General features: G+C 39.1%; 2 protein-coding genes and 1 pseudogene across 2 annotated transcripts; all 3 read left to right on the top strand.

Moving 5' to 3' along the window:
• Positions 1-20,161: 20,161 nt before the first annotated feature.
• On the top strand, positions 20,162-32,976 carry LOC115825530 (uncharacterized). Its single transcript, XM_030789315.1, has 7 exons — positions 20,162-20,312; positions 20,641-20,757; positions 21,011-21,292; positions 21,584-21,862; positions 29,070-29,351; positions 29,696-29,988; positions 32,815-32,976. Exons 1-7 carry the CDS (start codon positions 20,162-20,164, stop codon positions 32,974-32,976), a joined length of 1,566 nt encoding a protein of 521 aa, XP_030645175.1.
• Positions 32,977-32,979: 3 nt separating this feature from the next.
• On the top strand, positions 32,980-36,109 carry LOC115825529 (major histocompatibility complex class I-related gene protein-like). The gene is made up of 4 exons (XM_030789314.1): positions 32,980-33,025; positions 34,843-35,097; positions 35,211-35,492; positions 35,802-36,109. Exons 1-4 carry the CDS (start codon positions 32,980-32,982, stop codon positions 36,107-36,109), a joined length of 891 nt encoding a protein of 296 aa, XP_030645174.1.
• Positions 36,110-61,355: 25,246 nt separating this feature from the next.
• LOC115825528 (major histocompatibility complex class I-related gene protein-like) lies at positions 61,356-70,200 on the top strand (annotated as a pseudogene).
• Positions 70,201-72,089: the final 1,889 nt, after the last annotated feature.

Genomic DNA, 72,089 nt, shown 5'->3' with positions numbered 1-72,089 from the left:
TTATTTTACAGTGTGAGTGATCTGCACGAGCACCCGTGGTGGTAGGTAACGCCCCCTTTGGTAATTCCCCTCGATACCTTCCGCAGCCAGCTCCTTCTTCCTAGCGCTTCCTGTTGGTAAACCATAACTATAGTCTCTATACTTTCCATTTTTTTATGTACTGTTGGTTTTGATTCCATTTACCTCCTTTTATAATAATATATAGTGTGCGAATAAAAAATGATTTCATTATAAGTTATCCTTGCAGCTCTTTACTGACTCAATAAAAGCTACATTTTTCTGAAAATCACATCTCTGCATTCAATCACTGAGACAACCAAGGGGAACCCTTTTCATTGTAACACCAGTGTGCTGTGAAGTATATCTTTGGGTGAAAGGCCCAAGGTGGCGTAGTCTAAGGTAAAGAGTCCCATAACATCGATACTTCGCTACTGGCTAGGGGGTTACACACATGTAAGAAGGTAAGGAGTTTAAACTGATCTCCCCACATCTATCATATCCAGTTATGACCGCTAACAAGCTGAATTGTCTCGTAGGGCATTGTAGGCTCATATGTGGGGTGACGCGAAGGATGCCCTGTTGAGAGAGTGAGCTTGACTTCTTGACTGGGGAGTGTAAGTAATATGATTAGTTATGGTAACGCAGGACGGACTGCTATGGCCTCCGAGGTAATTTCAGTTTTATCTTATTACACTGTGCATATAGTCGCTAATTGCATGCTTTGTTTTAATTTAGACTTTGGTTGTGAGCTGCTGTTTTGCCTGCTGTTTCACCTATCGTTTTGGCTAACCGTCCGAAACTGTTGCTCTTTAATTACCATTTTTGTTGTTGTGGTGGTTGTTGTTGGTGATTGTTGTTTGTTTTGCTTTACCTATCGTTTTCCCTATTTGTCAAACTGTTTAGGGGGGTATTCCAGAGAGCAGGTTTAGTGAAAACTCTTGAGTTTATTAACCCTGAGATGAAAGACATTCTGAGTTTTCTGTTCTAGAAAGCAGGGTGACTCAAACTCTGGCTCAGTTACCGTGGTAACTGACTCTGTGAACCTAACCTGCTCGCTGGCAGGTTTTCTTCAACAAACCCTGAGTTTCTCCCTAACTCCTCCCTCCGGCTGAACCTGAAGCAGCTGTCAAACATGGTGTGTCCTTTCTCCTCTAACCTGATCGGTGTTGAAGCCAAATTAATTCGCATAGCCTTACGTAAGGAGAGGTTTTTGAGACCCCGATTAGATGTATTATCATTGCCTAATGACTACGTAATCAAGCGTTACCGTTTTTCATCACAATCTATCATTTATCCAAACAACTGCGGCCTACATCTCTAATATTACACACCGTGGACTTCTTGCTCTCAGATCAGAGCAAATTCTTTGCTCCTCATTTTTTTTTGTGTCCCTTGCACTTAAACGGCTACTGCACATTTTCCTAGTGTCTTCTGGGCACAGACCTCTAAGGACCACCAAAGAGGAATTACACAGGATTGCAGGTGATTTATGTAGAATCATTCAGCTGAAGTTAATGATGATATTTTAAATTATATTGTGTTCATGACATTCTGCTGCGACCTCAGACTGGGATCAGTAGTTAGTTTTTATGTTGCAGGGTTTCCCAGTGTCATGGGCTGCTTCGATGGTACACAGATCCCCATCACTGCTCCTTCAGTTAATGAAGTAGACTATGTAAATTTGAAGTCTTTCCACAGCATTAATGTGCAGGTACACTGACTACTGTCTTACAATAACAAAGACTATAAATCACAATATACTACAACTAATATCTCATTCTCTGCACCATCAAGATAATGTGATGCAGCTCACTGGATCACAATTGTTGAGGCAAAGTGGCCTGGCCCTGTGCATTACTCAAATGTATCATTAGTGTACCCTGAGCAACAGATTTGCACATGATAAGTAAAGCTTTGCACAAATATCATTCCCTTATCTCCCGCTTTTAACAACCTTAAAAATGTATCCACTATATAATTACAGGAGGGTTTGATGGCCACCTGCTTGGTGACAGAGAGTACCCATGCCAACCCTCTCTGTTGAGCCCTTACCCTGCCCTGAGCTGGGCCCCCAACAAATTTCAGTGTGGCCCACTGCAGGACTAGAGTCCGGGTTGAGATGACAGTAGGCATGCTAAAAGCCCAGCTCCAGCGTCTGTGTAAAGTCAGAGTAACCCCAGAGAGAGCGTGTGACATTTTGCCATGTTTTGTTCTCCATAATATGGAGACCCTGCCGCACAAATGAACGACCCTAAGGAAGACAGTCCCATCCACCCTGCAGATGTCCTGGGTGGAGGAGCCGTCCGAGACATAATCTGTGAAATGATTTTGGCAAATTAAGATACCACTACCCCCAGCAGTCAAATAAAGAAACCAGTCACATTTCATTTGGTCTTTATTTCCTACAAATGCAACAATTAACAGTTCACCTGTGACCATGCACCCACCTCTAACTGGTGTTCCAGTAATTAAATTTCAAGATAGGCCTTTCTAATCTGCCACTCCGAGTACACCATTTCTAAAATAGTATTAGCCATTTTCTTCAGGGGATTATTAAATTTTTATTAAACTCCTTTACTGGCAACTGAGAAAACATAAGGATGACATTAAATTCTACAGTTCTACATGCAGAATTAACCTGGCATTTACTGAACATCTCAGGGTGTCAATCTGTGCTGTGGAGGTTGATGGACTCTCCTCCTGGTAATGCCCAGTCATGCTCTGTTAAAAAAAGATAAGAACGTGTCATTCCTTTTAAACTCAATTCCACACAAGAATGTAAAAACATTTAAATGCAGAGAGAAATCAGTAGCTACCATACATAATATTAATATGTAAGCCTCTGTAGGCCTTTCTGAATCCCTCTCTATGGCAGCAGACAATGTGTCTTAATCCTGTGATGAAGAGCATTCTGTTTCAGTACTTTAAATTACTACATTTGGCAAAATCTCTGGAGTATTGAGTACTCATAACTGCAGGGAGTCCTGTTGTGGCAGGAAGCTCAACAAGGCTGATGAGACATGGATGGATGGATGAGCTTCCTCCAGGGATGCCTTCAGCCACTGGTTGCCCAGTGTTATACATCAGGTCCAGCTCCTCTACCTCTGTCAGAGGTGATGGTGGTGGCCCTCCATCCGTTTTGCGGGCCTCTTCCCTTCTTTTTGTTAGCTGAATAGAACTTAAATGTTAAATCTGCTAATAAGGATATTAGGCGAGAGGACGTGTGTGTGTTACGTCCCTGGTGGAGTGTGGTGTGTAGGGGTATGTAGGGGAACGTAGCATAAAGGACCCACCACCTGTGCTGGTTTTGGGACGGTGTGATGAGGGAGGAAAAACACAGACACGGGGAATTGATATGAAAAAGAGTGCACGATATATTTAGAATATTTACAAAAGTGATAGTTACAAAATATTTACAAACACACGAAGGTGGGAGGAGATGTAGACAGTGCCAAAGAAACGAAATAAAACTAATAAAACAAAAACCACCCTGGAGATACACCGGAACACACACACTGAGCTACAAAACAAAAGGTGGCAGAGCCAAAGGAAACCTGACTACACTAACTAGTAACCGAAATACAAAAGTGGCACCCGCCTCTAACCTATCCATAGACAGCGTGAACACTAACGCGGGGATCCCCTTCCTTACCCGTCTGTCTCCCCGCAATAACCAAAACACCAAATCCAGAGCGCAATCGACAAACAAAGTCAATACACGAGAATACAGGGTCGAACACAGAATGGCAAGTTTGCAACAACAATGGCAAAAAACACACGGAAGGCAAAAGCAACAACGAGACCGAAATCTACTGCACAGCGCATCCAGTGGCGTTTAAATGTTGGCGCTCCGCATCTGGTTGGCCGAATGGGAGAGAGAGGGGCGGGGCACAACATCAGGCCAGGGGGGTATTGTGAGCCCGCCACAGCTGGGTACCTGTGGGGAGAGAGAGAGAGAGAGAGAGAGAGAGAGAGAGAGAGAGAGAGAGAGAGAGAGAGACACACACACAAATGAAACAAGACCAAGACGCACAAATAAATCACACAGTGTGCCGCATGTAACAGTGTGTCTTAAAACAGCATTCTGTTGGGGGTTAAAGCTACTCCAAGTTGAAATAGCCACTGAATGATATTTGACATTAAAAAAAAAAAAAACTATGATTAAAACCAAAATGGAGGTATAATCATGAGCCTATAGGCCTAAGCAAAATGTGCCTTACCTGTTTGAACTGTTTTTAATATTTCATTTTCAGTGGCTGCCAAGCGCACTTTGTGCCCATGGGATTGCACCTAAAAGAAAATAAAATGATTCTCTTAATATTACAGGTGGAAGTGGTGGAATATGATTGAAAGTGTGGTTAAATGAATAGACTACTGCATTCAAACATACACATTGACCCAGGCAGTAATTCTCTCCCACGCCAATTGTATCACCTTTGCAGTTGTGTTGCTCCCCTTTTTGAAAATGTGCTCATACTCGCCATAAGCAAGTATCAGAATTTCTAACTGCTGCGGGGTTTATCATTGAAGTAAAACGACTTTTGTTTTTGCCGGTTGCCATGGTGAATCGTAGTATTGGAGCTCCATTGATGATGGCTTTTTATAATCATGCAAGTGCTTAACTCAGAGTTAACATTAAACTAACTCAAATCAGCTTTTCTGGAACTGAAAACTTGGAGTTTCCCCATCTCATTCATCAACTCAGAGTTCAGGATTAAAATCAGTTTGTTAAACCTGCTTTCTGGAATACCACTCAAGCAATCACCAAAACGGCAAGACAAGAGCAAAAATCCTAAAAAGAGGCAAAAACATGAACATGAACATGAATCAGATCACTCATGAAAAGGGTAGACAGACAATCTCCCACGAACAGACAAGATAATCTGGCAAAACCGAATTGGTGAGACATGGCTTTTAAAACAGTCTAATGAGGTGATAGTGAACAGGTGTGTTGGGAGAAGGCTGGTGATGGATGTAACTGCAAAAACCTGGAGCAGAACCCAGGAATGGGGCACCAACAGGAGAGAGGGAAAACATGGCTAGGTAGTGGAAGGACTGGGCTGGACAAGTTGGACTTGCAGGTAAGCAATGAAAGATTATAAAAACAGCTGTCAATTCGATGAATGAGGGTAATGCTGCATCAAGAGAAAATGTGACATTCCCTCTATCATGACATTTTTAATTTTGCAGTTTGTCTGTATGGTCAAATTTTTAGAGAGAGTTCTCTCTTATCTTACAGATATACATTCACTGAATACTATATTTGTTGGATCACAAGGCCTTGATTTGCCAGAATTTTCAGACAACTGTGGATGATCTGCCGGTCCTCTACTATGACAGTGCCATGGAAAGTGCTGTACCTGTCCCTGATTGGATTAACAGTACAACTGCACAACAATTTTGTCATTTTGCTTCCAGAGCAAAGCTCGAAGCACAAGGCCTGAAATTTGCCAGACAGGAGTTTAACTTGCCAGGTAAATGGCTTGTTCCATCACAAAAACACTAAACCAAATACTTATTACTTTCAGCGTACACCTCTTGTTCATGTTTGAGTGTAATGAAGTTGAACTTATGAAGACTGTTCAAAATTTTAGGAGCTTCCACAAACATACATCAGGCCCACGGTCAATGTAACCTTCATTCTAACGGAAATGCACAAGCCTTTTTAACTGCATTAGGATTTAAGCCTGGATATTGAAACTAACATTTATAGCCATGGTACTGAGGGAGAAAAATCAAGTCAAACTTGACTTTGTGTCTACATACAAAACGCTGTATTTTAAAATAATCAACATATTCCTGCAATATGATCCCGGACTACGCCTGAGGAAAGATAAGATCCCAGAGATCAGATTTGTCTTCCTTACTTAACAAGACTATTTTTTCTTTTATACTGAGCATTGGAGGCATTCTCTTTCACAATCTGGATTGAGAAAAGTAATGGAGTAAAAAAGAAAAAAAAACGTGGTACAAAGTTCCACATAGACAGCTTTAGTCAACAAAATTAATCTAAAAATGAATAACAAAAAAAAAAGATCTCAGTCTTTAAATTTGTATACAAGACTGAAGGCTGAAGAGATTGACCTTTACATTTGGTGGTGTTTTTGTTCACTGATTCCACAGTTCCAGAGGTCAGGATTTTTGAGAAGTGAAACTCTACTTTTACAGAAATGCCTCATGTGACTGGGTTTTACCCAAGAACAGTGAGGGTTCAGTGGTTTGGGTCAGACATGCAGTCTGTGATTGAGAGGGTTATTGGGGAAGTGCTACCAAATGGAGATGGTACTTATCAGACAAGAAAGAGTCTTGTGATACCAGCAGAACACACAGACATACATCACTACAGCTGTGTGGTCCAACATAGCAGCATATCTGGAAATATCACCAAAACTTGGGGTAAGATCCAGCTGTACAGTGTTGAGTTGATTTTTTATTTGTAGTCATGAACCTCTCATTTTAAATTCTGTAAAAACTCACAAGAGGCAAGTCACATTTTGAATATTGTATATACTTTCTCTGGAAGACAAATATTTCATTTCATGTCTGCAGATGGTAAAAAGCAGTCATCCATTGGGACTGCTGTGGTAATAATTGTTGTTGCATTTTTGTGTGTAATTGTCACATCTGGATTCATGCTCTGGCACTGCTTCAAACACAAAGTATATTTGACTAACCTCAGTTATTCTTGGATTTAATATACTTTATTTTTAATAATACTAGTTTATTTAGAGCCCAATATCACTATTTATAGTCTCAAAGGGCTTTACATGTCTATAACAAAGTCGAATCAAAATGATATTATCCATAACGTTGTCAGGCGTGCAGTGGAGCTGGACCCAAATGCAAGACACAGTGATCGTGGTAACAAAAAAGGAGGACTTTACATACAGAAAGTAGACGAATAAACAGGTGTAAACAGAAACCAAAACTGGATACAAACGGTGCAGCCAAACAGTGTCTACAAACAACAACAGACAAAGGACAGGTCAAAAACAAGCGCTTAAATACAAAAGGAGAACCAAACTGGAGAAACATGACTGGTGGAACTTAACAAGGGTAAAATGAGGATAATAAATAGAATAAACAGAATCAGGTGAGGGGTGGAGACACACACGGAACAGGAGCACAAGACATTTCAAAACAAAAGTCCAAAACAAGGTGCGGGCTGTGACAAACGTAAAGAAAATAGATAAGTCCTTTGTCTGGTTTTAAAGGTATGGAGAGAGTTTGCCTGCCTAACTTGTAGGTAAACCATTCCAGAGGAAGGGAGAGTAGTAGGAAAATGCTCGGTTGCCAGTGGACTTCTTTTTAACTCTTGGAATGACTAATAGTCCAGAATCTTGAGAGCGCAGGGCATGAGGGGGGTTATAGAGTGTAATTAAGTAAGACAGGTAGGAAGGCACAAGCCCATGTTGATAGAAGGACCTTGAAATCTGCCCTTGCATGAATTGGGAGCCAATGAAGGGAAGTCAGGACAGGTGTAATGTGATCAAACTGCCTTGTTCTGGTCAGAATTCTGGCAGCAGCATTCTGGACCAGCTGAAGACTATTGGTACTAGAGGCAGGCAGGCTAGAGTACAGAACATTGCAGTAATCGAGGCGAGACGTGACGAATGCGTGAACAATGGTTTCCGCATCAGCCATACTTAGAAAGGGCCTAATTTTAGCGATATATTACAGAGGTGATAACAGGCAGTTTTGGTTGTGTTTTTGATGTGAGTGATTAGCACGAGACTAGAGTCAAAAATCACACCAAGGTTCTTAGCTCAAGAGTTTTGAGAAATGATGCAGTTGTCAAAATTTTGCATAAGATCACTAAAAAGATGCTTATGCGCAGGGGGACCAATGATCAGCATTTCAGTCTTGGCTGTGTTAAGCATCAGGAAATTTGAAGACATCCAACCCATAATACCACAAAGACACGCCTCAAGGTTAGCCAATTCAGAGCGGTCATTATGCGGGATAGGTAAGAAAATCTGAGTATCGTCATCATAAAAATGGAAGTTAATGTTAAAACTACAAATAATGTAACCCAAAGGGAGCATGTAAATAGATAATAGAAGAGAGCCAAGGACTGATCCCTGAGGAACACCATAGTTAAGTTCATAGTATTCAGAGGTCACATTATTATAGTGAACACACTGCTTTCTCTCAGTGAGATAAGATTTAAACCAAGAGAGTGCCAGGCCACGAATGCCAATCTGATTTTCCAGGCGCTTTAACAGTATGGTGTGATCGACCGTGTCAAGTGCTGCACTCAGATCAAGCAGAATAAGAATAGAATAGAGTGTGCAGGCAGTCTGATTTGATAAATTAATTGGACAATTATGATGAATTAAGTTTATTTTTTGCAAGAAAAAATCAACAAAATCATTTGCAGTGAAAGGGCTATATTGAGGGGAGTGATTCTGGGTAAGTTTAGATACTGTGTCCATGGCTGTCAGTTTGTTTTGAAAAGGACATGTCCCCAGCATCCCCAGCATAAATGACGTCTATGACTGTATCAAGAATGAACTTGGGGTTATATTTGTTAATATTAATTATTTTCAAGTAATACACAGATTTGGCTGTGTAGAGAGCGTGTTTATAATCTATCAGGCTTTCATGCCAGGCGAAGCGGAAGACTTTTAGTTTGGTTGCCGGCCAAATTTCCTACACACCTGCTTCAGCACACAGGTTTCATTATTAAACCAAGGTGTTGAATGTTTACGCCTATTTTTTATTAATAGATTAATTAATAGAACAATTTCTTTCAGTCTTGCAGCTGGCGTTGGGTAAATCCATCACCCTCTCAAATCATCGTTTCTGTCCCCCTCAAACCCAACCTATCAGCATTCAGCATCACTGGACTATCAATCACCAGTTTCATTTGCCTATTGTTCAAACATTAGTCTCATTTATTTTCTGCTCATTACCTAATGCTTCGTGTGTATGTGTACCTCTTGTGTTCTATGGGGTGTCTGAGCTGTTCCCTTCCCTTGTTATTACTGTATCTTCATGTTTGTGGATTCAGTTTTTGTCTGTCTTTTAATTTCAGTAATAACTGTAAGAACAGAACTGTAATGATACATGACACTGGTAATTGTTAATTTTGTTTTATATTTCTGCAAATGTATACACCTGCCGCTTCTGTAAATTTTTGTTTAAAACAATAGTAATACTTGGTTATCGCCATGTAGTTACTATTATGTGTATATATTGTCGGACGGACACGGCAGTTTTCAGAAGGAAAAGGACATTTGTTAACCTTAAGTGTTCCTTAGTAATTAAAGTTGCAGTTGTATAAACTCTCTCCCTCTTTTTCACCCTTCCTTATCTCTTTCTATCATTCTCACTCAGCCTCTCTATCCCCATCCCCTTTGATCCCAATTCTCTCTTTATGGCCCAGGCCTCCCTGCGTTCAGGACCAATGCACACCAAAACAGAAACCCCCCACGGTAACACCTAAAAGACACCAGGTTCAATGTTTTAGCCCAGCAACCCCCCAGACCATTTGGTCAAATGCTGATAATGTTTAACTGTGAGGGAGACTAGATCACCTCGGGAGGTTAGTTTCCTTGTGAGAATGAAATTCAGACCATGTCACAGGTCCCCTCTGCAATGCTTCACTCCGACACAAACTATGTAGAGCAAAAGAAAAATGAAACTAACCATAAGATATTATCAATTAAATACGCGTATCGTGCTGTAACCATTCCTACAGTAATAAAAGCGCAGAAAAAATGAAAAATAACCACGTATCAACTCACGAGCAGCTAATTGTATGACCACCGGTGTATCTGTGCTGTTTTCAATGATAAAGAAACCATATTTGGTATTGTTCGGAAGCATAAAATGCGGCAGATACGAACACACGGATGTAATTTTGCTATTCTGTAATGGGAAAAATTTATGTAAAATTATTTCAACTGAACTCAAATGAATACTTTCCAAATTCCAAGGAGCGTCTCCTCCCTTCAGACAGAAACACCCCCCATCTGCGAATCAGATAAAATGCCAGACTCCCTGCTATCCTACAGTTTAGCTACGCTACAGTTCAGCTTTTGGTTCCGATATGCTACAGTTCGGCTTAGTGTCAGTTGAGCTCCAGTTGTATCGGCCATAATGTAGTCCGTCCGTTCTGACCTGCTCATCCCCATAAAGAATTGGCCTAGGCTCACCGCTACGGAAGCTCCGCGATGCTAAAAGACTTTCCTGGCACCGACACGAAGTCTTGCCCACAGTTTCCTACTCCCAGCCTTGGTAACTCTGGTCTCTCATACCTGAACGTGGCTGGGCCTGCTCTTCTTCTTCCTTATCCCTTTCCACTCCCTCCCTCACGACCCTTTTTGTGTGTAAATCCACTAGAACATCACTCAGATAGTTCTTTTGGTTAAGCATGCCTCTTCGTGAGTAATGCCTCATTCTTGCGTAGTTGTTCATTCTTACATACTTTAGGTAACGTGGATATTGTTATTGTCTACTTTTAGTTGTTTGTCTTCTTGTGAGTAGTTTAGATGCTGTTGTATGTGTGTGTATAGCGGATATGCCTAAATTCCACCTGATTTCCAATTTATTCAACATTAGATTCATTCTGTACAATTTGAATTTGATAGTTGTAATAAACGTGTACGTTTGTATTCCTACGCAATGAATTATTTCCAAGCTACTGAATCTGGTGATCCAGGAACTTAGAGAGGTATTGAATTCGAAGAGTATTATCGTACTTGCTACTTTAATGCTGTTATTTATTATATGTACGGCTAATGAAGAGTTATTCTGAATAATTTCTCGGTTCAGTGTTCAGAGCACTGAGCTATTATTAGAGTTTTTCAGAATGTCTGTAATTTCACTGGGTTCAGGTTCCGAAATAAGGTTATGGTAACAGCTAAGTGATATTAGTATTAAGTCTAATATTCACAGTGAACCATTAACCAGATTTTCCTCATACCATTGGCACGACAATATACGCATTATTTTGTTTATGTTTGATCACCTCTGTCTTTGATGTGGGTATTCATGCATCACTGAACTATTTGTCAGATTTAATATAAAAGAGTGAAGAATAAAGTCAAGGACCTGCACAGGGCAACAGTTTTTCTGATTTTACTAACTACAGTCACCATAGCTCTTAGTTGTTTCAGCATGAATGTAGTTAAACAGTGCAAGAGTTTATTTGTTATACACTGGTTGCATATCCTGTTTGTAATGGACTGATTGGGAAGACACGAGTTGATGTAGATTGATTTACCGCCGCATGGATTTGTAATTGATGTTACAATAGCTTTTGTTGCTCTTTTCCCTCATTGTCATATAATGATTCAAATTTGATTTGAAACATTTGTAGCCATATTGGGTGAAACTCTTGGATGGTAAATGGTGTGTAGTGTTTATGCATTAGAGCCATTTAAGAAAACACTCTGCTATCAGATAACAATAAGGCTCAAAGAGATTTCAAGACCTTGTGAATTAAACTAGATAAAATTCTCTGATGTATACTGATGAAAATGTATTCAGATTCTTTATACAATTCAGGCAAACATTATAAGCTGTTAATATGACAGATCCTGAGGAATGCTTGTATGTTGCGGCAGCTTCTTCTTCTTCTTTTTTTTTTAAATAATTAGTCGGAATTCACTTTGTGAAGACAGACATTCTACAGACAACGTTATACGCTGATGTGTCAAAGTCAGATATAACATACAGTATCAAACACACCTCGATAAAACACAACTTGATATCAGCAGTTCTATTACTATTATTAGCTGTTCTGATGATTTGTCCTGCCTATCGACCTATCGGGTCTACTGCGCATGCGCACATCACAATTACATCATGTGACTCAGGTTTAGCAGAAACCGTCATTTCATGTTACTTGGTGGAGGGCTCCTTGTCATAAGGTTGCCTGTAGGTTTATGTTTATGTTGGTAGCACTTTCTGATAAAAAATATAGACTATCTGAACATTCTATCGTTATATCCTGGTGATCTTTTCTACAAAGGAGTATTAGGACAACCCTGAGGGGTTAGGGGGGTATTTGAGATTTAGAGAATAAAGGTCATAATATTATTAGAATAGCTCGTAATTTTAAGAGAAAAGTCATAATATTACGAGAATAAAGTTGTAATTTTAAGCTAAGTGTTATTTTAGAGGTGAAGTATCAGAAGAGCAACCTGCGTTAAAGTGAGGAATGTGGAGCATCTTGTGAAGTTATACTTTTAGTATATTCACAAATAATGAAATACACAATCTTTTGGCACACCAGCGCCACATTATCATAAGTATTAGGACTTTGAAAAGATTGTTCAAGAAAATGTCTATTCCAAAGAAAGAGCTATAAATAAACTGTGTCTATTCCTGTGTCTAAACACAATAAACTGGGTCTATTCCTCTCATGCGGTTTGCTAGTTACTGGTCATGTATTTTCCTAAATATTATGGATTTTTTTGCTAGAAATTTTACGCTTTTATTCTCGTAATATTATGTTTTTCTTGTAAAATTACGACCCTATTCTCGAAATCTTAGAATTTCTTTTCCTCAATGTGGGCCTAATAGGCTACTCCATCGTATCTAAATGTGCTACCTAAAGTTTTATGTTGGTATTGATTAGGGTGTGTTGATGGACAAACCTAAATACAAAGTCAGCATGTAAACTAGACTAGGCCACAGTTTATATGATGGATAAATTGTAAGTAGGCTATGCCTGTTATTAAAATTTACTTGACAGTATTTTCGAATTGCTGTTGGATGAATAAATGAAAACAATCATGTAATCAGCTTAAAACCATTTTCCGATAAGGTAAAAAAAGAATTACCAACCTTCTTTGGTTTCTAAGGTAGCCCAACCTACTTCCAGTAGTATTTTGCGATAGGCAAAGATCGATAGATATACATCATCGATTTACGCTACGGTAGGACATTTAGATAATGTAGGAAGGATGTCAAAATACTGCTACTGGGGTCTTTTGACTTTCATTTTCATTTTAATTTCCAGACGTGTCAGAGACGTGTCAGGAGAAAAGGACCACAATGATTTGTTTGATGTGCTTCTGTCTTCTGTTGAAAGATGTCCAGCAATTGTATGGAGGTGAGAGAGCTATAATATTAAAACTTTACAGAAAATGGTGGATGGGAAATGTTAAAATGTGACTTAACATTGCACGTATAGAGTTGCAGGAGCAGATCTGCTGACAACATCCAGCGAATATCTGACAACTCAGCAAACCGTTAGCTCATACGAGCGACTTATTTACATATCCTGCGTGTCTCCTGTGATATATGTTAATATTTCAATATGAATTTCATACGTTTGGATTTTGATCTTAGAGTTACAACAACAACACTGAAGACGACGATCATGATATTAACAACAGCAACAACAACAACAACAAAAAGAAGAAGAAGAAGAAGAAGAAGAGAATAACGATAGTAGTAGTAGAAGTAGTAGTAGTAGTACTTTATGGTCACATTCTCACATCTAATTCTCTTTTATTTTGCAGATGTACATTCTTTTAACTGCTATTTTGTTGGAACACAAGGCCTTCCCCTACCAGAGTATTTTGAGATGTTAGCTGTGGATGATGTGACAGTCTTCTACTATGACAGTAATATGAAAGAAGCAGTATCCATTCCCGAATGGATGAGCAACACAGCTGCACAACAACAGTGGAGGGAAATTAATGTTAAAGCAGATCACAATAAATATGACATGGCAACGGCACTTAAATCTGCCACCCAGCAGTTCAATTTGACAGGTAAATTACCTTTTGATCTTTAAAAAAATGAACTCCAGTGTTCATTATATTCAGTGAACCTTAACAGTTCATTGTAGGTTATATAAAAGTATGGTTGGTTGTTAAACACTGCTAATAGTTAGAGCATTTACGAATGTCAACTATTAAAAGACTGTTCACATTCTAGGTATCTCCTCTAATATTAACATTTATCAGGCCTACGGTCGATGTGACCTCCATCCAGATGGAACTGTACAAGGCTTTTTAACCCATGCGTTTAACGGCAAGGACTTCGTAAGTTTTGACATGGACAGTAAAACATTTATAGCCTCTGTGTCCCAAGCTGTCATATATAAGAGGCTGAGGGAGAGAGATCTAGTCCACCTGGAAATCATCTCCTCTTTTTACAAAAAGAAATGTACTGAGAGAATCGAGATGTTCCAGCAATATGTTCCACAAGTACGCATCAAGAAAGGTAAGGCTCCAAAGCCCAGCACAGTGTTCATTACTTAATCAGTGCAACTGAATAGAGTAGAAGCGATTTTACAGTTAAACAGATTAGAGAAAAACAATATAATACAAATTTTAAAAATGCCTAAATGAGTTTATCAACACGCAGCCATCGTTAATGAAATGCCAATAAACGAGGTTTACACTTTAGTGGTCAACTGCAGCTTTCTTTGAGATATTGAAAGATTATGCTTACTGTTCTTATTGGTGGTGCTGTTTGTTCATTTCACAGTTCCAGAGGTCAGTCTGTTTGAAAAGCAAAGCTCTGCCTTTACAGAGATCACATGTCATGTGACTGGGTTCTACCCACGAACAGTGCAGGTTCAGTGGTTTGGGTCAGACATGCAGCCTGTGATGGAGGTGGATAGTGAAAACAAAGTGCTACCAAATGGAGATGGTTCTTATCAGCTAAGAAAGAGTGTTGTGATACCAGCAGAACACACAGACATACATAGCTACAGCTGTGTCATCCAGCATAGCAGCATCCCTGGAAATATCACCAAAACTTGGGGTAAGATCCTACTGAATCCAATACTGATTTATAAAGTTTTATTCCTGGGCTTGTCAGTTTAAATTTTTAATTTTGAATCTTAACATTAGACAGAAAAAAACATTTAGACAAAAACTGATCAAATTAAATTATTTTATTTTAAATCCACAGTAGGTAAAAAGGACTCATCTGTCACGTTTCATGTGGTAATACCTGTCGTGGTTTTTGGGGGTTTTGTAATGATTGCATTTGGACTCTGGTGGTGCCGTAGGGGTGAGTAGATTTGAGCAGCCTCAGTTATTCTTGAATTTTTGAAATAAAACTTGAGCTTTATAAGTCATTGACTAATCTGTGGTTTTTCTTTTTTGCAGCTGGCATTCTATAAAATTATTTAGATTCATCACAGGTAAGCTGATAAACCTTTAGCACTGGACGAGCTGTATAGGATCATAAATGGACTGGAAAACTCATACCAAGAGGCTGCGCTCATTGTTTTGGAAGACTTCTACAGAGCCAATATGAAGAAAGTTCTCCCAAAATACTATCAACACATCACTTTCCCCACAAGGGGAGAACAGACCCTGGATCACTGCTACACCCCATTCAAAGACTGCTACAAACCCCTCCCCCGCCCTGCTTTTGGAAAGGCAGACCACTGCTCCATCCTGCTGCTGCCTGCATATAGGCAGAAGCTGAAACAGGAAAAACCAGTTACCAGGGACATCTACAAATGGGACAGAGAGGCTGAGGGGGTCCTTCAGGACTGTTTTGAGACCACTGACTGGCAGATGTTTGAGGATGCAGCGGATGGCAACATCAATGAATACACAGACTCTGTCATAGGCTATACAAGCAAGTGTATCAGCGATGTTGTCCCAAAAACCACCGTTCGGACCTACCCGAACAAGAAGCCCTGGGTTAATGGGGAGATTCGCACTAAACTCAAAGTGCGGACCACCGCCTTCAACTCGGGGGACCCTGACGCCTACAAAGCAGCCAGATATGACCTTCGGAAGTCCATCAAGCATGCCAAGAAGAAGTATAAGGACAAAGTGGGCTCCAGCTACTACAGCTCTGACTCCAGGAGCATGTGGAGTGGACTGCGCTGCATCACAGACTACAAGGGGAAAAACACATGTGAGAATGCTCTTCATTTACTACAGCTCGGCATTCAACACCATCATTCCCTCAAATCTTGTCTCAAAGCTCACTGAACTTGGTCTAGCACCCTCCATCTGCAGCTGGATATTAGACTTCCTGACGGGCAGGCCCCAGGTGGTGAGAATTGGCAGCCACACCATCGTCACTGATCCTCAACCCAGGCGCACCACAGGGCTGTGTGCTCAGCCCCCTACTGTACTCCCTGTTCACCTACGACTGTACTGCCAAGCACAGCTCAAATGTCATCATCAAGTTTGCTGATGACACGACCATCCTGGGCCTCATCACAGACAATGATGAGACGACTTACAGAGAGGAGGTGAGGGCACTAACCAGCTGGTGCCAGGACAACAACCTCTCTCTCAACATCAGTAAAACCAAAGAGATGATCGTAGACTTCAGGAGACAGCAGGGGGGTGGGCACCTCCCCATGCACATTGGTGATGCTGAGGTTGAGAGGGCCAGCAACTTCAAGTTCCTCGGTGTACACATCACTGAGGACCTCTCCTGGTCACTACACACAGACACCATGGTCAAGAAGGCTCGCCAGCGGCTCTATTTCTTGAGAAGACTGAGGAAGTTTGGCATGAACGCCAGCATCCTCACCAACGTCTACAGGTGCACCATTGAGAGCTTGCTGACGGGCTGCATCACGGTCTGGTATGGGAATTGCTCTGCCCACAGCCGCAAATCACTACAGAGAGTGGTGGATGTGGCACAGTACATCACAGGCAACAGACTCCCTGCCATTCAGGACATCTTCCACCAGCGGTGTCTGCGGAAGGCTCACAGCATCATTAAGGACCGCAGCCACTCAGCACGCAGACTGTTCTCCTTGTTACCGTCTGGCAAACAATACAGGAGCATGGCTGCATGTACCACCAGACTTAAGGATAGTTTTTACCACCAGGCCATCAGACTTCTTAACTCCCACAACTAAATATCCCCCATTGGAGACTGGACTACCTGCTTGTTGCACTGTCCACTGCTCAAGTGCACTGTTACTCAACTACGAACTTGATTACCTACACAGGTTACTCCCTACTGCACTGTCCACTGTCTACTGCAGTTTCAATGCACTGCTGATACTCCTCCACACTGATTCGCAATGTTTACATGATACTGCACTGACACTACACTGGTATATAAAGCTGTCCATCCCTCACGTGCAATACCGTTATTCACATTCACCACTTTAAATTTTAATTTTAAGCCTCCTTCACATGTATATAGTGTTATATTTCCTATTCTATTTCATATTCTGTAATATTTATTGCGCACCCTCCTTGTACCTTAATTGTTCTATTGCTCATACCTCTCTTTTCTATTTTTTTCTTAGTTAACTCCTCATTCTCCTACTCTTATTTTTTAATCCCTTATTTTGCTCATTCTACTCCTTAGTGTCTTACTCTTTATTTATTTAAATCCCTTATTGTACTCTTATTCTTACGACTAGTGTGCTCTTATTGCTGAGTTGACCGGTTTCTCTCATCTCATACATTTCATTGTACCGTTGACCCTGTGTTAACCTACATATGACAAATAAACTCTTAAACTAAACTAACTTTTCAAATCATATTTCCCCCTTCTATCTGTTTTTCTTTCTTTCTTTCTTTCTTTCTTTCTATCTTTTTTCACAGTTTCCCGTGTTTATAGTGTGAGAAAAATTTCTTCCCTCTAATATTTTTCTTCCTCCTCCTTTGTCATCTGACTCATGTAGCACTATTCTCATGTTATGAAAGAGTGGCCCACCTTCCCCTGCAAAAAGAAGCATCTCTATCTCTGTTTCCAACCGTGAGTCATCTACTGGGTCACTAGAGGCCTTGGGACAGCGGTGGTCTAAAGGTTAGCAAAGCTGGCTTGTGACCGAAAAGTTGCTGGTTTAATTCCCAGGACCAGCAGGAAAACATCCATGGCTGAAGTGCTCTTGTGCAAGGCTACTGGTGTGTAAGGATGGGTTAAATGCAGAAGTCAAATTCACTGCTCATCGTTCACAGTGTGTCTGTGTGCATTCATGGAGATTTAATCTTAAATCTTTAATGTCTTTTCTGTGTCAGAGATCACAGTGAAAACAGTTAACTTTGGTTACTTTGTTTTTAATATATATCTAATTTTATTTATGGGCATGAAGGTACAAAGTGCAAAATGAAGCTGTGTGGTGCATTTCTTTGAATTATGTGCTGGTTTTACAGACATATCTATTTTAAACAAATCAAACACTCGCTATGTGGATAAGTATTAGAACAGCTAATTAGTTCAACTCTGTTAAAATATCACGAAAGTGTAATGTGTGCGTGCGTGTGTGTTTGCGTGCGTGTGTGTATGTGTGTGCGTGCATGACTTCACAGGTCTTATTTATTTAAATACAGATACTATTATTATTAAAGTAGCATTACCTTACGGATTAATGTAATAATAATGCATTTCAAATAAAAATTACTTTTTGCTTTTGTTTTGTGCCTTATGTTAGTTGAATGAATTTGATTTGAACCATTTGCAGTCGTCTTGGAGAAAACTGCTGTGACCCTGTGCATGGTGGTAGATAGTGTGTAAGCTTTGTGCATTCGAGCCATGAGTGGAAACCCTCTTAATGTTTTGAATGTATCATCAGGCAACAAAATAGGCCCCAATATAGAGAGAGATCTCAGCACCTTGTTTTTTGAACTGCTCCGAAAGGATGTATCATCATAATGTATCATCAGGCAGCAGTAAAGCCCAGAGAGAGAGATCTCAGCACCTTATGAACCATGCCAAATGGAATTTTTACTAATGTAAATGAATAAATGGATTGAGAACTCTAAGAATATTAATGGCAGGTTTAGATACAACATGTTTCAAGATACAAAATCACAATGGTTGTAAAACTGGTAAGTTTTGTAAAGAAGAAGAAAAAGTACTTTAATTTTATCCTAAATGTGAGCCTGTAACTGTGTCTAAACTGAGTCCTTCCTGAACCTTGTGCTTAACTCCAGAATCTCTCCCTGAGCTCAATACCTTTCAGTCTGTTTAATAAAGTCACCCAGACTTTCACATGCATCCAGTCTCCTGTAAGTTAACTGACACCTCCAAACTCCCCTGATTATCAGTCTGTCTGGAGATTTATTTTTTGACTAATTAGTCTTAGAGTAACTTAATTGCCATGGCACCTAAATGTGTCAGTCATGGTTGAAGAGCACAGCTCCAGAAGAAGACTGGATTGGAGGGATATAAATGTTCTTGCAGAGAGTGAAAAACAACAACAACAACCAACAGCCAATGTGAGCTCTGAGGTCTGCCTTCAAACAGTTTAACTTGACAGGTAAATGGCCTGTTTGCCTTAACATGTAATATATTCAGTGAATTCTTAGAGTTCAGTAAAATGTCTTCTGTCTCAAACTGTCCTCTAGATCGTAGCATGTTAACAAATCTAACCTAAAATAGACTCTTAATATTTTAAGTATTTCCTTTAACAACAACATTTATCAGAGTCATGGCGGCTTTTGATGTCTCCATTTAAATGGAGCAAGGCATTTTAACTCATGCGCTTTTTTTTCATCTTGTATTTAACCTTGTTAAGTTTTGCCTATTGCATGATGTGACATTATCATTCATGTAAGATACCAATATTTTTTTGAGTGTTTCAATTTAAAGTAACCAAAGAAGCACTTTCGTTAGATTGTTACTAACATACACATTAAGGGTGTCCTAAATGTACATATAGCCAGCAAGTGCAAAATTCTTTCTGTGACACCCAGGTGATAAGTTGAGTATTCAAGAGAAAAAATGAAAAGCAATTAAAGATTTTAATTGCAGGTGTGATGCTATAAAGGAAGATGACGTCGTCGAAAGAGAGATGATCAAATGCAGTCAGTCTTCTTAACAACTTCAGTTTTCTCCTAACTTATGTCAGTGCGACTAAAGACATGTTCTCAAATATCGTTGTACTAACATATCATTTTTCCCTGGTAATCCTCATGTGAACGTTTGACACCCCCCCTCTATACATACCCTTTAGAAAATATATTCTAGTGTCAAAGTGGTACAATTTCTTCATCAGAAATTTTTTACAATCAATAATACAATTTATCAAGACCATCAGCTGGTAGACATGTTATGTTAGGGTCAACATTATTTTGACTGCACAACGGACATGGGGTTGTTCATGATTTTAATTTGACCTGTTTGTAGTCTGTTTAAGGTATGTATCAGTTACCTACAATGTAGTCAGTTCCAGCTGTTTGCAATTGTAGTTGTTTTTTGTTGTTTTTGCTGTTGTTTCTGAGTTTGTAAAGCTCTAAAAGTGTTGTTTATGTGCACTGACTTGCATCCTAGCAGCAGCCCACGGAGCAGCCCTCTTGATCCAAAGCCACCTGGTGGCTTTCTCTGCGGCTTCACTCGCAGATTAAGTGCCCTCTTCTTTTTCATCCCCATGAAGCCTATTTGGTTGGGGACTTTGCAGAGTGAGTGCCCTGCAAAGCCTCTGCAGCCACCTCTATGGATTCATAGTATGTCTTCCAGTCTCTGTCCTGACACTTCTCCACCAGTTCCTGGTACTTTGTGCGTTTCCTCTCATTGGCATCTTCAACATGCTCGTTAAATCTCATTAAATCTGATTCTTAATCTGTGCAATTTTCTACAATATTCAACATGGTAAAAATGGTTTCATTTGTACAATAAACAGTTCACTGTGATTTGAAAATGATATATCAATTCTGACATAAAATTTCTTACTCTCATTGTTTGCCTGTACAGTCCCATTCTCAGAGTGAATTTTCTTGTATTTTACAGATGTACATTCACTCAATGCATTTTTTGTTGCATCACACGGCCTTGACTTGCCAACATATTTTGAGGTGATTACTGTGGATGACATGCCAGTCTTCTACTATTACAGCAACATGAAAGGTGCAGTACCTGTCCCTGAATGGATTAACAGCACAAATGCACAACTTTGGAACTATTCTGCGTCCAGAGCAAATATCCACAGTGAATATTTAACAGCAGGCCTGAAATTAGCCACTCAACAGTTTAACTTAACAAGTAAGTATTCCATCTCAGAAACCACAGTAAACTTTATAGTTGTTACACTTCGTGAACACTTAATGATTATATTTTGAAGTAATGACTTGGAACTAATAAAAATTGTGAAAAATTTTAGATGCTTCATATAACATTTATCAGGCCCACGGTCGATGCGATCTCCATTCAGATGGAACTACACAAGCCTTTTTAATTCATAAATTTAATGGCAAGGACTTCATAAGCCTTGATATTGAGAGTAGAACATTTACAGCAACAGTGCCTCAAGCAGTCCTCTATAAGAGACTGAGGGACAGAAATCAAGCGGACCTTGAGATCGTTGTCTCTTTCTACAAAATGAGGTGCATTGACGGAATTAAAGAGTTCCTGCAACAGGACTCCAGACTACGTGTGAGGAAAGGTGAAATTCTAAAGTTCATATTTGTGTTCATGACTTAAGCGGTCTATTTTTAACAGAGAAATAGAGATGTACTCTATCACAATCTGAAATTCATTGTAAAAAGCAATATAAGAGAGAGAGAAAGTTGTATGAATTGCAGCACAGTTACTACTACAAGCGGTATACTGCTGCAAATACGTAAAAACATCAGCAACAACAACAACAAAAACATAGTCAACCACTACTTTCCATGTATGATACAGCGATCATGTTTACTGTTCTTATTAGTGGTGCTGGTTGTTCATTCCACAGTTCCAGAGGTCAGACTATTTGAGAAGAAAAGCTCTGTCTTCACAGAGATCACACGTCATGTGACTGGGTTTTATCCAGGAACAGTGCAGGTTCAGTGGTTTGGGTCAGACATGCAGCCGGTAGTTGAAGGGGTTATTGAAGGAGAAGTGTTACCAAATGGAGATGGTTCTTATCAGACAAGAAAGAGTGTTGTGATACCAGCAGAACACACAGGCATCCATAGTTATAGCTGTGTGGTCCACCAGAGCAGCATATCTGGAAATTTCACTCAAACTTGGGGTGAGATCCTGCTGAATCCCTGGGTGAATTCTCAGTTTTGCTTTGAAATCATTGTTCATTTAAAACTTTGCAAATATCAATATTTGAATGGGAAGACATATTCAATATTTTGTATGTTTTTCATTTGGACAAAATGATCAGAGTTATCTCATTTTATCTCTGCAGCTCATGAAAAAGACTCATCTATTGTGACTGCTGTGGTCATTCCTGTTGTGTTTTTTTGTGTAACTGTTGGATCTGTTATTCATGCTCAAGTGGTACTGTAAACATAATGGTAAGTTTTTCTGATTGACTCATTATGGAAATTTAATATCATTTAATTATTCATTGATTAATCAAAATTTTGGGGTTTTTTTCTTGGCAGATGATATGCTATAAACCTGTCATTCATTATCATCACAGGTCATTTGTAACCCTTACTCTCCCTTCAGATGTGTTTGTTTTCATAGTCTGATTTGTATCCAGTGAGAAAAATAGATAGAATATTTGTAACACCTGTTCTTTCCTTCATTTTCTCATTCATCCAGTGTGAGCAGCGGGATCATCTTCTACTGCAGAGAGGAGTACGTCTAAGCTTCATTCTTAGTCCTTCTGGGGTTTTTTTTTTCATTTTTATTTGGCTTCACATTTGGGCTAATTGTACCTGTGATTGCTGAAGGTGAAATATTATTTCTGTCACTTGTACATCTACCTGATTAATTTCTTCACTATTTCAAGGAATGTTTTGTTTGTGTCTAGTTAATTAACAATTTGTTTGTGTTAGTTTGTTTTATTATAAAATAACTGAGATGTATAGTTCTCAAAAAAGTTCGCCTGAACTGAGAGTGAACTGGCTCCAGTTCGACAAACTGTGCTTCCTGGATGATCAACTCTGCCGCAGGTTCAACCTACTGATGGAAAAGGGGTCTTGTATATGTGGTCAGGCAATAAACACTCAAAACCAACAAATACACTTTTCTGGGTTTTATCTGATAGATCCAAAAATGGATTTTTATTTATAATAAAGAAAGAAAGATAACATAAAGTCTTAAAGGCTGGTGCTCTCTGCAACCCCCAGATTTTCTCAATGCAAAAATAAAGAAGGATTTCCCTTGTTGCCTCAATATTTCTTTATCCAAAAGTGTAAAGCTTACTAAAACATCAATACAACTCAGAGCACAATGCAATATCTGACAGTACAGGTTACAGTAAGTAAAACGGTAGTGGTGATACTAAGGAAACAAAAAAAAAACCAAATACCATTAACACACCACATACAATGACCTCTTTCATGCATCCATATTAATGTTCAATTTTCTTAATCATATACTGAAAGTACTTACTTCTCTTACTTCAGTCACACACGCTAATACACTGGCACATGTGTCTTGTATACCAGGATTCTATTCATAGCTAGGCGGAACATGTAATTCCTTCGTTCATTATCCACCGACATCTCACAAAAAATCACTCAAATACTCTCATCTGTCTTTGGAAATACAACTCATAAACTTTTATTACATTGGTTTTAAATGAAAATACACTTACTTACAAAGAGCATCGAAAGATATTAAGACCTTGGACAAACAACGGCGGCATCTCTTCCCCCGGCTTTTCAGTTCTCACCAAAAGTCAACTAGATGAACTCAAAACATGACCCGGCTACATATGTTATCTGACACAAAGACTCTCTTGATAGGCCCAAGTGGTTCATCACAACTGCTCCAAGCCCTCAGGTCCATCACTCTTCCAGATGTTAATAACCTGCCTCAGCATCAGACCACTCCACCCTTGTCATCTGTTAATACACTGGTTGACTCCATGGATTTGCCTTCCATGAGACAGTATCTGTGCTGCTTAGTATTTACTCTTATAATTGCCATTGCACAGTTGGCTCTTGTTTGTTCTCTGAGTTTTTGCCTGGTGCCTCACAAGATACACAACTGTCAAACCAGTGCCCAGGATTAACTGAGTTTGATATTGCTGGTGGGAGGTTTAATTTTGATCAGATTTTGTTCCCTTCAAATACAAGACATATGCCCTGTATTTATTGGAAACACTTGGCTTGCAGGTACACCTTGTTGGTGTCCAGTTACATATTATGACCCATCTGTTGCCATGTGCTGTATGTGTTAGCCATCCCCTAGCCCTCCATTAGTGGTCAGTCAGTTTCTATTTTTGAGAGGCCGTCCTGACCGGTGATGAATGGGTGGAGGATGGCTGACAAATTCTGAGTTTCAACAAAAGGTCTGTAATCCGCAATTATACACCTATATAGTATACTTTTAATGTAGGCCAGTGACTGGAGGTCCAAGGTAGCTTTATTCCTCTTCTTTTCTTTCCTTATTTTGTGATAGCAAGCAAACTGTTACCACTATAAGAGAAGTTACAAGCTCATGACTCCTGTTTTTAGACTATTTCTGAAATCATTGTGACAAGGACTGTGAGTCTATCACAGGTCTTTAGTTGACTTATATCAGGGTTTGAATTACGGGGGGGATTGGGGGGTCTGACCCCGCTAATTAAGACTTGGACCCCCTACAAGAAAAAAAAAACAAAAACTAGGGGAGAGGGGGTCGAAACATTTATATGAAGTCCTGGAGAAAAAGTTGACCCCCCCCCCCCCGATTGTCATTTTATAATTTGCACTCTGACTGACGTGTAACTCTGGGCTTACTGTGGGAAAGGAGAAGTATAGAGAAGCAGGAGAAGTGGGACAGGAGAAGTGTGTGGGTGTTTATACAATGCACGTATGTATAATGTGTGTCAAACATTGCAATCCATGTTTAAAACAAGAAAACATCGCAGTATTTTTTTAATCCAGTTTTTAGTAGAACAAGGGCACACAGACTTAAAAAAAGAGTCCCACTTGATTGTTTGATATATTTCATTATCTGTGCAGATAACCTGTTCTTTGTGTTGTCATTTGACATAGTTACCACAGTATAACAGTGCTGACTGTTTGTCTGAACCTCTGAGCATACTGACTTGTTCATTGTTTTGTTTAGATTTGTTTAGGTTTTGTGCATCAGTGAGGACATATATTATCAGTTGCCATATTTTAGTGTAAAATACATTATATTCATGGCTGTGTTGTACTTTTCACTGATAGATTTTTTTGTACTGGCTGTAAACAAACAGCTATTTCAAATACATACATGCAAGTCATGGACCCATATGAGTCACTACTGCACTGCCAAAGTACAATTTGTTTTCTCTTGACACTCTACATACTTGTTTGGAGTGCTGACTTCACTGAAAAAAAATTCAGTAGGAATTTAATAATATACAACAGTATGCAACATGGACAGACTTTACAGTGTTTTAACAAAACTGTGTGAATAAGAATACCTCCTGGTTTTTGTCTGTTTAAAGTGAGCTGGATGATTTTGATGTGAAATATGTGTAGTCACAAGACTGCACTGATCAGGTGCATGTTGTTATATGGTATCTAAGGCTTGGTTTTTAAAACCACACGCACCAAAAATCCCGGGTCATCAGATATTAACAAACCGGAGTTTGCCTAATGTACTGAGTTAGTTTAATAATGGGTGTTCTTGAAGAATAGATTCTACTAAAAGCCTGTGGTTATGCAATGTGTCTCGTGACATAAAATCAGTTTCAGTTTTTCATTTGGTGAAGAATGCACTAGAATTAACCTCATAGAGAAAAAACAAGAGCAAATATGAGGTGTGTGTGATGGCTCTGAACTGATTCTAAATTTCTTTTACATTCGTGTGGTTATGAAGGGGTAGGATTTTTTTTTCAAAGCAATCTCCTTTAATTTCCTTTATAAATTTCCCTTAGGATCAGTAAAGTATCTATCTATCTATTACAATCTGGCTGTTCCTTGGGTGCCTGAGAATGCCTAAGAAGATTGTGAATATGAAGAACTTCATGTGCATTTGTCTTCTTTTACAATGTTTTCAACGATCGTTTGGAGGTGAGTGGTCTGTAATGTTTAAACTTGACACCAAGTGGTCCGTATACATATTTGACGTAATTTGGTTAACATTTCAAGATAGAAAAATCTTGTGTGTGCTCCCCAGCAATGAATCAGTTGTCTTCCTCGCCTGTGTTTTTTCGTTTAATCTCTACTATCCTTTAAAACGCAAATTCCAATGAAAAACGCAAATGTCCAAAATGAAAAACCAAATGCCAGCTTTACTGCTGCCAATGAATGTATGCCTTATGGTGCACCAAACTTCTGTCCATGAGTACAGTACAGTAAGGCGATGAGTAGCCTATTTAGCTGAAAATAGAGGGATGTTTAATGTGATGAGAGTGATGAGGCATTGAAGGAAAACCCAGATGGTTAATTGCAATGAGTTTTCACAACTGCCGTTTTCTTCTGACTGGAATTCATCTCAAAACACTGTCATAAAACTTAAAACGCCTTTCAAGACAGGGACCTGATGTGAGACTTTCAATTTAAAACTAATTTTTGCTTTTCAGTATTATTTTTTTATCAGGGCAGCCTGTGGAGAAGAGGATATGTTAGGTGAGACAGGAGCAGGTAGATCTAGTTTCCAAGCCTCACTGAGATGATGTGGGTCCGATGCAGTCAGAGATAACATTAGCGAATGTTCACTGATGATTTAGGATTTCAACAAACAAATACTCCTGGGGAAGAGCAAATCATAAGCTGAGGTGAAAGCAAAAAAACAGGCGTGAGCAGAGAACTCAGGTGAAGTAGTTTGGCCAGGTCTAGTGGTGTCCTCCAACTCTCTTTTTCTGCCAGTCTGTCACATGACATGTTTGTGATAAATTTGTTGAGTGAAGGAGTGAAGTAGAAGTGATGAGGACATGAGAGCGGTATGGCGTTTCAGCATTACACATTGTTTTAATCAGTGCTGTTCGTAGTGGTAAGCACTGCCGCTGAGGCGCTGGTCGCACCAGCCTCTGAGACCTGGTTTATAGTACAAGGCTCACTGAGGACTGATCAGTCGAGCACGGCCACCTCCACCATGTGTAGCATTGTGATTGCCTCTAGTGCTCCAGGACCAAAACACTTCTTAATAACCATGTTAACAGACACAAACATATGTTCATTTGTGTTTAAAAAAAAATCTAGCATAACTATGTTCACAGGATGCACAAATAGACAATGACTGACTGACAAGTAGTGATGTGTGTTAAGAGAGACACTGAGTCTTTGAGAAATGAGTGTATGGAATTACTAGACTAGAAGATTTAGTCAGTCTAAAAGATTTGTCAGGTAAAAGAATTGGTGACTGTTCACACTTGAAACACGTCCCACAGACCCAAAGAATTGTTTACCAGTTCCCAGCAAACCAGAACAAAAGACGTGATGACTATGCAGACCATATTGCTGACCAGGTGACAACTATCAACTGACAACTTCAGTAGCAGGGCACCCATGGCAGCCAATCAAATATCTATACGAGCTGATCCTACCCCAGGCCCCTCCTTCTAAACTTGCCAATAGTCAAAATTATTTCAACTTTGAGGATGACTCACAGCCTCAGAGGTTCACTTATGAAGAACTGTAGCCATCAGTCTCTAAGAACTCATAATTACACCCTATTAACAATCTGTTTTAATTACACATAATTCTGTCATCTGCAGTTTAACAACTTTTAAAACCAGGTTTTGGCTGTCACTGCTGTGAGCTCTTGAGAACATTCATGTAGGCAGTTTATGGAAGTGTTGGGCATCGACGTTTTAATGTTAAAAGTAGTAAACAGGCACAGAGGTGGTTTTCAGTAGTAGTCTCCTTTATTGGAGTTCAGTGATAATACAGCTGAAACAGGAGCAGAGAGGAGAGGAGAGAGGACTCTCCTGCACACTGTGCACACGGTGTTACCCAGACTGAGTCATGATGTCACTGACTAGAGAAAACAATTTCTCATGCAAAGATATACCCGTGCTCCACAAGGCCTTTGACCTTGTCTACTATAGATGACAAATACCTGTAACCCATATCTGAGAGAAAATGAGTGATTTCTGGTCTTTACTATGTGTGAGGGTAAAGAATTTGTGAGGACAAAGGCATGTAATTACGTGTGTGTCTATTCTCTTGACCTTAATACCACAGAGAACGTTCTGCTAGGCCCCACAGAAGCAAAATGAAACTAGAGATGAGTGCAATTTTTTATGTTTTTCTAAGATCAAGGTAACTCTTTTTTTCTTCTTTTTTGGGGGGTGCAAACAACTTTTTTGCCAAGCATAGATACTTGCGAGTGGAATTTCTTGAAAATAGGGCAAAGACAAGAAAAGAGAGAAGAAATCATTTCAGTCTACATTCAGTTAAGTAGATGAGCTATGTGGTAACTGGCAAAATTTAGCTGGAGTGTTCAGCTGAGCATGGTTGTCATATATTCCTGCTGCGCCAGTCTAAATGGACCATTTATGAATGATACGTATAGTTATTTAAAACTTAAAAATGAACACATTTAATGTATGAAAGAACTGAACTTACCAACAATACAGCACTTTCCAACAGAGATGGGTCTAAATCAAACACTGCCCAATGTCTAGATTGTGTGGAGTAGCCTATTAATAGCAAACTAGATTCACTTATTGAACACAGTAGTCATCATGTTATGTGATATGATTAGGCCTGGGTATTATCTATTCAAATTAAGTATGTATTATCTGAAACTTAAGTTTTAAATCTGTTACAAACTGAGATCAGGTTTTTAATCTGTATAACATGCTACAATATAAAACATGATTTAAATGTTTTCTTTTTTTTATGTTTTCAGTTTTACACTAAACAGTACAGGACAGTACATGGTTTAAAAATGCCATATCCATTCTACCATGACTTTAAAATTTTGCAGTTTGTCTGTGTGATTGCATTCTTACAATGAATTTTCTTATATTTCACAGATGTACATTCATTCAGTGCTATACTGGTTGCATCACATGGCTTTGGCTTACCAGAATATTTTCAAGTGTTTTCTGTGGATGATGTGCCAGTCCTCCTCTATGACAGTAATATGAAAGGTCCACCACCGGTCCCTGAATGGATGACCAGTACAGCTGCACGACAAATGTGGAGTTACTACGTTCACAGAGCAATGGTAAACAGAAGGGCTATAACAGCAGGTTTGTTGTCGGCCAGGGAGCACTTTAATTTAACAGGTAAATAGGATATTCCATCTAAAAATCCTGTAACTTAATACTTGTTACATTTCCTGAACATGTGCTCATGTTTTGAAGTAATGAATTTAAATGAATAAAGACTCCTCGAATATTTTAGGTTCCTCCACTAACATTTACCAGGCACAGGCTCGATGTGACCTCTATCCAAATGGAACTGTGCAAGCCTTTTTAACCCATGCATTTAATGGCAAGGATTTTGTGAGCCTTGATATGAAGATGAAAACATTCACTGCCACGGTGCCTCAAGCAGTCCTCTATAAGATGAAGAGAGAGGAAGATCAAGCCGACCTTGAAATTGTTGCCAATTTCCACCGAACATGGTGTATTGATGGACTTAAGATATTCTTGCAACACAACCCCAGACTGCAAAAGAAGAAAGGTAAAATTCCAATGTTCAGATTTGTGTTCATGACTTTTTTCTTGCCTTTTATGGGGTAGCATATAGAAGTCTGGGGGGTTTTTTGATAAAGAAATGGAGGTGTTCAGATTCACAATCTGAAATTAACTGAGAGAAATAATGCAAGGAAGAAGAAAAAAAAGTAGTATGCATTACTAAATAGACAGCTTTAGTCTAGTGCCCCATGGATGAAGTTTATACTGCAGTAATAAACAAAATAAATTTAAAAATATGAAAAACGTTAGAAGTAGTCAGACGCTACTTTCTTTGAGATGGAGTGATAATGTTTACCATTCTTATTGGTGGTGGTTTTGTTTATTTCACAGTTTCAGAAGTCAGGATTTTTGAAAAGAAAAACTCTGCCTTCACAGAGCTCATGTGTCATGTGACTGGGTTCTTCCCACGAACAGTGCAGGTTCAGTGGTTTGGGTCAGACATGCAGCCTGTGGTTGAGGGGGTTATTGAAGGTGAAGTGTTACCAAATGGAGATGGTACTTATCAGATAAAAAAGAGTGTTGTGATACCAGCAGAACACACAGGTTATCACTACAGCTGTGTGGTCCAACATAGCAGCATGCCTGGAAATATCACAGAAGTTTGGGGTAAGGCCCAGCTGAATGTAAGAGTGATTTGTCAGTTTTCCTTTGTATTCATAGGTGTGTCATTTTAAGAATGTTGTCAGTATTCACATAAAAATGGAAATTCACATTCTGTATGTTTTATCTGTTTGGTATAGATGAATGTATTTTGGTGTAATATACTATACTAGCCCATTTTCACATTGTTCCAAAGAGGCTGGATGCTTGTGCAGGTCAATGTTCTCCTTATGTAAATCAAACAGAACAAAAAATTCCAAGGACTTACAAAGAGCAGGTTCAGGCAGGCAAAGAAACTGAGGTGATGTGGGGCAAACACCAGACAATACCAGACAGAGGGGAAAAGAGGGAGTATTTATACTAAACTAAACCAGGCAGAACTGAAGACAGGTGGGATGAATGACTGGACTAACACTAAACCAAGAAACCAGAGTAACATAACTTAATCGGAACTGACCACTAGATGGGGAAATGAGAGGAGCAGGGTGTGACAGGGTGTAACAGTACCCAAACTGACCACTAGAAGGGTAGACAAGGGAAACGGGGTGTGACACCCATACAAATATTATATGTTGGTATATGTTTGGTATAGAGAAAAACAGATGAAATTAAATTATTTCACTTTGTATCTGCAGATCATAAGACATCTGTCCTGGAACGTAACAGAGCATACATCATGCTTGGTTTCATATTTTTTCTTTTTGGTGCGATTCTGGTGTGGCTCTGGTGGTGCTGTAAACCTAAAGGTAAGCACGAACAATCAAAGTCAATTTTGCTTAAATTGTAATGTATTTTATTATTTGTTCATTAATCATTGTCCTTCAGCCCAGTGGAATCCAAGCTGTAACATTATCACCATTTCCATTATCCAAGCACACAACACAGCTGTTAGTGCTGCTGTCCCACTACTGTCATCTGGCAACATTGCACAGTGCTTTTTATGACTGCTGCTCTCTGCCCCCTTGCACTTACTGCACTTGTAACTACAACAGTGCACATTCACTGTAACAACTACACATGTGACTTAAATGCTAATACTCCAATACTAAGTTACTTGTCATAGATTTACCTCACTTATCATAAATCTACCTCAACTGTTATTTTTCTCTTGTTTTTTGTCTCTTATCTTCCTTATAAGATTTTTATTTTATTTATATATTGTCTTTTAGTCATACTCGTCTGGTAACGGAGGATTAGCAAAGTAAGAATGTCATTGTACAGTGTAACTGCCTGTTTTGCTGTGCACATGACAATAAAACTCTTGAATCTTGAATCTTGAATTTCAGTGCCTTTGAAATATTCATATTACCTATGTTTTTTTTGTTTTTTTGTTTGTTTGTTTGTTTGTTTGTTTGTTTTTTAACTTATTTACAGAGTCCACTTAAGAAAATGTTGAGAATCCCATGATGTGAACAACTGGATAATTGTCCACCAAAATCGTCCAACAGTCTCTCTGACTCTTGCTTCTGACTGGTTTCATTGTTTTATTTCACGTTTTTATTTATTTTACCAGCCAGGGAAGGAGGAGAAATTTTATATTTGTCCCCAGCACATGCACAAATCCTAAGCCTCTGAGCCTCAAGCCTGGTCCCTGAAGATTCTCTCTGCATTGCGTGCAAACACACCTCACTGTGATACATTAGTCCAGTGATTCTCAACTCCAGTCCTGAGGGCCCCCTGTCCTGCACATCTTTGTTTGAACTCTTCATTATCACAGTTAATTGAGCCAACAAAGGGCTTGATGATTAACTGAGCAGTGGAATCAGGTGTGCCAGTCTTTATATGGAGTTAAAACGAGGACATGCAGGACAGGGGCCCCTCAGGACAGGGGCCCCTCAGTACTGGAGCTGAGAATCACGGCTTTAGCCTCATTCTTCTCTTGACGGATAAGTTACACATCAACTCACACTCAGTTTTGAAGCCTCGACTTTTTGTTCAACATCATATGAATGGTCAGTTTAATGTAGTATTTTTGGTCAGTGCATCAGTTCCACCTGTTCTTGTAAAAAATTGTTGAGGGGTACTTTGTTCTCATAGGCATGTTACTTAACATAGATAAAGACTTTTTGCAACCTTCACACTCACATGTAAAACAGCAGAAGCTGTTAAGTGTAATAGTGGCCTGCTAGCTGCTTACTGATTTAAGCTACAGCCTCAAAGAACTATGGCATAAAAATAGTCATTTTCTTAAAGTCATTAAAATAATATTATGATTCTAGTATGAGACCGTATCTGTGTTGCTTGGTACTTACTCTTATACTTGCCATTAATAATTGCCACAGTTTCTGTAATTTCTTGCCTGGTGCCCAACAGGATTTTGAACTTTCAAACCGGTACCCAGGATTCACTGATTGCATTCACCTGTTATTACTTTAGATTCATAATATAGCATAATATCATATCATAATATACCATTCTCTCCAATCTTTATTGTCCAAAGTTCTCTGTCCTCCTGTCCTCCCACAGCTTTAATGTGACTATGTAGGTAATTCATTTCTGAATATTGTTTGGCACTGCAACTGTTAAAGCTATAGGTTAATGATCTCAGTCAAAGTGGTATAATGGTTGTTAAATTTGGTATTTCTGGACGGAAGTTTTATTTTTATGTTACATGTTGTTCAGTTTAAATACAGGCACACACTCGCTAGTACCCTCACTGGTCCCTTTATTTGTTAGAAACACTTACCTTGTAGGTACACCTACAGGTACACCAGTTACAGATTATGACCCATCAGTTGTCAGGCACATTTTCTGTCAGTTATCCTCTAGCCCTTCATCAGTGGTCAGTTTCTTACCACATGACTGCTGCTGGCTGGATATTTTTTGGTGGTGGGCCACTCTCAACACAGCGAGAAAATCTGTTGGGAGTGGACAGCCACCCAAAATGCAGGGGCACTGACATGTGTAAAAGCCCAAGTGTTGATGCCTTGTCTGATACAGTCATACCCATAGTGGTTCTAGCTTGTATGGTGCCCTGGGTGAATGCCCCCTTCAGTGAAAACTTGATGTGAAACATGTGCAGTCACAAGACTGCAGTGATCCTGCACATGGTGGCAGATGGTATGTTAGGCTCAGTCTTTAAAACCACACAAAAAATACTGTGTCATCAGATAGGAACAAGCCACAGTTTGTCTAATGTACTGAGTTTAGTAATGTGTGAAGCCTTTCCTAATATAGTGAATCAAAGAGCAGAGCCATGGCTGATGCGTGTTCCCTTGTGTGTGTGTGTGTGTGTGTGTGTGTTGTTCCAGAAAGGATTTCATTTGCTTCGTTTTTAAACATTTATTTTAACTGCAGAAATGAAATAAAGTAATGAACTCTATCCGACTATCAGCCAAACAAAGATATACTTTCCAACATAATTCGATCAGCGCAGTCAAAAAACCTTCAGACCCCTCTTCCCTCAATGTCCCAAGCACTAACAAGCCTGCGCTCCCAAAACAAAATTATTCTTAAAGGGACAGGCACACATTAAGCCTACACTACATATGCAAATTACAAGCCTACACTACATAGGCTAACCCAAATGTTACTAAATGAACTATCAGGAGACATTTGGTTATGCAATGTGTCTCGTGGCATAGAATCAGTTTCAGTTTTTCTTTTGATGAAGAAATGACTGGAATTCACCTCACACAGAAAAGACAACAGCAAAGATTAGGGGTGTAGAGATGCTTCTGTCTTGTTTCCAGTTTTTTTTAACTTTTGTGTGTTTGTGAGTGGAGTAGGATTTTTCAAAGGAATCTCCTTTAATTTTCAATTTTAATACAATCTGGCTGTTCCCTAGCGCCTTAGACAATTGTAAATATTGAATATGAGGAATAAGATTTTGAATACGAGGAACTTAATGTGTTTTTGTCTTCTTTTAAAATTTCTTCAGTGTTCATCTGGAGGTGAGTGGACTATAACGTTATAATTTCACACCGACTGGTTCATATATGTATTAGACATAACTGGATCGCAGCTTCCTGATAGAAATCGTTCTGTTTCTGGTGCGTGCTAAACGATTATGAATCAGCTGCTTTTTTTCCCTTGCCTATATTTTCCGTTTAAACACTGCTATCTTTTAAAACACCATGTTCAACATTAAAAAAACAGCTTTAAAGCCAAATAACGTATGCTTCATGGTGCACCAATCTTCTCTCTGTGTATACACTCAGGTAAAGAGATGAATATTTTTTTGCAAATAGAAGGAAGCCATGGAAGATTTTAATTACAAATGTTTGATATGCTAAGGGTGATGGGGCACAGAAGGAGAACCCAAATGGTTCATTGCAATAAGTTTTCTAAACTGCTGTTTTCTTCTGACTGGAATCCATTTCAAAAGACTGTCATCAATAACCAGGGACAATATCGTTCCAGTTTAGAGGCACACCATTGGGATACTAAGGTTTATTTGATGAGCCTAAGAGCAAAAGAACTGAAATATGAAGATATTAATGTGCTTCTCTCTTACTCTCTTAATTTTTTTGCTTATGTAATTTTAAATCTGGATACCATCTGGTCCCATACATATCCATATGTAATGCAAGTTGGCTGCAGCTTCATGATAGAAACTGGGCTTGCTCCTTATTTATTCCTCACCAATACTTAAATCAATAGTCCTTACCCATTTAAAAATGAAAAACCAGAGAGGCTGCTGCCAGCAAGTGTGTGCATTATTGAGCAAACCTCTCTCTTTGACTACAGTGCTCACTGTTTAGTCACACTTGCAGGGAAGCCATGAAAGATTTTAATAACAGTTGTCTGATTCAGTGAGGGAAGGTACTGCAGAAATGGGATTTGAAAACGTTACATTCCTTTTAACATGACATTTTTAATTTAGCAGTCTGTCTGGATGGGTAAATTCTTAGAGTGAATTCTCTCTTATTTTACAGATTCACACTCATTGAATTTTATTGGTGTTGGATCACAAGGCCTTGATTTGCCAGAATATTTTGAGGTGATTAGTGTGGATGATTGGCCAGTCCTCTACTATGACAATACCATGGAAAGTGCATCACCTGTCCCTGAATGGATTGAGAATACAACTGCACAACAATTTTGGAGTTATTTTGCTTCCAGAGCAAATTTCAACAAAGCAATTTTAACTAGAGGCCTGCAATTAGCCATCCAGGAGTTTAACTTAACAGGTATCTCGTCTGAAAAACACTGCTAACCAAATACATATTACTTTCAGTGCATACCTCTTTGTCATGTTTTAAAGTAATGCAGTTGAACTAATAAGGACCGTTAAAAATTTTAGGAGCTTCCACAAACATTTATCAGGCTCACGGTCGATGTGACCTTCATCCTGATGGAACTACACAAGCCTTTTTAACTCATGCATTTAATGGCAAGGACTTCTTAAGCCTTGATATGGAGAGCAGAACATTTATAGCCACGGTGCCTCAAGCAGTCCTCTATAAGAGACAGAGGGAGAAAAGTCAAGTCGACCTTGACTTTCTTGTGTCCGCATACAAAACATCTTGTTCTGACATAATCAACATATTCCTGCAACATGATCCCAGACTACGCATGAAGAAAGGTAAGATTACAAAGTTCACATTTGTTTCATGACTTAAGTCTGTTTTATTTTCTTTATCGAGAAATAGAGGCGTTCTCTTTCACAATGTGAATTGTGAATTTAACTGAGAAAAGTGGTGGAAAAAAAAGAAAAAAGAAAACAATAGTGGTACAAATTTCCACATAGACATATTTACTGCACTGTTGTGGTCTACAAAATTAAATAAAAAATGAAAAACAGAAAAAAGATCCCAACTTTTCATTTCTGTAGAAGACTGAACAGATTATTGACCTTTCTTTTTGGTGGTGGTTTTGTTTATTGATTCCACAGTTCCAGAAGTCAGGATTTTTGAGAAGCGAAACTCTGCCTTCACAGAGATCACATGTCATGTGACTGGTTTCTACCCACCAACAGTGCAGGTTCAGTGGTTTGGGTCAGACATGCAGCCTGTGGTTGAGGGGGTTATTGAAGGTGAAGTGTTACCAAATGGAGATGGTTCTTATCAGATAAGAAAGAGTGTTGTGATACCAGCAGAACACACAGACATACATCACTACAGCTGTGTGGTCCAACATAGCAGCATCCCTGGAAATATCACAGAAATTTGGGGTAAGAACCTACTGTCAAGGGATGAATAGATTTTTTTCTTTTTCTTTTCTTTCTTTTCTAATCATGTACCTTTCATTTTAAATTCTGTAAATACTCACATTACATTATTATTATTTTTTTAATTTGTAAGTGCTTTACATGAACAGCTATGAATGACGTCATTTAATCTTACTTCTGCAGGTGGTAAAAAGGATTCATCCAGAGTGATTGCTGTGGTAATAACTTTTGTGGTTTTTTGTGTATTTGGATTTGGACTCATGTTCTGGTGGTGCTTCAAATGAAAAGGTATATATATATATATATATATATATATATATATATATATATATGTATAATATATTATACTATATATATATTATGTATGCAATATATAATAACACAAACTACCGTTTGTCTTCCACAACCTTTTATTTACTTTCAGTTTCTGAGTTAAGTGCACAAACTTAGTTCCTGAGGGATTCTGTAATTCACCTTTATCCATTGTTACCTGCCTGAGTCATCTTTCCAGGTTGGTCCGTCATGAAAAGGGGCACGTGTAGAAACACAGGCTATTTATTGAGTTCCAAAAGGCAAGGCAGGGGAAAATACCATCTTTAATTACCTGAGGGGACCAGGCATCACCCTGTGTTTCCTAATTGTTCTTCATGTGATTGCTTTGTTTTCTTTAATAAGATTATTTGTTAAATTACACTATGTTAATTTCAGTGGATACATTTGTTTAACTATAACCATATATATTTATATTTTAGCCATGCTCTATTGTTTGTCACCCCCTCTGTCTGTTGTTTTGTGCTGGTCACCAAACTGTATGTATGTGTGTGGGAGCTCCCTGTTTTTTTTCTCCCTGTTTTTTTGTCCCTGCCTTTTGTCCCTATTGAGGGTCCCTGTCTGTTGTCCAGGTGTACCAAAGCACTGGTTATTTATTTTTCCTAAAAGGCTAAACTGGTTTCTGCTGGTTTTAGACCTCTATTACCGGAGGCCAGAGCAGACTTTGTTTAGTCGTGTAGAATTATTTTGTTTTTTACTTTATTTTGTTTCACTTTCGGTTTGCAAAGTTTAATGGATTTTCTTCTTTCTTTCACAATGAACTCATGCTTCCTCCAATAAACCGCAAAAGTCTGCACTGCCACTCCTGTCTCTGTGCCTTTCTCTTGGCCTGCCCTTTACAGGCTGCTATGGTATACCCACAGCCATACCACTTTAATTGCTTTTGGATTAAAACATTTGCAACATGCAAAAGTGTAACATACAGTGCAATGGACTATTAGGACACACTGAGGGGGAAAAATTGAGATTTCGAAAAACAAGGTCATAATATCACAAAAATAAAGATATAACTGAGAAAAAAGTCATAATATTACGAGAATAAAGTCGTAATTTTATGGGAAAAAATCATAACATCACTTGAATAAAATTGTAAAATTTCAAGATAAAAAAAAATGCGTTAATCTTTAGGAAGATATATTACCAGCAGTCAACAAAACAGGTGAGAGGACAGTCAATGGCAGCAGAGTCTGCCTCTGGCAACTACTCTTTGTCTCAGGCCTTGTGTCGTGCTACACACATCAGTCAACAGGTAACTTTACTTGATCATCTGATCATTAAATGTTCAGTAAGTGCAGTTTTGCTTGTTGAGCAATTAGAGGTTTACAGGTTCATTCCTCATTTTAACACAGGCGGCAGGCTGCTCTTCTGATATTTCCCGTAGCCTAAAATTACAACTTTATTCTCGTAAATATTATGACTTTTTTTCTGCAAAATTCCGACTTTATTCTCTTAAAGTTATGACTTTATTCTTGCAATATTACGACCTTATTCTTGAAATCTCAGAATTTATGGCCCCCCTGCTCCATTGTAATCAACTGTGATTAAAATCAAATAACGTAGATAAACAAAAGGATATGTCCTTTTTGAGACATTACACCATAGATGCAAAGGAGAGCACTATAGCCTACAGTTAGTCTGACTGACTGTGCTTGCATCAGCCTATTAACATAATAAATAAACAAAAATATATAAACAAAAAACCTCAAGCTCTATTGTGCTCTAGTAGGACATTTCAAGCACTCTTGGGGGCCCTCTGGTGGCCACAGGGGCCCTAACCAGACGCTCAGTATGTGTCCGGCTGGCTCTGGGGCCGACTCGTTGGGGTCCAGTCATCCTCCAGCACAAAATGGATCACCTCTAAGCCTATTAGTTAAGACTAAAGAGTTGAAGTTTTATTCTGGGTTAGATTTTATTTTTTTATTGGGTCTACAGATGTGTCCTATCCAAATACAGACACACATATGAACACCTGAGCAGCAGGTATGTTCCATTATTATCTTTTTCTCTCCAAGTCTGTCTCATTTTTTGCATATTTTGTGTACATTATGTTTTTGTGTCCTCTGTCCCAGTCACTGTCTTTCCTAAAATTCATTCCTTTTCCTGCCAGTCCTCTGAACTGCCTCTGTTCATTCTCCCTGTCGATACCTGTTGTGTTTATTGCTGTAAATACTAATGTCCAGCAGATGGTGCTGAAGCTGTAGTGTGGGGGAGATATTCTACAAGAGAGAGGGAAAGAAAAGTAAAAATGAAATAGGTGCTTGGACCTGATGTCTGTACTTTCAAATTCTGCTAAAATAAGTACAACTATCAGAGTACCCTTCCTTCTCAGGTATATTCAGTGACCATACAGGTAAAATTACAACACAGTGCCTGACCAAATCATCTCATCACTTTTTTCTTCATTGTTTATATTTCAGGTGTCAGTTCATAACCTGAAATACAAGAAAATTCAGTTTAATCTACTTACCTCTCATAAACAAAGTCCACGTGACTCTCTGTTTTCCATCCACTATGGAAAAGTACTGTTGGGGGAGGTGTCATACTGAACTGGTTTTTGTTTGCTTGAACCACTGAGCACTCAGCTTTAATCATCTCACTATGTTCTTTGTCAATGGACATGTCCTGTACATTTGTACGAAATTCACAATTTTAATCAGAACTAAGGTACACAACACAGAATTATGTTTTTCAACTGAATGGATGGTGAGCTGGTGTCTGTTCTAACATGGTTATCTTTGGTGTTTCTGGTCATATTTTATTAGGACTAACAGTGTTTTGTGATAATGTACACAAACCGTTATCAGTGTTATGTGCGGCACACTATGGGTTCGTTTGTTGTGTGCGTCTTGTTTCCCTCCCTGTGTTTCGTCTCTCTCTATTCTACACTCTCCTGACGCAGGTACACAGCTGTGGCGCGATAGGCTGTCAGTCCCATCTGGCCTGATGTTAGGTCCCGCCTCTCCGTGCCAGCCTGGCCAACCAGGATCGGAGTGCCCCTTTCGGCTTGGCCAACTGGACGTGGAGCGCCAACATTTAAAGAGGCTGGATGTGTTGTGTGTTAGATTTCGATCTCGCTGCTTGCCTTTCGCCTTTCGCCTTTCGTGTGTTTCTACTATTATTACAAACTTGCCATTCTGTGTTCGACCCTGAATTTTCGTTTATTGACTTTGTTTGTGGATTGTGCTCTGGCTTTGGTGTTTTGGTTATCGCGGGGAGAAGGACAGGTAAGGAAGGGGATCCCCGCGGTAGTGATCCCGCTGTATAGGGTTAGGGTAGAGGCGGGTGCCACTCTTGTATTTTTGTTACTAGATAGTTAGTGTAGTCAGGTTTCCTTTGGCTCTGCCACCTTTTTGTTTTGTAGTCTAGCGTGTGTGTTTCGGTGTAGACATTTAGGGTGGTTTTTGTTTTACTAGTTTCATTTCTTTGGCATCGTCTGTCGTCCTCTCTCACCTTCGGGTGTTTTGTGTGTCCTTCTAAATATATCCCTGTACATATTTTGTAAATATCACTTTGTAATATTCCAAAAATATCGTGCACTTTTTTTTCCACATTGATTCCCCGTATCCTGTTTTTTCCTCCCCCATCAAACCGTCCCAAAACCAGCACAGGTGGTGGGTCCTTTAGGCTACGTCCCCCCTACATACGCTCAGATACCACACTACACTGGGGACGTAACAATCAAATTAGCTGCGTTTGCATTCTTGCATGGTCATGTGTTTTGACAGCTTTGTCACAATTAATTTAAATGACTGGTACTGTTTTTTTTCCACTTGTCATATTCTTTGTCTTTGTTGTGTGATACTTAGAACTACAGCATTTATCTGTCAATCCGTTGTCTCATGCCAGCTAAGTTATGAACATAATTAATATATTTATTCTGTAGGCTGTGTTGGGAAAAGACATCTGCCAAATGAAGAGATCTAAACTGTAAAACTGATTTTTTAAAAATTGGTTATTTGTATGCATCTATTGCAAGTACACATATACAAACACTTGTCTCTGTGGGGGTCACTGTTAAAATTACAATACATTCCAATTTGTATTTTTACATTGTCCATATTTGTTTGCACTGCTTACTTTGTGAAATAAACTGTGCACTGTGGACATATTTTGTGATCATGAAAAGGACTCATCCATTGTGACTGCTGTGGTCATTCCTGTTGTGGTTTTTTGTGTAATTGTTGGATCTGGATTCATATTCAGGTGATGCTATAAAGGTAATGGTCAGTTTGTCTGACTTATTGCTGGATTTCAATATTATTTAATTATTCATTGATTAATAAAAAATTGTTTGTTTGCATTTTCTTGGCAGATCATATGCTTTAAACTTATAAACTTATCAATCAGTATCATCACAGGTCATTTTCTTTCTTCATATGTCTTTGTTTTATGGTCTGATTTGTCTACGGTGAGACATATACACATATAATATTTATAACCCCTGTTCTGTTCTTCATTTTCTCTTCATTTATCCAGTATGAACAAACGGATCATGTGTCAGCACAGAACAGGGCACGTCTAAGCGTCTTTGGTGTTTTCACTATTTCAAAGACCTTTTTGTTATGATTATGTCTAATAGTAGATTTTTTACAAACTAATCTACTACTGGACACAGCTTAAAAGGGTGATATCAATACATGTTCAAAAGAAGAAAAAAAAAGGTGGTGAATGCAGACTAACTGATGTCATCGTCCAAAACACAGGTCATGATGAACCAGCAAAAAGACCCAGTCAAACAAATCCAGTCAAACAAATAAGTTATAGTTCCTTTCATCTCACAGGCATTTATGATATATGTAACATACATGTAACATACCCTAGACCCTTGGAGTGACTTTTCAGTTTTTATTTGTTAATCAGCTTGTCACTTTAAAATGCTATAAAAATTTCTCACGTTAAAATGTCAAGGTGTGATCCATGTTCTGTTTGTGCTTGGTACAGATAAAAATGAATAAAACTAAATTATATCACTTTCTATCTGCAGATTGTAAAAAAGTCTGCCTTGGAACATGATAGACCACATATTCTGCTTGGTTTCATCCTGTTTCTTCTTGGTGTGATTCTGCTGTGTCTCTGGCAGTACTGTAACTTGAATAGATAATCAGCTTCAATTTCCCTTGGACTCTACTGTATTTTCTCTAATGTGATTTTAACCCTGTGTATTATAAAATGTAAAATCATTATCAACCATCTTTACAGGTCAGTCTTTCAAAACCCTTTGGTTGGAGAAATTTGAAATATTCATAACATCTTTATTTTTCTGCCTTTTGTTTTCTTATTACTTGCTTACAGAACCAACTCAAAGAAGTAGTGAGACTCCCATGTTGGAAACAACTGGATGATTCTCCATCACAAAATAGAGTATCTCTTACTCTTGTCTCATTGTTTTGTTACACATGTTTATTCATTTTACCTGCCATAGAAGCAGGAGAAATATTAGATTTATCCCTTGCACATCTACCTGTCCACAGGCTCTGAGCCTTAAGCCTGGCCTCTGAAGATTCTCTCTGCAGTGTACTCTAATATACCTCACTATAGCATAAGCTTTCAAGAATAACAGCCCCCTCTTTTCCCCACCAAATAATACACTACTCATATGTTCTCATAGGTCTACATCAGATAAGCACTTCCCAACCTCAGCATTGTTCTCTTTTGAAAGACTCATCATTTCAGTTCATTTTTACTCATGCTTTTGTCCCTCAATTACGTTTCTAATCTGTTCACTGTGAGTGGGCATGTTACATTTCAGAGTTTGAATTATTTATAATTTAAGGTGTCATCATGTGATGTCATTTGGGTACGATGTATGATGCATTAAAAAATGTATAAGCTTGTAAATCATGTTTCTGGTCCACATTTGGGTGCCATGACCTCTCCATGACCCCCAAGAGGATCTCCCTGAGAAGTAGGACTCAAACCATCTGAGGGGTTTAGACAGAAACAGGAGGGGAGAGATCAGTGTGAATCTCTATATGTGATGGATTGAGTGTTGGTTTGTTGAGCAGTGGAGTAACCTGAGCCTGCTTAAAAATGATGGGGAATGTTCTTGTCATGAATGATATATTGATGGTGAAAGCGAGTGAAGGGGGAAGTGTGGGAGTAATGGCCTGTAGAAAATGAAAGGGTGGAGAGTGTAAGGGGTAGGTGTTGGGTGTATTCCTAAGAAGAAGTTTGGAGATTGTTGGCATGTTATAGATTATACTGTGTCATTCAATAAGCAGAGATAGTATTTCTTCCGCATTTTAACTGTGTAGCCTGTTTGTTTTACCATTTACAAGAAAATAATATTGACTTCTGGGACAAGAGTACTAATAACCCACTATGGTTCACTTATGCACCATCTCAGTGACGTTGTATGAGACAGTTAAGCCATCTTAGAGTACTCTTTTTCAATGGAAACATATTTATTTGTTTATTTATTTATTTATTGATGATTATTTATTTACTTTATTTGCTGACTCAGTAGACCTGGCAGGCAAACAACTGAAAACAAACAAAAGACAAAAAACAAGCAAAGAAACAAACAAATAAACAAACAAAAACAAAGTTATTTCACACAAAAAACTTATGTGTCACCATTTAAAAGTCAACATTTATGTGGGCTAATAAACATTTTTTTTTTTTTTGCTTTGTTTTGTTAACAGTTCATAAGACTCTGTTTTTGTACAAAACACAAAACATATAAAACAACAAGGAAATGTGCAACTGCTTTTTTATTATTTGTCTTTGATTTGTACTTTTGATAGGTCTACTCAAGTACATTTAATATCACTTTTACTTTAGTCGTTTCCCGCACAGTTATCTGTACAACACTGACAGAGACACGCCCTTGTCTATCCTTTTAAAAGTTATCTTCTTCTACTTTCTCTTTAATCCTGTTTCCCGGTCGTGTAGTTTGAAGATTGAAGATTTAAGACTGCGTGAAGACTGTAAAAATGAAGAACATAATGTTCCTCTGTGTTCTCTTAAACTTTCTTCAAAAATCGTTTGGAGGTGAGTGGGTTGTAATCTTAAAACTTCATGCCAATATAAATAATACATATTTCTAGCATCTGCGCGCACATCTCCTAACGTCGTGTTAAGTATCTAACTCAATATTTATTACGAATCAAGTAGATAGATTTTGCTCCATCTGTGTTTTACGTTTATGTACACGGAATCAACGCGTTGGTGTCCAGAAAAGAAAAGAAAAGAAAAAAGAAAAACACTTTACTACACTACTACACAGTAAATATAGCAGTCGTCCAAAGATGGGGGATCTCTATTGTTTAATCGTTTAATTGATTCATACATAAATTTTAGAGAAGATTATAGATACAGTAAGAGCGAACAAGAAGTGTGTTGAACGGAATGTAATCTTTAACAATCGTCTGGAGGTGAGTTACCGTATCAAGCACGAATGATAGGAATCCAACTTTACCAGTCAGGAAGTATCACCGTGTTGACCCATTAAACTTGACTTGTTTCTGTGGTAAACCTGACAGAAGAAATTTTGTTCAGCAGTTGTTAGGAGATCAGTGAACTGTTTTTTAAATAACAACAACAGCAACAACAATAATAATAATAATAATTAATTAGCAGCAGACAATGATGATGATGATGACTAATTACAATAGTAATAATTTTAATTAGTCCATGTAAAACATTCAAACTTTGCCCTAATATTACTAACGTACAGAGATCACTTGAAAGTAGCGAATCTGCGCCAAAGAGTTTGTAACGATGTTTAAACCCACATATTTTACTGCGAGAAATTGCTGCCTGCTGGTGTACATCCTGGAGCTACGATTTCTCTTGTTTCTCCTGAATCGAAACTAAATTTGCTCATTCATCACACATAATATAACTGGAGACTAAGATTGTAGTGAAAAAATAAGCATATTGTGAAATGCAGATGTTTTGCTCACGGATAACACATTCTTCACGCATTGAACAATAATGTGACTGAATGACTGGCATAATATGTGTAATGTTTAGTGAATAATAGAGCTGGCTGAGGTGATTGATAATAGTTTAATATAAGTGAACTTCGGGACAGACAACACAAGGGCAACACAGAAACTATGACAGAACTCAACTACAAGTGCAGTGTCAACGCATACAAACGGAACTTTTATAGCTGTCTTGGCAACGGGCCACAGTACTTAATTGTGAGTGCGCAGTAATAACTAGTGCATTCATGTATGATTACATTACATCTTCCTTTCTTTGAGTCAGCAAGACATTACTGAGGGGGAAGAAATTAATTTAAACTCAGACATAGCCAACAATTAAAATACTGAAATAACAAAACAATTTCCTGTAGACTTTCTATGTTTAAGCCTCTTCCACATTTGAACAAGAAATAAATTGTTCAGTCTTCTTATAAAAGATTTCACTATCATTTTAGTCTTGAACTTGAAACTTTAACGAATTAATCTAGGGCTCCCTGGTAGAGGGTTATTCTGCCTCATGTTGCTGTGCACTAACTACAAAGTCCTTCAGGTGAGATGGCTGTTTGATAATTCTGCCTCTGGATATGGTGACAGCTGTTGATGGTTGAGTACCAGGCTGTTTGTCCCTCTGTTTCTGGCTACTTTGTGTGGCTCCTTTGTCTGTTTCCTCTCTCTCGTCCATTTCTTCTCCCTTCTCAGCGTCAAGCTGAGGAACTGGTGGGGTCAGGACATGCAGATGCCTCCTATTTCTGTGAAGAAACCCTCTCTCCATCTGAATTAAGTAGGATCTTGGAGTGTTTCTCTATTGCACAATTGTAGCAGCAGTGGTCTAACCATTCTCACTGTCAAGCTAAACTGCAACAGAGTCTCCAGGCTTCAGCTCAGGCAATGTTCTGCTGGAGTGGTGCTTATCATAATTGTGTTTATAGTCGGCCTTTGCTCTGTCATCCACAGTCTGGCCACCTGGGACTCAGCTTCTCCTTGAGTGTAGAAGCAGGAGTCCTCAGCTGACGTCCAAGCATATGGGAGTTGCTCTGTAGGCCAGAGGAGCAAGGAAGGGATCCTTCTGTTTGAGAATGCTCACGACACTCGTCAATTCCCGTGCGTCCATCATGTAGTTGCTCGATGACCTCTAACCAGAGACTTTTGGGAATGGTTATTCTATCACCATAGAGGTCATGTATGACGCACCGTTGTGGACAAAAGTCCTGTGAAAAACAGGAGAGAGAACCAACCCTTTTTGCCTGAGAGAGATCCAGTTACTAGACGAAAGAGGTCCAGTTAGCCTGTGAGAGCAAGTGAAACTCTGTAAGGGGGATTGAAGCCCTCTAGTGACAGGTCCAATGGTCAGTGCATGCGCGAAAGAAAGTTGCTCGCGAGAGAGAATGAAAGTAGCTAGAGATCCAGTGGACTGTGCATGCTGTCCATTCAATAGCATGCTTGAATGAAAAGTCGCAGCAATCTAGGCAGCTTCAAACAAGTTAGCTAGCTAACTAGCTAGTTAATCTCTGTTGATTTACCAGGTGAATTAATATGAATAGCTAGGTAATATAATAATGATCATCATGACCATGCTGACGACAATTACACGCTGATAATGACCTAATTAATAAATTACAACAAATATTTTTATTTCAGTGTTTTATTCACGTATTGTAGTTCGTTACTGTACACTTTCTAAAAGGGCAATGACAACCTATAAAATCAACATAATTTACCAAATGACTAGCATGGGTTGATAGAGAGGACCTTCTCAGCAAAATGGTAGTCTCACATTTGGGACACAAGCAGGTTGCTTATGATAATAGCTTTTGGCTGTGTTCAAAAACGCATACTGCATACTGGGTAGTGCGTACTAGACCAGTATATACTGCATGCTACTTTTAAATTTTTTTCTTGATAAGGCTGTATAGCTGCACATTACTAACCCCCAGGGTTGGATTTGTAAATGCCTATGGTAATGCAGCTGGGAGATTCCATTTCCTGGGTCCTTTCACCTGACCCACTTCGCCTCTATGAACAATCAAAATCACAAGTCACAACTCTACTTGTCCTTACTAACCAGCTACACATGGAAATACAGGAGTAAGTAATGTATTTCTCTGTGTTCTACTTTGTTTCCATGGAGAGTCATGGAGATCAAGAATTAAACCTAGATAGCTGCTAGTTTTCATTCGCGCGTGCTGTCGAATGGGCAGTGTGTGCTGTTCATTGGATCTCTCTCGCCAGCTACTTTCATTCTCTCTAACAATCAGCTTTCGTTCCCTTTCGCGCTTTTCACATGACTTTTGTTCACAACAGTGCCTCATAGTCGTGGCATGTTGTGAGGGAATCCCTTACCATGTAGTAGGGCTTAAGGCTCCCAGGCTCATTAGATAAATATTTTGCCTATCTGTTGTTCACATATCGCATCACTATTTGTAGTTCAGGATCATTCTTTGTTTGTTCTTTGACCTCATCCAGACGTGAATGTGTCATAGGCCATGCTGCCTTTGTGGCTTCTTTTAGTACGGTGATGTCATCAGTCAGTTCAGCAGAGTCAAGCTGTTGAGCTGTGGAGGGATGTCTTGAGAATGTGTCTGCTATGATGAGCAGCTTGCCGGGAACATACTCGGCCTTTGTGTTGAACCTCCTCATTCACCAGAGCAAACGTTGGCATCTGAATGGTACCATGTCAATAATCCTTGAAGCTCATGAGTGGAACCAAGAGCTTGTGGTCTGTTTGAACAGTGAAACCGTCTAAGGCGTACAAATACTGAGAAAACTTTTCACAAGGCCAGATCACAGCCAGGCAGTCTTTAATTTGTGCATAGCTCGTCTCTGCATTCATCAGCGTTCGAGAGCAGTAAGCAACAGAACATAGCTGTCCATCTGAAGAACTCCTCCTAGTCCGTAGCTGCTTGCGTCAGTACTCACTACGGTCTGCTTGTTAAAGTCAAAGAAGACAAGAACTGGCATTTCAGGGTGAAACTGGACAAAAATATATCTTGAATAGGCACAAAACCTAAATTACACGACTAAAACTAACACAAAATGAAGATAAGTCAAACATACTGTTCTTTCAATGTAAATATGATGCTTTTAATTCACACATTCTTAACATGGTAAAGCGTTTGCGACTGGAGCAGGTTTTAACTCTAATAAAAGCCTCGTTGACACACACATCAGCAATTCAGTTTAGAGGAAAGACAAAAACCTAAATTATACACTTGGCTGACCTGTGCAATTATCGGACCTAATGTGTATGTTTTAAACCAGGCTAAACAATCAATGTGTTATGCACGATACAGTAGTGCTGAGAAATATAGGAGTATATTTAGGATGTAAGATTTGTCTATGACTACTGCAGCCTGCAAACATGGAATAAGGCTTCCTGTATCACTTCAAACCCATATGTGACCTCTTCACCGTGCACATTCATTCTCTCTCTCACACACACACACATGCACACACACACACAGACTATGAACAGTTTAAAGCATCCTGAAATCTAATTTCTTTCTTCTCTTTGAAATTAGCTTCATGGTCCTACAGGGAATTCTCTTATGTTTTCCAGAAGTTTATTAACTGTTGTGGTGTTGAATCACAATATGTTTCTAATTTTTTAAAAATCTTTACAGTTATGATGACAGTCATATAGGTAGTTCTCTAATACTTAAAAGAAGTTCCTTAACTGATGTGATGATTTACATGATTACTGTGTGTGGCCTTTTTTTTTTTTTTTTTATTAGGAAAGAGTCTATGGTCTCATTCTTATAATGAATTCTCTTATATTTTACAGAGGTAAATTGCTTAGAGTGGTATCATGTTGCATCAGAAGGCCTTGACTTGCCGGATTATTTTGAGGTCTTAACTGTGGATGACGTACCAGTCTACTACTTTGACAGTAATATGAACGGTGATGTACCTGTCCCTGAATGGCTGAACAGCACAACTGCAACAACTGCACGGGAATTCTGGGATTTCTTTCGTGTCAGAACAAATTCAAACAAAATACTTATAACTGAAGGACTGAAATCAGCCACCCAGCAGTTCAACTTAATAGGTACATGGCTTATACAATCTGAAAAACATTGTGAAATTCACATTTGTTACATTCAATGAGCAACTATTTTTAAAGCAATGAATTTGAACTAACAAAGGCTCTTCACACTTTAGGCATTTCCTCGGACGTTAACATTTATCAGGCTCGGTGTGGATGTCGCCTCCGTCCTAATGGAAGGGTGCAAGTCTATTTAATTAATGCTTTTAATGGAAAGGATTTCCTAAGCCTTGATATCGAGAGGAAACATTTTACAGCCGCTGTGCCTCAAGCAAACCCCTATGTGAGCCTGATGAACAATAATCAAGCCAAATTTATTCCACTTCTCTCCTTCTACAGCACAAAGTGTGCTGATGTAATAAATGACTTCCAGCAACAAAACCCCAAACTACGCATGAAGAAAGGTCAATTCCAAATCTCAAATCAGTTTTCATGGTTTTACAAATCTGCTTTTAACACTGAAATAGCCCTGCGCTCTTTCAAAGTCTAAAATCAGCTGATTAAAGAAATGTTAATAAATAAACAAAATACAGCAGACCATATAAATTGCAACACAGAGATTTACTAAAGTATATAGTTTTGCTAAATCATCTTTACACTGCAGTAGTGAAAGAAAGAAAGAAAGAAAGAAAGAAAGAAAGAAAGAAAGAAAGAAAGAAAGAAAAACAGTCCCACAAATGGTTTCTTCAGTTTGGTGAAAAGAAGAAATAGGTGATTCCACATGAATTTGAGGAGGCACATGGTAGTCTACACCTCTATCAGCCAGTATGTGGGTTGCATAAGCAATGCAGAACAGAAATATAAGGGGATTGGCCACTGGTAAATAGGGGTAAAAATGGGATCAAATGCCAAAAAAAGGGAAAACAAAAACAGGACAACTTATTCAACTGCTCCTTTCTATATGAAATAGAGTAATTATGTTCACTGTTCTTGTTGTTTTTTGTTTCTTCCACAGTTCCAGAGGCCAGATTATTTGAGAAGAAAAACTCTGCCTTCACAGAGATCACATGTCATGTGACTGGATTCTACCCACGAACAGTGCAGGTTCAGTGGTTTGGATCAGACATGCAGCCTGTGGTTGAGGGGGTTATTGAAGGTGAAGTGTTACCAAATGGAGATGGTTCTTATCAGATAAGAAAGAGTGTTGTGATACCAGCAGAACACACAGACATACATCACTACAGCTGTGTGGTCCAGCATAGCAGCATTCGTGGAAAAATCACCAAAGTTTGGGGTAAGATCCTGCTGAATCCAATACTGACACATTCTGTCTTCTGTATGTGCTTCGTCAGAAAAAAATTAATAAAACTGAATTATTTCATTTAAATCCACAGTTGGTAAAAAGGACTCATCTGTCGTGCCTGCTGTGGTAATACCTGTTGTTGTGAGTTGTTTTGTAATAATTGGGTTTGGACTCTGGTTCTGGTGGCACCATAACCGTAGGGGTGAGTATATTTGATCAATCTCAGTTATTCTTGATTTTTATGTGTTTTATAAATTATTGACTAATCTGCAATTTCTAGCTCTTGCAGTTGGCATTCTGTACAATTTTTAATATCCATCACAGGTAAGTTTTCAAACATTATTTCCCCATTCTATCTCTTTGTTTTCTCAGTTTAACATGTTAATGGTGTGAGAAAAATGTTTTCACTCTAATATTTTTCTTCCTCCTCCTTTGTCCTCTCTCATACAGTCATCTGACTCATGGAGGACTATTCTCATGTTGTGAATGAGTGGCCCTCCTTCCCCTGCAAAAAGGACCGACTCTATCTCTGTTTCCAACTGTGGGTCATCTCCTGTGTTACTAGAAGACGTATGTCTTTTCTGTGCCAGAGATCACAGTGAAAACAGTTTACTATGGTTACTTTGTTCACAGATATGTATATATATGCAAAATGATGTTTTTCAGCTGTGTGGTGCATCTCTCTGAATTACAGACATATTCATTTTAAACAGATGTACAAACGCTCTCGGTGTAGGTAACTACTACAAGCACTAGAACACTAGAACTAGAACTAGAACACTAGAACTCTGTTAAAATATTGCCAATGTCACAACCTGCACTGCCATTTTGGACTTTTAGTTGGATATGTCTTTGTGCTCCCGTTTTGTGTCTGTCTCCGCCCCTCACCTGTACCTGTTTGTCTCATTATTAACCTTGTTAATTTCTACCAATCCTGTGTTGCCCTGTTTAGTTCTCCCTCTATTTAAGTCCTAGTGTTTGCCTTGTCCATTGTCTATCGTTGTTTGTGTATTTTGCGCACTGTTATGCTGCACCTTTTGTTATCGGCCTTTGTTATCAGTTTGCGCTTGTATTTTAATCTTCAGTTTCAGTAGAGTCTTCCGTTTTGTCACTTCAATCATCGTGTCTTTGCACTTGGGTCCTGCACCACACCACCAGCGTGACAGAACGATAGACCTAACAAGGACCCAGCAAGACACTCCTGTCTCCCGGGCAGAGACGGTTCCAGCTCCTGACCTGGGTGCGGCGGGGCTCCCTCTCTCGGTAGGTTCTCCAGCCCCTAACCCGGGGGGGGAATTTTTTGGGGGGGGGCTCCCAGCCCTAGACCCAGGCACCACATGGACTGTGGTGCTGGGCCCAACCATCTCTAGGGCTGTGTCCGCTCCTGGGTCTCCTGTCTCTGCCACCCTGAATCCCCTGAATCCCCCTCTTCGAGCAGTGACTCCGAAGGCTCCATGGAGGGTGCGCTGCCCAGCGCGAGGAATGCACTGCCTGGCGCACCATGGAGGATGCGCTGCCCAGCGTGAGGAATGCGCTGCCCGGCGCACCCTGGAGGATGCGCTGTCCTGCCCTGTTCCTGAGGCCGCTTTCCCGGCCCTGTCCAGGTCAGCTTCCAATGCTGACGCCCTGTCCTGGTCAGCTTCCAATGCTGACGCCCTGTCCTGGTCAGCTTCCAATGCTGACGCCCTGTCCTGGTCAGCTCCCATGCTGACGCCCTGTCCTGTTCCCGAGGCCCTTTCCCCGAACCAGCTCAGCCCTCTAGCCGACGTCGAGGCTGTTTGAAGAGTCTGCTCCGTTCCTGTTCCTCTGCCGGTTTGGAAAATCTGTTCCAGCCAACCCCTCACCTGCTCGGCCGCAGAGGGGGCCCGTCGGCTGCAGCACCTTCGGTCATCCCTCTGTGCGCCCCCCCACCCACCCGGTCTGTTCTGGACTTTGTTTTTCTTTTGGGCCGTCTGGGAGCCGCCCCTTAAGGGGGGGGCTCTGTCACAACCTGCACCGCCATTTTGGACTTTTAGTTGGATATGTCTTTGTGCTCCCGTTCTGTGTCTGTCTCCGCCCCTCACCTGTACCTGTTTGTCTCATTATTAACCTTGTTAATTTCTACCAATCCTGTGTTGCCCTGTTTAGTTCTCCCTCTATTTAAGTCCTAGTGTTTGCCTTGTCCATTGTCTATCGTTGTTTGTGTATTTTGCGCACTGTTACGCTGCACCTTTTGTTATCGGCCTTTGTTATCAGTTTGCACTTGTATTTTAATCTTCAGTTTCAGTAGAGTATTCCGTTTTGTCACTTCAATCATCGTGTCTTTGCACTTGGGTCCTGCACCACACCACCAGCGTGACAGCCAAAGTGTAGTGTGTGTGTGTATGCATGCATGCGTGTGACCTCACAGCTCTGTTTCTTTTGGTGAAGATCTGACTGGTACTCACTTCATAAAGACTAATGTTCCTTATATCTGAAATTATATTTATTATGTATCTGAACTGAGTATATCTGAAAGGTGATGCATCAGAGAGAAATGTTGTGTGTAAAGATTTGCAAAATAAGAGTGTATTGCCTCTCATTTTCACTTCAGTTTCTAGTCTTGCCATGTACTCTGATACGTGAGTGGATTGTAAATAGGAAGAATAAATTATTTTTGTCCTCTTTAAAATTGTCTTCAACAATAGTTTAGACAAAAGAGGGATATTTTAAAACGTGACAGAAAATGTTCCATGTAAACTTTTAAAATGTTTCTCTTGACCTATTATTCACAGTGTTTGCTTTGCGCAATAACTTTTTTTTAAAAAGCATCTAAATACTAGATAAAAGTATCTGCACATATTGTATAGTGTTATCATTAATGTAGTATTACCTTACGGATTAATGTAATAATAATGTATTTCAAATAAAAATTACTTTTTGTTTTTGCTGTGTGCCTGATCTGAGTTGGATGAATGTGATGTGAAACATCTGCGGTTATCTTGGAGAAAACTGCTGTGACCCTGTGGATGGTGTGTAAGGTTTGTGCATTGGAGCCATGAGAGGAAACACTCTGAATGTATCATCAGGCAACAGTATAGCCCAGAGAGAGAGAGATCTTAGCTAATTGTTTTATAAGCCATGTAAAATGGAATTCTCTGCTTCATTTACTAATGTAAATGGACTGAGAATTTTAAAAATATTAATGGCAGGTTCAGATACAACTTTCAAGACACTTATAATCACAACAGTTGTAAAAGAAGTAAGTTTTGTAAAAATGTTAAAAAAAAAAGTCACCCAGACTTGAACATGCATCCAGTCTCTTGTGAATTGCCTGACACATCCAAACTGCCCTGATTATCTGTGTATCTAAAATTAAAAATTACTAACATACATACTAATGCCCAGTAGATGGCGCTGTGGCTGTAGGTGTATCTTTCGAGAAAATAATAATAAGAAGGGGGGAGGACAAAATAAAGGTAAAGGAGGGAAGTTTATATTGTTGTTGAGGGGCTTGTTATTTTCTTGAGGGGTGTTTTGTTACAGCAAACGCAATCATAACAGCATCCCTCCCTCTCAGGTGTCTTGAACTGAGCATGCCAGTAAATTTACATCTAAATTCAAAAGAATTCAGCACTTTGAGGACCTGTCTCAGAAAAAAGAGAATGTGACAGTGTCTTTGTTTTCCAAATGGAGAGTGAAGTGTGTTTGTGAGAGCTGTGGTGTTGTGCAACTGTGAAGCGCTGGTCGTGTTTATCACTGCCCTCAATCTGGGGTGTCAGCCAGAACACCACTTTAGGCCAGGATGAAACTTACTGAACACAGGCAAGGACTTCACCAGCAGACGAGAATAAAGACTGATATTCAACTGTATTAAAATGTTGTGTAACACTGCCACATTGAGTTCTAGGTCAGATCATTTTAACTCATTATGAAGGGCATAAATATAATACATACTGGGTTTACTATTCATGAAAAAAGTAGGGGTGTGTATTTTCCTTTATAATGTAATGGTACGTTTTTTTCCACTGTCACAGAATGGTATATAGGTGTGGGTTCTTTAAGATATCACTAACTAAGGTTATTTAAGCAGGGTGTATTTGGCAAACGGAGGATTCACGAACTATTAGTTTAATTTTAGGGGATCACCAAAAGGGGGATTTAAGGGTTTGAGTGTTTTATTTTTTCTGTGATTATTAAATTCATTTCTTTAATACACAGCGCTCTGTGTGTTTGGTTGATAATCTAATAATCTGTACCTTTGATTCAACCGAAGGCCAATCTAAAGTTTGCAGTATTGTGTGTCTGGAGAAATCCGACGAGTCTTCCAACATTATTATTTCTACCTTTTATCCCAATAGTACAGATGGCTTTATCGAACTTTTTCCATGTTCTCTATCAACCAAAAGAACCCCTTGTGCATTTTAACACAAGCTTGATAGTCAAGTTAGCGTGTTACAGTTGTATGTGTGGTTCTGTGAATAAACAAAGCAAAGCAATGAGTACAATACATACATACAGGCATACATACATACAACACTCGTACTGTTATCAGAAAGAAATATAAAACAGACAACTTCAAACACAAGCATACACAGCACTCTTACACACACATACAGTCAAACATCCCTACTGAAAATACGCTCAGTAAACTAGGAGCGGAAACTGTTTAGCTAACTTAATACAACTCGACATAGCAAGCTAACTATAAGTGTACATGCAAGCATGTTTCTATCCACGCTATAAGAACTCTCGGTATTCACATTTAACTGCTGATGCGAACTTAATGTAGAAATCACGTAACTTACTTTTTGCATTAACGCACAACGGTATGGAAGACGAAAAGTCGTCAATAATCCAATGTATCACACAGCCGAACATGAACACAACACACAAAGAGTACTGTGACTGCCCGATTTTCCTCGCTTCATGATTTTCCCTGGAATTACGAAATCCGCAAGTCCGCTCTGCAACACCCATGCGCAGTTTATTTTGAGAGCTGTCTGATTTTGCTGGAAGTACGAAAGTCTGGAAGTCCAGACTGCAATGCGCATGTGCAGTATCTGAAGCTTGCGCACACTATGACGTGATCCAGCAGTGCCAGATCTGTACTGCTCATGCGTAAACATTTTACGGCACAAAGAACACGTATTGTTTTCATTGAGAGATGGAGTGTTAGCATATACTGATAATGTTATTGAAGTACTGTTTTTTTCCCCAAAGACTCTCTGAAGGCTTAGTTCATTAGCATAGTTTAGTTTAGCATTGTTTACTGTCCGTAGACTTAGCAGAATAGCATAGCATAGCATAGACAATAGCATAGTTATGAAATATGACCTAATTAAAAATTGCAAATCGGGCAGGGGACACAGAAATATGATGTAATGTCGTAAAACACCATGGAAATTGGGTAGTGCAGTAAACTCTTATTGCGTGTTGCAGACTGGACTTCCGGATTTCGTAATTCTGGGGAAAATCTGGAAGCGAGGAAAATCGGGCAGTTACAAGTACAATGCTGTTTTTTCTTGAAAGTCCATTCATTATGACGCAGGCACTGCACCTGACTTGAGCACCACCTCAATTTATTGATTTAAGGATAACAAATGTGTAAATTAAACTTAGGTAGACATAAGATTATTAAAACCTGAAACTAAATTATTCCGTCTGACCTGCGTCACAAAATGAAACCAAAATAAGTTGACAGTACAAAGCGGATAAGGCTTATGCATTGGAGTAAGGGTGGAAACACTCTGCATGCATAATAAAAGGGACATTTCAGCAACTTGCACTGTAGTCTGAATTGAATCTTCCCCTTTTTACTAATGAAAGTGAACTGAGGTAAAGAAACGAGTATTGGAGTTGCAAACTGATTGAAACGTCATGACAAACATCATTGTGTCTCCATCTCTTTTGCTCTTCAACTGCAATCACTGTTTTTTACTTTACCTATATTCAGTAGGTGATTTGTACATTTTTTAATAGGGGGGGTGGCCCAAAGGTCACTGACACTACTCCACAAAGCAGTGGGCAAATCCGGTCCTGGAGGGCCAAGGTCCTGCTGTTTTTCTTGTCAACAAACTAAATATAGTCTCTGATTGGCTGAAGAGCACGCACACCTGTTTTCAAAGTGAAAATCAACAGGTAGCTAAGAGGTGAAAACAAAAACTGGCAGGACACCGGCCCTCCAGGACTGGATTTGCCCACCCCTGCTATAGAGTATATAGAGGGATGGCAGCAGGGGCAATTTCAGGATTTTTAAATGGGGTGGCACAGGGTGGGACCAAGAACCAGTCAGGGGGGCCCATGGGAAATCAAAAAATTCTATCAGAAATAAATACAGCGTTGAAAACTGACTTAGAAAACACTGAGCACAATCTGTGTGAGGCTGGGCCAGCAGAGGCGTCCCACTACTAAGAGATGAGGTAATGTGTATCTTTTTTGGGGAATCGATGAGAATATGTATAAGAATCGGTGCTTTGTGAAAATGCGTCAGTCACTCCCTGAGACCTGACTCAGTTTGTTGTATGCCTTTTGAACTATACAGTAAACTTATACTGACTCAATATTAGACTCCTATTGTCTTGTCTTAGGACAAGTACCAGTGTGGTTTTGGGACTCAGTCACATCTGGCCCAGGCTGAGATTTTTCACCCACAGGTTTTTTACAATACGCAAATAGGGCTTAATTTCTCCAACCACACCCAAAAATAACGTTGTTTTGTTCCAATACAAATGTAATGGTGTCAACCACTCTACAGCTTAAAATTCTCAACGTTGTTGGATCAGATCACTAAGTTAACATTCCCCCACATTTTAAGCATTTACCATTTTACTGCAGTCTTTTTGGGAAAAGTGATTGTGCCTTTAATCTTTCAAACAATAGGAAGAACCAATAAAGTAATATTTGTCTATTTTCTATTTATGTGGTGGTGCACCGCTGCTGAATAACATGGAAAGTCATTCACTCGTTTGCCAAAGTTATGTAGACTAAGCTAACTAAGTAGCTACATAATGGGACTCTTGAGAGCTTTTGAAGCCGTTATAACTGCGAGGGTCGTCTTTAGGGATATCGAGGCTCCAGTAGCCTTCCGCAGTGGGTAGGTTATATCACTCACTACTGTTGCTGTTATCTGGAGTTCGCCTGCATATGCATATTATTGCAGTAGAGAATGACAACACCCCAGTCCACATACAGTAAACCCTCCTTATCCGCGGATTCACTTTCTGCGGTTTCAGTTACAGTTCGAAAACATTAGATGAAAAATTCCAGAAATAAGCATTTCATAAGTTTTAAATTGCGCGCCGTTCTGAGCAGTGAGATGAAATCACCTCGTGCTGTCCTGCTCGAGACATGAATAATCTCTTATTGTGCCTAATTTATAAATTAAACTTTATCATAGGTACGTGTAGGAAAAAACATACTATATGCAGGGCTCAGCATTATCCACGATTTCAGGCATCCACAGGGGTCTCGGAACGTATCCACCATGGATAAAGGGGGACTACTGTGTAAAGTAGTTAATTCTAAAGACTTGAGCCATTTCTCAATACGAAGTACGCCAAGTACGTTCTCCTGTTCTTGGGAGTTCGGACTCGCAAGTTCAACTTGGGAGTCTGGACTCCCGATGACGTGGGAGGGTGCAGTATGCTCAAACTGCATTTGAAACAGCAGCGTTCTTGCTGGCTAGAGGCTCTGGAGCTAGCTAGTAGACGTCACATCTCCGAACATTTAGGACTTTCAAGGAGGTGCTACCGACCCATATTCGAATGATTAATTTCTTGCCTGAAACATCTTAAAAACTACATTTGGTGACAGAACAAAGGGGTAACATCATCAGTCATGGCCGAAGTACTGTTCCATTTCAAAGTTCACATCTAGCCAAGAACAGATCAAATACCCGGATGTGTTCTTGATTCGTGGGTTTTTATCAAGGATGCATCAGGAGGTGACTTGTGTGGACTTGGGGAGCCAAGTTTCCCAGAATGCATTTCACCCAAATTTCACAGAAGTTGCAATAATGGTGGCAGACGAGCTACAGCTTGACTGTAAAATTTCGTATTATGACTTTTGTTCTGTCACCAAATGTAGTTTTTAAGATTTTGTCAAAAACAGAGACTTGTTTAACAGAATATGATTTTTTTTTCTTGTATCTGGTATTCCACAGGGAGCTAACAAATGAAAAACAGAAAAAAAATTGTGTTTTATGAACGCGACTTACTGTAACTAGAGGTAAGCAGGCAATGCGGTCACATTCGGGCCCGTGACAATTCTATTCAACAGCAGGAAAAACTGAGCGTACATATAGCTACAGTACACTTTGTAACCTGCATGTTGATGAAAACGTTTTGTGATGCACTTACTGCCTCAGATGCGGCCGTTATAATCAATGACCGACGAAACAAATATCTTGACATTCTCTGGTCAAAAACCTCGTAACTTCATTTGAGCTTGTTTTTGTAAAATATTAATAATGAAATGACACATGCAAGTATCTGACCATATACAAAGACACAACACCAACTTTAACGATGCTGTGTTCAATTATTTTAAAAACAGTTTTGTTTTGTTTTTTCATCTCCTGAAAAGTAAAGGTTTTGGAAATACAAGGATTGTGCCTTGTACAGTGACAACATATATAATAATATAATTGTGGCGTCGCTTTTTCCGGTCATTATGAGGCTGCGTGCTTAAAAATACTTTTCCCGTTCGCTATTGACATTACGCATTACATCACCAAGCGTTCCGGTTAAGCGAGATGGGCTGGAGACTTGACCATCCTGCACTGGGGCCTGGTGTTGGCTCGTTACGTCCCTGTGTGGTAATATCTGCTGTGTTTTTATGTGTACTTATTGGATTTGGTTTCATGTTCTGGTGGTGCTGTAAGGTTAAGGCAAGGTATAGCCTTTTGCTAAAGGAGTCTTTTTTTATTCTTGAATTTTAATACATTTTATTTTGATTAATCAGCATTTTTTGACAGCCTGTATTTTTTTCATTACAGTTGGCATCCTGTAAAGATGGAAGTGGTAAGGAATTGTATTCCATCTCAGAAATGTGCTCCACCAGTATACCAATATATGTTCAATATGTTTTTCTTTCCTCTTCAGCTATTTTCTTTCACAGCTACCACAATAGCTGGGGTGGTGGTTGGGGGGATAGAATATGACACAGAGAGGACAAATAGATTAATCAAATAGTCTCACCATCTTTATCTTTATTGCTCATTTTTCAGGTCCCACTTTACAGGAAAGTTCACTTTATCCTCTTTACCTCTGATCATCCATGTCTATCCAGTTGTTTGACTGAGCCTTTGATTGCACATCTGTAATGATCTCGCTATCTTTTTGCCCAGTGAATGTGTCATATACATTAGTGAATCTTTGTTATAAGCCATATACTGGTAAAAATACACTACATTTGAGGACACCCAGCTACAGTGTGCAAGTTTACATTATTCAGCTTTGTGGTTCTTTTCTTTGTTTGATTTTTTGTTGGTGGCCCATGTACATCTACGTCACTTACACATTCTCAATGTCACAACCCAACAGTCCCCTTCCCCAGAATTCTAATGGACTTTTATTTTGATAGTAGTTTTGTGTATGTGTGTTTTACTTCCTGGTTTGTTTTATTGACTCTTGCCCACCTGTTGCTTGATAGCTCATTTAGTTCTGTGTGTTTAACTCTCTGTTTTCGCCCTGGTGTTTGCAGTCTTGTGTTCTCTTCTGGAAGCATTACTGAGCTATACTTTAGACTATCCTGGTTTTTTGATTCTCTCTCCTGCTCGTTTGGACATTGTCTTTGTCCCTGATTGACCTGGTTTTTGGAACTGTTAGTGTTTTTGGATCATCCTATTAAAATTTGCAAATAGATCGCATCATGATTGGTGAGTTATCACACTCAATCACTTATTAATGCCACTACTTAAATTATCACCAAAGTGCACCTTGTATTGTTATGCTGTCCATAATTTTTCACAGTACTTGTTCAGTGTGTCTCAACACTGAATGTCTCTTTCAGTTTTCAGAATTCTTTTCATCTCACTTTTGGTCATTTTGGTTGCTTTGGATATCAAATGTTAGTGGATTGCTTGACAGACTCTCTGTTCAACATAGGCAGTTCAGCATCCAAAGGAGGTTTTGTCAGGTATTGACAAAAAATGCCCTCGTCCGTCACCCAGCAGATAAACAGATTGGCCTATCAGTGCCTGTAATTTTTTTTTTGTTTGTTTGACTTTAACAACCAATAAAAGAGGACATAAAGGTAAATGAGGACTTACGGATTAGCTATAACACTTCTTAAGTGTTTAGGAGAGACCCCAAAACAATAGTAGGTGTCGTTTTAAATGTCAATATTGCTTGCAGTGGCTCTGTGCCAGGCATGAGTACCTTAATGCTTTTACAATGTGATGTTAACTGGCCCACGCTACGAAAATTTTCAGCAAATGTCGACCTTTGCCAGCTTTGTTGAAAATCCCCAGTACTCATCATTTTACATATGCCTGTATTTATCTGTCGGTTAACACAGGTTTCTCTTTCTGTTTTTGTATTATGCAGACTGTTTACCAGTACTTCATGGGATTCTGCTCTTCCTGGCACCAGATGCCACTGAACGACCCCTGGTTTTTAGTATGAAAAGAGGTCAGGTCACAATTAGGCCACGGTGTAACCTTGTCTTAGTCCCTTTTTAGTGTGTTAAGCTTAAGAAGTAATTATTATCTCATGTTTACATTAGTAACCAAAGCACTAAGTGGAGATAATTTCTCACTGATGACATCTTACTACCTCACCATTTTGTATTTTTTGTTTGCTTTACATCTAGTACAGCCTAACTCCGAGTAAGTTGTTACAGCTTAAATATGTAGTATTATTGTTGCGTAACGTGCTATTCACTCTCACACGTACTTATGTTTCCCTTCTCACAAATTGTTATTCGTATTTCCTTTACATAGACACCTAGTATATAAGCAGCGGTTGCATATGACAAAGAATGTGGTTTGCGTGGAATTATTTATTAGGATTAAAGTGGAACAAAAACATATTCATCCCTGACTGGATGTCGGTGGCGATTCTCTCCAGAATTCAGCCCACCCAGCCCACTCAGCTGGTTATTCCACACATTTTTGTTTTTTCACAGAGTGAATACAAATACAAAATTGAACATATGCGAGTAGACTATGAGCTGGTTGGAATTTCAACAAAGGGTGTGGGTGCAACGGGAGAGCGAACACGGGCTATGATGTCCGTCACATCACATTCTAACAGTATACAACATACACTGAAAATATTCTGTATTGTCACATCTCAGCGATACAGAAACAGGTTTGTTCAAAGGGTGATGTTTTGATGACTGATGAGTCATTCAAATCAATGCATTCCTCTTGGGCACAAGAACAATGAGTGAAGAAGTCTGCCAGAAGTTATGAGGAAATGAAAATGTTAAGCTGTTCTGCACTCAACTTTGTCTATTTGTTTTCCCCTTTAACCATAGTTTAAAAATTCAATGAAGACCATCGTCCCTGTCCTCAAACCGGAGCCTTTTTCCCCACTTTCTTTGACAGCATTTTTGAAACAATGCATTGGTTTGATGAAGAGAATGATATTCTCCTCTATACAAGTAAATTAGAACTAACTGGTCAGAAAGGAGGACGGCACATAAGCACAGGGGGTAGCACTGTCGCCTCACAGCAAGAAGGTCAATTCCTGGCTGGGCCTGGGCTCTTTCTGTGTACAGTTTGCATGTTCTCCCCATGTCTGCATGGGTTTCCTTTGGGAGCTATGGTTTCCTCCCACATGTCCAAAGACATGCAGGTTAGGCGAATTGGAGACACTAAATTCCCCGTAGGTATGACTGTGTGTGTGAGTGTGTTTGTCTGCATATCTGTGCTGTGATGGACTGGCAACCTGTCCAGGGTGTTCCCCCGCCTTTCGCCCTTGCGCTGGGACTCGCACCTCCTGCAAACCTAATCAGGATAAGACGCTTTGAAAACGAATGACTGAGAACAGTTCTCAAAACTCTAATTGCAGTTCTAATTTACCACAATATTCAAAGCTTCTGCCACTCCAATTTGATCTTATGTTGTTTCTCACGTATGCTCACACATTTTTCCTTCCAAAAGTGAACCTATGACAAAAAACACCAACCTCACCTTCTGTAAAACAATGACATATGTTATGACTGCCGCTTAGCACAAGTATTTGTTGTTCTCTTGTTACTGTCACTGATGTGCAGTTTTTCTTTCAATCTGAAAATGGTCGGGTCCATCAGTAGTCCTTGAATAAATACTTTAAGATGATCAGGTTACTGACGTTCTACATTATGTGCGTATTTAAAAAAATGGATATGAAATTCTTTTTTGTTTTTGCGCAGTTGTTAGCATTTTTACACGAGTATCAAAACACACACTCTCTCTCACACTGCATGAAAGAGAACACATATTTCATTTTCTGTTCAGTGTGTGCCCTTTCAGTTTTCTATGCATTTTCCATTTTAGAGCTATAGCTATAGCATAGGCTATATCTTAAGCAATGTTCAAAATAAAGCTATAGCTTGATTTATAGCGCAATAAACAGTTTTTTGTCCCCGGCTACGCTCAGGCAAGCAGGTGAGTATTTACGTGCGTATGAGAGGAATGGATCATTACGTGACTTGTCATGATGGGACGTCAGAACCAAGATGATTTGTTTCAAAGAGTCATCTTAACTTTCTTTCACTTTCTTTCTGGAAAGAATCCAATTACAGAAGCCTTTATTTGAACAACAAAGGACATTCTACTGTCATTTTCAGTCAAGAGGCCAATTTTAGTCTTTCTTTCTCTATCGGATGCCACAGAATAGAAAATACGACGGCTTCGTCTTGTCTTTTCACTTCAACGCCTAGTTTTGCAACTTTCTTGACTACGTTAGAGTAGAGAATTGTAGATATGAAGAGCTACGTAAAAAAAGAACTGTGCTTCTGTCTTCTCTTACAATTGCTTCATCAATCGTTTGGGGGTGAGTAGAGTGTGAGTTTAAAACTTGTAACCAATATTATATATAATTCATTCACGGTTGTTCTCTGGTTCTTTGTAGCCGCGCAATTGTTTGTGCTCAAAAACGGTTTATACTAATTTCAGTTCGTTGATGGCACGCAGGCTCCGATGTGGACATAGTAATTTGGTGGTCTCCATAGTGCGCAAGGGCGTCAGCCCAGCGAACACAAACGTAGGATAAAATTCTATAGGCCTACTCGTACCAGTTCCCACTTAAGCGCATTGTTTAAGAGCCTTCATAATATAGGACAGAGTCATATAGCCACGTAGAGAGAAATAAAAAAAAATCTATTTCACGAAATCAACTTCGAGTAAAAATCTGAAAGGAAAAAAAAAAAGAAGAAGAAATTTCGAGTTAAATCTCGAAATTCAATCTTTATCCTTTTCTCTTAAGGTCTCCCTTGTACTCTTCCAGAAAAAAGACTGTTGTTTTTTCTCTTTAAGTCGGCCTTGCCTGCTACTCTATACTATTCCAAAAATAACGTTCGAGATTTTATATCGAGATTAAATCCGAAATTTCGAGAATAAAGTTGAAATTCCCAGATTAACCTCGAAATTTACATCATTTCAAAATGTCGGGAATAAACTCGATGTTTAGAGAATAAAAGCAAAATTTCGGATTAAATCTCGAAATAGGCTACAGTCCTTTTCTTCTGTTCGGGCGGCCGTAACACCGATCCGTGTCTCTTCCGTGGAGGTGGGTGATCTCTCCATATAAAGCTTTTCATTAGCCTTGTCCACATAAAACATTCAAAGTTTGTTTTTATGCATTATGGGTGAAGACTTGAAAGTAGCGATGCTGTTCGAAAGTCTTTGGAGCGCTGTTTAAAATGCATTATGGCTCAAGAAACAATTTTTAAGTGAATACAATAAACACGAAAGCGACATTAATGTCTTTTCGTTTCAAATGATAAACAAAAATTTGAAGCAACAAAATAGTTTCAGTAAAGATCGTACATTCTTTTCACAATAACACAAAGTGTAAGGTTTAGTCCCCGTCTCGCTGTATATATAATACTCCATCTTTCCAATAATTTGCTGCAAGACAGTAAGCGACTTCCTGAAGATCGGCTTGATGTGCGTGTAAAATTTTTATTTTTATATTCATTTTGACTTTTCAATATTATTTTCATCAATATGCTATATGCAATATTCAATATGCAATATTCAACATGGTTGAATAAGAGTAGATTTGGACTAGCGAGGTCATTTAACATACTTTGATTAGCTCGAGTTTAGGGTATTATTACTGCGCATTAATTCTAGGGCGCACTACTTGGAGAATGCTGTCAAAGTGGCAGCTTCTCAAAACCCTCAATGTGTTTTTGTCTGGCTTCAGTATTTGAAACTTCTTTTATTCCAGTTTGACCACATGCTCTTTATCAAGAATACACCCACATACGTCACTTTCAAAAGGCCTACAACAAAACCATAAGTACACGGTCATTGTCAAAACAACATGAGTGCCGCTTGAATGGCGCTTTGCTCAAATGCTCAAACGCAATGGTTAACTTCCTCCGACATACCTAGCTGCCTAGCCTACGATAAAATTAGGATAATGATAACAACAACAACAACAACTACTACTACTACCAATAATAATAAAGCGGCAACGTTTAGTGAATGAAATTGGCAAACTGTCTTTCAAAATCAGACAAGGTTTAATTTACTAGTAAAACTTCTCATCTGAACACCAAATTAAGTTTAGACGACATGCGTACCTGCCAATAAGATTAAAAAAAAGACACAAAAACTTACATTAGGCTGACGTGAAATTTTAATTCCTAACTTTGTTGCACTAATCGTTGATGATTTTGGAAATTTTGGAAATGATGTTTAAATCAGGCCAACCATCCAGAGTTGTGATGTGTAAGATGCAGTGCTGGGAGTAACGCGTTATTGTAATTCCACAACTTTTGGCTGTAACAAATTAAATACCGCAATTACAATTACTGAAATTTAAATGGGCTTCTTACTCGTTACCTTTGTCTTGCGTGGAAATATTAATGGCCAACTGCCATTAGCAGACAAATTCAGCCTATTCTCCCAGTTTCCTGTTTATGATGGAACGTTACCTTACCTTACGGTGGCGCAATGAGTGAATCAGTGAATCGCCATAAACCCACACGGTGACCGACAGTTCAGGCAATGTGAGCTTGCTGTCCTCGAAACATTATTTTTCCCTCCTCGAGATGAAGGACAAAAATATCCTGGTGAGCTGTAGTCTATGTGCAGGTGGGAGAACTTTGTTCACATCAAAGAACAGTAATTCTAATCTTCTGAAGCATCTGCCAAAACAACATGCTTCTACAAAGCTATATCGCGAAAGACTGCAGAGGTTGCAATGGATAAATCTTTCTCTTTTTTTTTTGTTTTGTTTTTCAACTCAGTGGTAACGTTTAGGTTGCGTGTGACCTCGGTTTGTTTATGTATGATCAAATAGTCGACGTACAACCGGGCTTGGTAAGGCTGAGTAATTTATTTTATTTTAGTAAAAAAAAACGGCGAACATTGTGGAAGTCCCAACACCAGTGTGGCTGAGTTTTTAACTGCCATCTTCTTCAAGCTACCTCAGCCCAACCAAGAAACACGGACCCAGACCGTTACATCTTGTCCCACACTGTGTCACAGCAAGACTCAAATAATATAGCTATGTATGTATTAATAAGAGAATTGAAGCAAACATTTAGAAGTAACGCAAAAGTTACTTTCCTTAGTAACTAATTACCTGTATATGCAGGAATTGGTAAAGTAATTCAAATACTTTTGAAGGAAGTAAGTAGTAACTGTAACTAATTACTAATTTTCAGTACTTTGCACAACACTGGTAAGATGTAAGACCCAATCAGCTCCAGTCTCCTCTAGCTGTTTAGTGTGGTTACCAAGCGTGGAACAAGGTGCCAACAAACGTTTTCTGTGACAACCACAACTAAACCCATCCCGTGACCTGTTTACCATTTTCACACACACACACACACACACACACACACACACACACACACACACACACACACACGCATGTTAGTATGCAGGGCAAATATTATTTTCATTCTCAGTTTCTTTTTAACCTGTGCAATTATGGTCACAGTCTGAGTGAATTTTGTTATATTTTCCAGATGTGCATACTATTACCTGGCATTGTGTAGCATCAAAAGGCCTTGGTTTGCCCAATTATTTTGAGGTAGTAACTGTGGATGAACTGCCACTATTCTACTATGACAGTAATATGACAGAAGCAGTACCTGTCCCTGAATGGCTGAACAGCACAACAGCAAAAGAATACCGGGAGTTCTTGACTCATATTGTAATAATCAACAAGCTGAAAATAGTAAAAGGTCTGGAATCAGCCACACAACAATTTAATGTCACAGGTAAATAACTTCTTCCATCAAAAAAAAAAAAAAAAAAGAAAAGAAAAGAAAAATTGTGAGATAAGCACTTGCTAATACTTGAGCACTTGTTCATGTTTGAAGTGATGAATTGAATCTAATAAAGACTTTTAAAAATTTTAGGTACTTCCTATAACATTTATCAATCCTATGGTCGCTGTGAACTCCATCCAGATGGAACTGTGCAAGGCTCTTTGACTCATGCATTTAACGGCAAAGACTTCTTAAGCCTGGACGTCAAGAGTAAAACATTTGTAGCCACAGTGCCTCAAGCAGTCATCTATAAGAGAATGAGGGAGAAAAATCAAGATGACCTTGACTATGTTGTCTATTTCTACAACACAAGCTGTGTTGAAGGAATTAAGCAGTTCCTGCAACATGCTCCCAGCCTAAGTATGAAGAAAGGTGAAATTTCAAAGTTCAAGCTTCTGTTCATGACCCGAGAATGTTGTTTTTAACAGAGGAATAAGTATTCTCTTTCATAAGCTGAAATTAAATGAGAAAAGCAATACAAAAAAAGGAAAAATATCTACAAATATACAATGCAAAAAAAAACAAACATTCCAGACAGTTACTTTATATGGCTTTAGTAAAGTGGCGAGTAAATGAAGTTTACAATGCAGCAGTCAACAAAATTTGAAAATAAATAAATAAAAGAAAAAGTATTCAGCCTCTACTTTCTGTACAAGACTGAGTAATTAAGTTTACATTTCTTTTTGGTGGTGGTGTTTGTTCATTCCACAGTTCCAGAGGTCAGACTATTTGAGAAACGAAGCTCTGCCTTCACAGAGATCACATGTCATGTGACTGGGTTTTACCCACCAACAGTGCAGGTTCAGTGGTTTGGGTCAGACATGCAGCCTGTGATTGAGGGGGTTATTGAAGGTGAGGTGTTACCAAATGGAGATGGTTCTTATTAGATAAGAAAGAGTGTTGTGATACCAGCAGAACACACAGACATCCATCACTACAGCTGTGTGGTCCAACATAGCGGTTTATCTGGAAATATCACAGAAACTTGGGGTAAGACCGTACTGAATAAAAGGATTTTTAGTGTTTCTTTTTACGTAGGGGCTTGTCCCTTTAAAATGCTGTAAATATTCACATTAAAATGGAAAGGCGTGGTCTGTGTTTTGTTTGTGCTTAGTATGGATGAAAATCAATAAAACCAAATTATTTTACTTTGTCTACAGATCATAAAAAGGCTACGCTGGAACGTACTAGATTATACATCACATTTGGTTTCATACTATTTCTAATTTGTGTGATTCTGTGGCCCTGGAGCTACTGTAAACCCAAGGGTAAGCATATTTATTCAACCTCAGTTTTCCTTGAATTCTCCTGGATTTTACTATTTGTTGATTAATTATTATCATCTCACCTAGTGGATTCCAAGCTGTAATATTATCAGTACTCATATTTACGGTTTAGTTTGAACACCCCTTCGGTAGGAAAATATGGAAAATTCATAATACTTTTTTTTAACTTACTCACAGAGTCAACTCAAGGGAGTAGTGAGACCCCCATGTTGCAAACGACTGGATAATCCTCCACACAAACAGAACATCTGTTCTACTTTTGTCTCTGGCTGGTTTTGTCGTTTGATTATGCCTTTTGACTAATTTTACCTGCCAGGGAAGCAGGGTAAATGTTATATTTGTCCTTTGCTCATTCACCAGTCCAAAGCCTTAAGACTCCATGACACCATGCACCACACCTACCCTGTCTGCATCTAGAGAGTGTTTTGTTGACAAAGTTGGGCTAAAGTAGGAGGGACATGCTTTGCAGGTTAAGATAACTAAGTTCACTGAACACAAATGTGCCACTCTGATGTTGAATGGTCAGTGATGGCACACAGGATTTAGAACATTGTAACCAATGTCCAGGATTAACTAGGCTCATTCAACTGCTCAGACTGTCAATTCATAAATACATCATAATATCATATTTCTATATACTACTCTGTCCAATATTTATAGTCCAATTTCAGAATTTTCCTGTCTGAGAAGACTGTCCTCCTTTCCTCCCAGGGCTCTAATGTAAGTAATGTAGGAACTCGAGGTTGAACATTGTTTGTCACTGCAGTTTGAAGTAGTAACCAGCAGATGGCAGTACAACAAAAGTCACCTGGTTCTTTACCCATTCAGCGTCACAGCTGCAGGCTAAAACTCTCAGTGTAAGCCTAGTTCCAAACTGAACTAGGTCTACACTGTATGAGTGAACTGTCTTCTGCTGAGTGATCTGAAAAGCTTTCAATATTAGTACACAGGGTTGTAAAACCTGCAAACTCATGTACATACACTGTCAGATGTTAATTTATGTCAGATTTTGTATTGGATCTATATGTCCCACTCAAAAACAAGAAAAGACAAACACCTGAACACAAACACATTTAATTCTATGTAAGTTGTGTGTACCTAAACATAACACAATTTTCTTTTAACCTAAATGCTAACCTAAGTTTTTTTGGTGTTGTTGTTACATTCTGTTGTAATTGTTACATAGCTTGTTTAAAGTACCTCTTCCATAATTAACTCTTTAAATGAATTTAAGTACATCAAAAAAAAAAAAATGTATCATGTGTTTGTATCATTTTACCTATAAACTTTTCTGTAAATAAACTTTATCAGAGACGGATTAATTGCAGTCTATTTGCAGGGTGAAATAAATGCCTGTTTGCTACGGTGTCTCTTGTGGGTGATCTAAGGGTCAACTAAGGACAGAGAGCCAAGTCAATGAGCAATGTTTTAATCTGGCCATCAATGTATTTTTGTCCCCAAAACACGTGAAATAGAACAAGTTGTAAAATACAGCCCGTTCCTGATTTATTGTGTTTCTGTACATGCCTGTGTGTGTATGTGCGTGTTCATGTGTGTGTGTGTTTGGATGCATGGGTCTGTGCTCACGTCACTTGTACTCATTACTGGTGAGTAAACTCTCCATGATTGAAGGACTTTATAATCATGTAAATCAGTGTGTGCTTGCTAAGGATATGTAATCTCTTTCAACTGACCTCTGCTCTGTCCGATAAATGCACCCGGCTCATGTTTCAGGTCTTGAATTTCATCCTAAATCATCAAAACAACATAAAAACCCAGAAGAGATTTTGTATTTTGATAGGAATCTTACACCTCTCAATAACGTTAATGTGACCTTTTTCGAACATATGCTTGGCTTGCATCCTGCCTCTCCTGGAAGTAGCTTTGGATAAAAATGTCTGTTAAATGAATCTAATTGTAAAACATGAATCTAATTCGACAGGAAACTTTCTTTTATGTAACTCACAGATTATACAGGCTCATACTAAACAGGAGAAAAGTGTGTCTTTGGCCTTGCCTGTATGTTTTATCACGCGTGTACATGAAATGTAATGTCAGTACAATCATGCTATAAATGCAGGTAGATGAGGTGGCCTTATGAGAGGTCAAACATTTGTAGTGTTTTAGACTCTCACCCAACCCTGCTGTGATCTAGAATTAATCCTGCTTACTTGTTGCCTGATACCCAAGCTCCTTGTAACAATTAAAATCAGTAACTTCAGAAGAGATAATACTACGGCTTAACAATTAACAATTTATTTTAATGCCAGGAATGAACAAATTACTGCATAATTCCAATGAAATATTCAAACCACAAAACATGAGACCAAATTAGAAATAAAAGATTTAATGCAAGTAGCAATAATACAAAGTGTTACGACCCCGTCTAGGGTGGGGAGAAACATAAAACGCGCGGTAAAACCTCCTTCTCCTGCCACCACAGTGACCCAAAACACCAACACTCAACACTGATATAACACTGGTCAGCTTTTATTACCAAATATAACTACTTACAAAACACAAAAGACTTGGGGGGTGAGCCAGGCCAAAGTAACGGGGAGTGGCAAGCACAGGTGTTTTACACAGAAGAGACTTTACAGAGTCACATGCACACTGACACTCTGTCGTCCTCACCAACTCTTTATCTGCCCGGAGCAGCGACACCACGCTGGAAAAAGTTTGGCCAAAAAGCTCTATAATAGCCGGCCATGCCTAAAAATCTGTGCAACTCTCGTCAGGTTTTGGGCACGGGGAAATTCACAGTGGCAGAGACCTTAGCTTTCACGGGTCGCACCTGACCCTGGCCATCCTTTCAACCAAGATACGTTACAGTGGCTTTGCCAAATTTGCACTTAGCCAGGTTAAGGGTGAGGGAAGCCTCTAAGCAAGCGTCCAAATACAGTGGATAAAATCTGTATGTGCTCAGCCCATGTAGACGTATATACCACATATACCACATAGTTATACTACCACCACCTGGCGCAACTGAATCAGTGGGTGACTGAGACAAAGTCTGCAAAAGAGCAACACTTTTTTGGGTTTTGATGCCTCTTGTTCCACGCTTTACAATCCGCAATTCAATGTCCCGGTTTGCAGCAATAAAGACATTCATGAGTTTCACCTAACCTAACAAAAAAAAACAAGACAAACCAACTTCCCTCCCTAACAAACAAAAATAAGAGAAAATATGCTCAGCTGAAACAGCATCCACTCCCTACTATTGTTGACTAAGAAAACCACAGAAACGAAAACAACACGATAACTCGATTATTTACAACTATTTACTCAGCAGTCCACATCATCATCATCACCAGCCAGTGTCTATACCAGAAAAGACTCTATTGACACGGCAGCAGGAGTTTCACAGGAGGATCAGCCAGATGTGCGCTGTGCAGCCGTCGTCTTTTAAAATTCCCTCACACCTTCTCCAGCCAATCAGGACCCACCAGCAATCTGAAAGGAAGAATGGGGCGGGGAGAGAGAGAGAGAGAAACACCCAAACAGAAACAAAAATACATCCAAGGAGGTAACAATATATATGTAGACAAACAGACAGAAAGTTAGACAAGTAGATAGGTAGGTAAGTAGACAGACGGACAGACAGATAGATTCAAGAATAAGATAGATAGATAGATAGATAGATAGATAGATAGATAGATAGATAGATAGATAGATAGATAGATAGATAGATAGATAGACAGATAGATAGATAGATAGATAGATAGATAGACAGACAGACAGATAGACAGATAGATAGATAGATAGATAGATAGATAGATAGATAGATAGATAGATTAAATGTAAAGTAATGTGCAATCTAGGGGTAATTATGTGAAACAGCCAATTGAAGACACTGTTTTAAAGTCATTATGACCCAGAGTCATTGTCATTTCCTGAAGCGACTTCCTTTCAGAGGGAAAATGAGTCAGAGAGTGGGTGAAGTCAAGCTGTTTGTAAGGGGAAAAAAAAACTAATCTAAATCAAAAAGACCACGTAACATCGAAACACACCTGAATGATCTCTGGCTCCATTTGTTCTGATCCAGGTTGGCTAGCAGACCGGTCTTGCCAGCCCACAGTATGTTGTCGCAGGCAAAATACATGACCCGGTTCAGGTGTGCCACAGTGATGCACAGACGCAGCACGCAGTCCGACAGGTGCACCGCCCGTTTGGCTGCCTCCAGAGCCTCCGCAGAGTTCCCAAGTCTCATCACTGAAACAAAGACCAGGATACAGCAAGTCTATGCAATCGCAAGTCACACACACAAACATGCACATTCACATACACACTCACAAATACCTCATCTATTACAACCAGCAACACACAAACAAACATGCACCACACACACACACACACACACACACACACACACACACACACACACACAGACCAAAGGAACATCACTACTGATGAACTTAACTGCACTTAACATCAAAAGTGAAGGACTGCATGGAAATCCCTCTTCATTAAAAAAACAGGTCTTTCACATTCCTGCTACAGAGGGTCTTCTACTGGAACACTGGGCTTACATTTAGATTACCAACTTTAATGAAGAGCTGTCAAAAGTACAGTCAATGTAGTAGTAGTAGTAGTAGTAGTAGTGTGTGTGTGTGTGTGTGTTAGAGAGAGAAAGAGAGAGAGAGAGAGAGAGGCAGACAGAAGTTAAAATGTCCTCTACAAGCAACTCTGTCAAATTGACTTAATCTGGCACGGGTTAGGCGTGTTGAGTCACTGTGACACAAAATGTAATGACCTTAAGTAATTTCATATCTT

This window comes from Chanos chanos, chromosome 12, assembly GCF_902362185.1.
Source record: "Chanos chanos chromosome 12, fChaCha1.1, whole genome shotgun sequence".
In the NCBI taxonomy this organism is placed as follows: Eukaryota; Metazoa; Chordata; class Actinopteri; order Gonorynchiformes; family Chanidae; genus Chanos; species Chanos chanos.
Note: the sequence above shows the minus strand (reverse complement) of the source record. Positions and strands in the feature narration are given on the sequence as shown.

Coding starts and splice junctions, on each gene's coding strand:
- LOC115825530 (XM_030789315.1), top strand. CDS start 20,162: ATGTGCACTGACTTGCATCCTAGCAGCAGCCCACGGAGCAGCCCTCTT. Junction 20,758..21,010: donor CTATTACAGCAACATGAAAG/GTGCAGTACCTG, acceptor GAAAAATTTTAG/ATGCTTCATATAACATTTAT. Junction 29,989..32,814: donor GGGGTAAGGCCCAGCTGAAT/GTAAGAGTGATT, acceptor CTCTCAACACAG/CGAGAAAATCTGTTGGGAGT.
- LOC115825529 (XM_030789314.1), top strand. CDS start 32,980: ATGTGCAGTCACAAGACTGCAGTGATCCTGCACATGGTGGCAGATG. Junction 35,098..35,210: donor CCAGGAGTTTAACTTAACAG/GTATCTCGTCTG, acceptor TAAAAATTTTAG/GAGCTTCCACAAACATTTAT. Junction 35,493..35,801: donor CAGACTACGCATGAAGAAAG/GTAAGATTACAA, acceptor TTGATTCCACAG/TTCCAGAAGTCAGGATTTTT.